This window comes from Erinaceus europaeus, chromosome 1 (assembly GCF_950295315.1).
Source record: "Erinaceus europaeus chromosome 1, mEriEur2.1, whole genome shotgun sequence".
NCBI lineage: Eukaryota > Metazoa > Chordata > Mammalia > Eulipotyphla > Erinaceidae > Erinaceus > Erinaceus europaeus.
The window spans coordinates 114,633,225-114,704,604 of record NC_080162.1 but is presented as its reverse complement, the minus strand read 5'-3'; the positions used below and the strand labels follow the sequence as shown (position 1 = coordinate 114,704,604).

The 71,380-nt window shown below is 45.2% G+C and overlaps 1 protein-coding gene across 4 annotated transcripts; it reads left to right on the top strand.

The window, feature by feature from the left end:
• The first annotated feature begins 26,722 nt into the window (after window positions 1–26,722).
• PRXL2A (peroxiredoxin like 2A) lies at window positions 26,723–65,876 on the top strand. Of its 4 annotated transcripts, none has more exons than XM_016188827.2 (7): window positions 26,738–26,851; window positions 47,090–47,178; window positions 47,627–47,789; window positions 53,020–53,111; window positions 58,245–58,385; window positions 59,361–59,525; window positions 64,746–65,876. In XM_016188827.2, exons 2-7 carry the CDS (start codon window positions 47,146–47,148, stop codon window positions 64,857–64,859), a joined length of 708 nt encoding a protein of 235 aa, XP_016044313.2. In that variant the 5' UTR covers window positions 26,738–26,851; window positions 47,090–47,145; the 3' UTR covers window positions 64,860–65,876. The 4 variants fall into 4 exon arrangements, with proteins under 4 accessions (XP_016044314.2, XP_016044313.2, XP_016044312.2 ...); XM_060193776.1 differs by lacking the exon at window positions 26,738–26,851 and adding an exon at window positions 40,192–40,247; XM_016188828.2 differs by lacking the exon at window positions 47,090–47,178 and having other exon boundaries at window positions 26,723–26,851.
• Window positions 65,877–71,380: the final 5,504 nt, after the last annotated feature.

Genomic DNA, 71,380 nt, shown 5'->3' with positions numbered 1-71,380 from the left:
GGGAAGATTTGGTGCTATGTTCTTTCAGTGTGTGTGTGTGTGTGTGTGTGTGTGTTATATATTTATATTTATATTTATATTTATATTTATATTTGGTGCCCAGCAGTGATGCACCTCACTGAGAGCACACATGACCATGTGCAAAGACCCAGGTTCGAGTCCCCAGGCCCCACCTGCAGGGGGAAAGCTTCACAAGTGATGAAGCTGTGCTATATATAGCTATCTTTCTCTCCCTATCTCCACCTCCCCTCTCAATTTCTGTCTTATCACACAAAAAGAAAGAAAAACATAGCCACCAGGAGCAGTAGATTCTGTGCAGGTGCTGAATCCCAGTGATAATCCCGGTAGGGAAAAAAATAAGTATTTTTTAGTGAAGTGTTGGGAAATTGTGAGGGTGTGCTTGGGCTTGGCAGGGCTTGACTTGAGGGGACATCCATCAGACTCCCTGCCTCACAAAGCACCCTGCATTCCTGATACTATGGCCTGCTCCCTTATTATCTACATAATCATTGTTTTGCCTGAAAAATCCCCACCCATTCCATTCCTTTGATCTATCTTCTTTCTACCCTCAAGACCCTCCCTGGTATTAATCCTACCAGCTAAAACCCTTGAAACAGCTGCTAAGGAAGTTCCTACCTTTCCAGCCCCTCTTGCCTTTCTCCACCCCTTTCCTAGCCATTTCTGTCTCAGACTTCCACTTCCGGGTCTGCCCTTTAAAAGCCTTGGCTCTCTGATCAATAAATAATTGAATTGCCTTGCCACCACAAGTCTGTTCCTGAGTCATCTCTCTTGCATCACTGAGTTAGTAGCAGCCCAGGCTGGCTCCGGTCCTCTCCAAACCAGAGAGTATGCGCCTGGGAAGAGGCACCCCCACACTCGCCCAGCAGTGAAGTGGGGAGAACCAGAGCATCATTCTGGCACATTTGATACTATGAGTTGAACATGGGACTCTATGCTTGAGAATTCAATGCTTTATGCAAGGTACCAACTCTTAGGATGCAAAACCATCAAAATCTGATGCCAACAATCTCTGCTATAATAACTTGCCCAAATGTGGGTGCCAGAGAAAGAGAGGCAGATTGTGTGATGACAGACATAGGAACCAGCTGCAGGAGCCCAGGGGAGGGGAGCTAACTTAAGCAGTCTGTGAGGGAAAGTGTCATCTAGAAAATATTAGACCTGGACTTGGAAGAGTTGTACAGCAGAAAAACACGAGGACTTGGGGCAACTTGGTGGCACATATAGTCAAGTGTACACCTTACAATGCACAAGGACCTGCCTGGGTTTGAGCCCCTGATCTCCACCTGAAGGCGGAAAGCTTCACAAGTGTTGAAGCAGTGTTGCAGATGTTTCTGTGTTGTTTTCGACGGGTTATGTTGTTTTCACCGGGCTAGCTTCACAGGCGGGTAACAGACGACCAGGGACTCATGGCTGGGTTGTACGCAGTATCTCTTTATTCATGCAGGACACAGCACAATCTAAGACAAGCTAAGCTAAACTCAAGGTACTCTAAAACTCACAATGCTGTCTTTATATATACTTGCCAAGTAGGGTGGAAACAGGATTGACATAGAGAGGGTGGAGAGAAAAGTGACTGGCGGAAATCAGAGTGTGACAAGGAGGGGGTGGAGCAGGCGAGAATCCTATCACTGAACCACCAATGCCCTGGAGGGAGCTGCTTGTTAACAGTGGTTATGTAAATAGAATGCAGTGGTTATGTAAATAGAATAGTGTTAAGCAGGGGGGATTTAAACCAAATGAAACAGAAGGGGTCTCATGCATACCAACATTTCTGTAATTGCTTCCCCGCTGAAATTTTTTTATTTTTATTTTTTTTAAAAAGGAGACATTAATAAAACCATAGAATAAGAGGGGTACAATTCTGCACAATTCCCATAACCCAATTTCCATATCCCATTCCCTCCCCTGATAGCCTTCCCATTCTCTATCTCTCTGGGAGTATGGATCCAGGGTCGTTGTGGGTTGCAGAGGGTGGAAGGTCTGGTTTCTGTAATTGCTTCCCTGCTGAACATGGGTGTTGACTGGTCAATCCATACTCCCAGTCGTTGCAGATGTTTCTATGTCTCTCTCCCTCTCTATCACCCCCTTCCCTCTTGATTTCTGGCTGTCTCTATCCAATAAATTTTTAAAAAGCTTTTTAATGACAGCATTAAAAAACACACACACACACAAGGACAGGAAATCCTGAAGAGAGGACCAACATGTGTCCAAAGACTTCTTGCTTGATGGATGGACATTGGTAAGAATGACAGTGAACACATTACAATGTGCAAGGACTCAGGTTCTAGGCCCTGGTCTCTACCTGCAGGTATAAAACTTTAGGAGTGGTAAAACAGAGCTGCAGGTATCTCTCTGTCTCTCTCCCTCACTATCTCCCCCTTCCCTCTTGATTTATCTCTGTCTGTATCTAATAAGTAAGTAAATACATCTTTTTAAAAAGGTGGTAGATAGCATAATGGTTATGCAAACAGACTCTTGCCTGAAGTTACAAAGTCCCAGGTTCAGTCCCATGTACCACCGCGAGCTAGAGCTGAGCAGTGCTCTGGTTAAAAAAAAAAAAAATGACAGTGCAGCTTCTTCTTCTAGAGTTTGCCCTTCTTCCGTAGCCAGTCAACAGCGTCAGGTTGAAAGCTGTCAGGAGCTGCTTGTTGCTGGCTTTGAAAGTGACTGGGATCCATGTGGATTCAGTCGGCTAGGAAGGATCGTCAGTTTCCCCAATGAATGGGTACTCACGGGATGCACCGCGAGAAGGTCGATCCAATGCATCCAGCGAATCACATGAATGCTAGTGGGAATGAGGCTGCCAGTCCTGAAGGGCACTTAGTGAAGTGTGAGTACTACTAAAGGGGTCACAGTGTCCCCATGTGTCCCTGCTAGGAGCTCTGGTCAGATTCCTAGTCTTCCTGGGTACATACAAGTCTGGGTAGCGTGAGTCAAGGGGCAGTAGCGCTGTGGGTTTTGTGCACGTGGCATGAAGTGTAAGGACTGGCGTAAGAATCCGGGTTGGAGCCCTGGCTCCCCACCTGCAGGGGAGTTGCCTCACAAGCAGTGAAGCAGGTGTCTGCAGGTGTCTATCTTTCTCCCCCTTTCTCTGTCTTCCCCTCCTCTCTCCATTTCACTTTGTCCTATCTAACAATGACGACATCAGTAACAACAACAATATTAACTACAACAATAAAAGAAACAAGGGCGATAAGAGGGAAAACATATAAATATTTTAAGAAATTAATTTTTAAAAAAAGTCTGAGCAGCAAGAAACCACAGCTTTCACTATTCCTAAGTGCCCAGGGCTGGGATGGAGAATGGGTATGGATTGCCTTGGGGTAATGTGGACACTTTAGTGGCAAGTGGGGTAGAGATGGAGACAAACCATAAAAAGACCCCTAATTTCATCTGCTCTATTTTCACCTTTGGGTTCCTATTTATTAAACAATTTGTCCTGCTTTATATCTTACTGCTTTTTCAGCCACCACGTTGCAGATAGTACCGTGACACCAATCTGACTTCCCTGGGCAAATAACCTCACCAGTGTGTCCTGAAACCTCACCTTCCCAGAACCCTACCCCACTAGGGAAAGACAGAAACAGGCTGAGGGAATGCATCAACCTGTCAATATCCATGTCCAGCAGAGAAGCAGTTACAGAAGCCAGACCTTCTACCTTCTGCACCACATAAAAATCTTTGGTCCATCCTCCCAGAGGGATAAAGAACAGGAAAGCTTCCAATGGAGGGAGGGGATGGAATATGGAACTCTGGTGGTGGGAACTGTGTGGAATTGTACCCCTGTTATCTTACAATCTTGTTAATCGTAATCGTCATCATTATTATTTATTATTATTATTATTATTGGCCACAGATTTATAGCTGGGACTCAGTGCCTATACAGCTTCACCATTCCTGGAGGACTTTTTTTTAATAGAGGATAAAATACCGTCAAAGAGAGAAGGAAAATCACCAGCAAGGGCAGGGGTAGATAGCATAATGGTTATGCAAGGAGACACTGATGCCTGAGGCTCTGAGGTCCCAGGTTCAATCCCCACACCACGGTAAACCAGAGATGAGTGGTGCTCTGAGAGAGAGAGAGAGAGAGAGAGAGAGAGAGACTAGCAACACTCATGCACGGTTCATAAAGCTTTGCCCCTGTCAGTGGGGAGTAGGGGGCTTGGACCTGTGCTCTTGTGCATGGTAACGTGTCTACTCTGCCAGATACTTCAGTGCCCAGTCCCAAGAACTCATGTTCTTCTTTTTTTTAATAATTATTTTCATTTGTTTAACTTTATTGTATTTGATAGGACAGTGAGAAATTTAGAGGGAAGAGGGAAACAGGGAGGGAGAGAGACAGAGACACCAGCAGACTTGCTTCACCACTTATGAAGCTTCCTCCCTGCAATTAGAAACCGGGGGCTTGAACATGGGTTCTCGCACTTAGTCAGGTGCACCACCACCCAGCCCCAAGAAATCATGTTCTTCTTTTCTTTTCCTTTCTTTTTTTTTTTTTTTTTTTTTGTATTATCTTTGTTTATTGGAAAGAGACAGCCAGGAATTGGGAGGTAAGGGGGAGGTAGAGAGGGGAAGAGAGAGAGAGAGACCTACAGCCCTGCTTCACCAGTTGTGAAGCTTTCCCCCTGCAGGTGGGGACTGACCGGGGACTCGAACCCAGGTCCTCAAAAGAACTCATGTTCTTTATGTTCCCTACTCAAGGTATGTATCTGGAACATGTGCTACACTCTACAAGACACTAGAAAAAGGTAGAAAAGATTCAAACTCTTAGGCAAACCTAGATTCTTTCTGGAATGTTCTTTTTTAAAAAAAGGTTTTAGGGGAGTCAGGCAGTAGCACAGCGGGTTAAGCGCAGGTGGTGCAAAGCACAAGGAGCGGACATAAGGATCCTGGTTCGAGCCCTCGGCTCCCCATCTGCAGGGGAGTCGCTTCACAGGCGGTGGAGCAGGTCTGCAGGTGTCTAATTTTTCTCTCCCCCTCGCTGTCTTCCCCTCCTCCATTTCTCTCTGTCCTATCCAACAACAACGACAACCATTATAACTACAACAATAAAACAACAAGGACAACAAAAGGGAATGAGTAAATAAATAAATATTTTAAAAAATGTTTAGTTATCTTTATTTGATGGATAAGACAGCCAGAAATCGAGAGAGAAGGGGGAGACAGAAAGGGCGAGAGACAGATAGACACCTGCAGCATTGCTTCACCACTTTTGAAGCTTCCCCCTGCAGGTGAGGACCAGGGGCTTGAACTCAGGTCCTTGTGTATTGTAACATGTGCACTCAACGAGGTGCACCACCACCCAGCCCCAGAATGCTCTTTGTTCGTGAGAGAGAAAGAGAGAGAGAGAGAGAGAGAGAGAGAGAGAGAGAGAGAGAATAAAAGCTTTTTAGAAGGAAACTGAGAGTCTCCTAGGAGACCCTCTACCAAACAGAGCAACATGTCTCAAAGACAGTATTTCTTTTGCTCTGGGAGCTCTGAGAATGTTGGGAGCAGTGTTCAAGGTAAACCTCTTGTAGGCTCCTCGAGAAGAGGGGTAGCTGGGAGGGGCGATATGGGTACCCCATGACCTTTGGCTGCGTTCTGCATACTTCCCTCCTCTTGTTTATGCCTTGGCTGGCTGATGTGGACTTGGTGGCATGTAACCATTCCCCTATTTTACTGTTATGCTCAGTTGATCATATTCCTGGAACTAGGTACATACAGAGCAATAGTAATGGGAACATAGCAACTGTAGAAGAATAAGTTTGTAAGTAAATCATTAGAGGAGAACAGCAAATTCCAGTAACTTACAATAACTGGTTGATCTTTAACTAACTGCCAGTAAATCATGATATCTTGTATTGTGTAAAACTTTCTTGTGTGACCATGTATTGTGTAGAGACTCAGAAATAAAGTTGCCTTGTCTTTGACATAGTCCTCCCTACTCCATTCATCTCTCATACCTTCTCTCAGGCTTATCATTGAACTTTACTCCGTGCTGGACTCGGAGACAACATGAGGGCTCCTCTTTTTCATCTCTATTGAGAAGAAAACATAGATGATTTCAAACATCATTAAAAATTAAATGAAAGCTAACTGAAGAGGAAGAGCACTGTGGAGGTTTCCTAGAGCAAAAGCTGTGGGGCATGGGAGCTCTTTTTTTTTTTCTTTGATGTTGGGAGCTCTTTTTTTTTCTTTGATGTTGTTACTATTTTCTCCTTTGCTAGTTTGAAATCACCACCATGAATCCACTTATCAAAAAGTACATCTCCCTCCTTCTCCTCCTAAATATAACTGTTGTTATCATGTCTCAGAGATCTGCTCCTTTGCTTATTTATAAGGACAAATTACATCACTGGAGACAGAACAACTGAAAGCCAGATATGATATAAAAACACTGGGATAGAGATAAGAACAGAGTCACATCTGGCGTCAGCTGCCTCTTCCTGTTTATCAGGAATTGGGAATCTTGAAAACTAAGCCCTTTGGAAGGGTCACTACTAAATGCTTCTGTTTTCAGTTTGTTGGGGGGGAGAGGGGAGTTATATCGGAACATCCCCCAGAGAAGAAGAAATAATTAAACAAGTGGGGGTAGAGAGAGGAAAAGAGATTGGAGAAGTCAGGCCCATGGGGATGGGGAGATGTTAAGACTAGGATCCCAAGACTTGATGTGGGGGGGGAGCGGTGGGGTAGACAGCATAATGGTTATGCAAAGAGACTCTCATGCCTGAGCCTCCAAAGGCCCAGGTTCAATATCCTTAAAGTGATAATAGTTTTCTTTAAAAAGCTTTTTTCAAAAATCTCATCCAAACCAAAAGAAAGGAAGGAAGGAAGGAAGGAAAGAAGGAAGGAAGGAAGAAGAAAAGGAAAGGAAAGGAAAGGAAAGAGAAGAGAAGAGAAGAAAAGAAAAGAAAAGAAAAGAAAAGAAAAGAAAAGAAAAGAAAAGAAAAGAAAAGAAAAAAGAAAAGTGGGGAGTCTGGCATTTAGTGCAGTGGGTTAAACACATGTGGTGCAAAGCTCAAGGACGGGGTAAGGATACTGGTTGGAGCCCCAGGCTACTTAACTGTAGGGGAGTCACTTCACAGGCAGTCTATCTTTCAGGTGTCTATCTTTCCCCCTTTCTGCAGGTGTCTATCTTTCTCTCTCCCTCTCTGTCTTCCCCTCCTCTCTCCATTTCTCTCTGTCCTATCCAACAATGACGATGTCAATAACAACAACAATAATAACTATGACAACAATAAGAAACAAGGGCAAAAAAAAAGGGAAAATAAATAAATATAAAATTTTTTTAAAAAAAAGAAAAGAAAAATGATGTTAGGACTGAAATATGTAATATAAATCTAGGCAAAGCTGAGTTCATAGAGCATGATTAGAGAATGACTTTAGATAAACATTAAACCTTGGTTAAAATGGACAAGTTTCAGAAAAATAAACTGAACCAATAAAAGATTATTCCACATTTTCTGAAAGAGGAGAAACATCTGTATTTTTTAATTTTTTTAAATTTGTATTTTAATTTCATTAGTGATTTATTCTTGATTTACAAAATTAAAAAATAATAGGGGTACAACTCTACACTGTTCCCACCACAAGTTCTGAATCCCCATTCCCTCCACTGGAAACTACAGCAGTTCTCCTACGGCTGTAAATGTGGGTTAACAATTATTTCTACAACTATCTGTCTAAATTTATACATATATTTGCCAATTTTTCCATTTTCTTTTCCTTTCTAAGTCACACCTACACCTATTACTACTTTCAAATATCCTTCCCATTTTCCTCTTCTCTTTTCAGGTCCTGGTGGAGTTGGAGCCTTCTGGTCATCTTCCTCTATCATTTCTCCCCTACTGGGAATATGGACCCAAATTTTTTATGGGGAGCAGAAGATGGGAGGTCTGGCTTCTGTAATTGCTTCTCTGCTGGACATGAACATTGGCAGGTGGATCCATACCCCCAGCCTAGTGGAGTAGGGCTCTGGATAGGGGAGCTTCTGGGATACATTGGTGAGGTAGTCTTCCCAGGGAAGTTAGTATGGTATCAGTAGCATCTGCAACTTTGTGGCTGAAAGACAGTAAGATATAAAGCAGAACAAAATTACTTCTTCTTCTAGCGTTTGCCCTTCTTCCGTAGCCAGTCAACAGCGTCAGGTTGAGCCTGATGTAAAATTTCGAGACCTCCTTTGAATCTGGAGAGGTGGCAGTCGTACAGGAACCAAAAAATGGGAATATAGGTGGGTTCATTGTTCTTAATAACTGTGTAGTATTCCATTGTGTATATATACCACAGCTTTCTCAACCACTTATCTGTTGTTGGGCACCTGGGTTGCTTCCTGGTTTTAGCTATTATGAATTGTGCTGCTATGAACATAGGTGTACACATTTCTTTTTGGTTGAGTGTTGGGAGCAACGTTCAAGGTAAAGCTCTTACAGGCCCCTCATTAAGAGGGATGACTGGGAGGGGTGGCATGGTACCCCTTGCAGGTCCCTCGAGAAGGGGGTAAGCCAGGAGGGGTGACATGGATAACATCATGGCCTTTGGCTGCGCTCTGCTAATTCCCCTATTATTGTTTATGCCTGGCTAGCTGATGTGGGCTTGGTGGCATGTAGCTGCTCCCCTGTTTGTGTTCTGCTGATTCTGGCAGGACATATTAATCTTAAGATACAATAGTCAAACGCCCGATCTTGTCTGATCTCGGAAGCTAAGCAGGGTCGGGCCTGGTTAGTACTTGGATGAGAGACCGCCTGGGAATACCGGGTGCTGTAGGCTTTAAAAAAAAAAAAAAGATACAATAGTCGACTGCTGAATAATCATAGTATAGTGTGTGAAAGTAAGCAAATGCCAGTTACCACTCCCCTGTTTTACTGTTATGTTCAGTTGATCGTATTCCTGGAACTAGGTACATACAGAACAATAGTAATGGGAACATAGCAACTGTAGAAAAATAAGTTTGTAAGTAAATCATTAGAGGAGAAGAACAAAATCCAGTAATCACTTGATCTTTACCATAACCAATTGATCTTTACTGTAATTGATTGATCTTTAACTAACTGCCAGTAAACCATAATACCTTGTGTAATCTTGTATTGTGTAGAACTATCCTGTGTGATCTTGTATTGTGTAAAACTGCTTGCTTTCTGTATAAATCTTGGATACTCAGAAATAAAGTTGCCTTGTCTCTGACATGGTCCTCCCTACCTCATTAATCTCTCATCCCTTCCTTCAGGCTTATCTTTGGACTTTACTCCGTGCTGGACGCAGAGATAACAGTTGGGTATTATGGAGTCCTTGGGGTATATCCCCAGGAGAGGAATTACTGGATCATATGGAAGGTCCATGTCTAGCCTTGTGAGAGTTCTCCAGACTGCTCTCCACAGAGGCTGGATCAATTTATATTCCCACCAGCAGTGCAGAAGGGTTCCTCTGTCCCCACAGCCTCCCCAGCTTTTGTTGCTGCTATCATTTTTGATGTATGCCATTCTCACAGGATATCTGTATCTCACAGGGTATTCTCATATGGTATCTCAATGTTGTCTTTATTTGAATTTCTCATGGTCCCAATATGAAATAAAAGGTATTAATAAGATACAAGCTGCACAGAGGAAAGTACAATCAATTATGCTTTAGGCAAGATGTACTAAACAAACTTCCACAAAAGGAAGTGATATCTAAGTAAAGTCTTAAAGAATTAGCCATCTAGCAACAAAATAAATGGAAATGGATAATCTGTGAAGAAAAAGAAGAAATAGCAGAGGAAAGAAAGCAGGAAAGTATGTAATGCTTAGGGACAGAAAACAGTCCACTATGCTAAAGCACTAAGTTCACAGCAGAGAGCAGGTTGTGAAGAAATTGACATGTCCTGTAGTTGGTGAGAAGTCAATGAATTGTCAAAAAAAAAAAAAAACATTTTGCCTCTCAAAAAATAAAAAATAAAATGGGAATACAGCAGTTAAAAATAGGGATCTTAGGGTGGAAAGAAGTGAGGAAATCTGTTTTAGGTATGTTACTAGGGGCCTATGACTTTCATATTTGCTTGAATTTGATAGCAAATGTGGAGGTGGACAAAAAATATTGTCATGAAAGATGGTGTCAGAGTTGATAATAGGACTAGAAAGTTGGATTAGGGCACAGAGTAGCTCCCAATATTGAAGAAAATCTATGAATAAAATTATCCTTTTACCGCATCCACCTGACCTAGAGTCCATATATATATTAATATTTAGCACAGGAACCTGTGTAACCTCTGAGTCCCTGTCAGTCTGAGCTCATAGTCTATGGTCACAGCTGGGAACACTCATTTCTGGATCAGTCTTCCTTGAGTGGCAGAGTAGGCTGACTCAGCCTCCCTGCAGAGAGTGGGGTAGTCCCTACCATTGGACATCTGTAGCTGTTTTACCACTCATGAAGCTTTTCCTCCTCTACGAGGTGGGGACAAGGGGACTTGAACCCAAGTCTTCACGAGTGTTGTTGCCTTCACTCTATTAGGTGCACCACAACCTGACCCCAAGACTATCCTTACTTTTGATACCAGTTCAGTTTTGAGGTTGATCAAACATTAGGTTTGATGATTCACTAGAGGAACTCAGAGTATTCACTGAGAACTGTTCCATTCTTGGTTATGGTTTACAAAAGAGAGAATCTAGGTTAAATTTAGTAAGGGGAAGTAATACACAAGTTACAAGTTCACAACTTCTAGTTATCTTCTAGTTGAGTATTATTCTTTCTCTCTTTTTTTTCTTCCTTTCTTTTGCAGTAATGTGTAACAACAATATGCACACAGTACTGTCAGCTAGAGTGTGTCTAATTTTTATTGGAATTCAGTGACCTATACCTGATTGGCTCTGTATGAAGTCAATTTATCTCTCTGCCCTAAATCACATTTGTTGTTGATGTGGTTCAGGGATCTCATCCTAACTTACATTGTCCCTACCTGGCTTGACCACTGCCATATGCATTTGGATTATAATGATGTTTGTAGTATACTTTGATATTCAGTAAGGCAAGTTTCACTTTGCTGTTCTTTTGTATAGTTTTCAAAAGCACTCTCGAATATTTCTGAGTTCTATGTTAGTAAAATTGCATTCAGTTCAAATGCATATTGTTTACATTGTGAGTTAAATTTAATTTCTGCATGAAGATTGTAAGAAATTGCATTATTATTAATTGCTTGGCAATGAAATGAAAAAGAGACTATGAATACAAAAGTTCATATATATCTGGTATTTGTAAAAGAAATATTATTAGAGAGGAGCAGTGGCTTCATTTTTCTATTTTTCTTGCAAAGCAGCAATCCAAAGGCTTATAAAACTACAAAGACACTCACCCCCCACCTGAGTACACACACACACACACACACACACACACACACACACACACACAGATGAAGCTGATTATGTGTTTCTACTAAGATACAAGCATAAGGTTATGATGCAATGGAAAATTTGTCACATCTCTTGAGCAAGCTAAAAGAAATTCCAAAATAGGGAGAGGTTAGTGTCATCAAGTCCCATGTGCATTAAAGAAATTATCATAAAGATGTCAAACCCTATTTTTTAAAATTTCTTTATTGGGGGATTAATGTTTTACAGTCGACTGTAAATATAATAGTTTGTACGTGCATAACATTTCTCAGTTTTCCACATAACAATACAACCCCCACTAGGTCCTCTGCCATCCTGTTCCAGGAACTGAACTTTCCCCCCACCCCACCTACTCCAGAGTCTTTTGCTTTGATGCAATACACCATCAAATCTTATTTATCAAAATTCCTGGCTGAATTTAAATAGTGAAACACACTTTTTTTAACTTTACCAGAGAGCCTGTCTCAACTCTGGCTTATGGTGATGCAGAGAATTGAACCTGGGACTTCAGAGCCTCAGGCCTGAGAGTCTGTTAGCATAAACATTCTGCTATCTACCCCTGCCCAACACTTTTTTCTTTTTAATTGGGAAGGGTGTTAATTGTTTACAGTACAACCCTTCACCTCCCCATGAGGGATGTCTAGGTGTCTGGGAGGCACCTGCTCCCCCACCCTAGGGCCCTTATTCCCCTCTTGTACCAGAACCCAATGTCCCTTCACCCAGTCCCTTTTCCTCCTTCCTCTGAATCCTTTGTTTTGGTGCTGTTAAAAATAATGAGGTCAGGGCCAGGTGGTGGTACACCTGGTTAAGCACACACACTACAGTGCTCAAGGACCTGGGTTCAAACCCCTGATCCTTACCTGCAAGGGGAAAAGTTTCATGAGTGGTGAAGCAGAGCTGCAGGTGTCTCTCTGTTTCCCTCTGTATCTCCCCCACCCCTCTCAATTTCTCTCTGTCTCTATTCAATTATAAATAAATAAATAATAAAAATAATAAATTTTGGCAGAGGGTAGATAGCATAATGGTTATGCAAACAGACTCTTATGCCTGAGGCTCCAAAGACCCAGGTTCAATCCCCTGCACCACCATAAACCGAGCTGAACAGTGCTCTGGTTAAAAAAAAATTTTTAATAATAATAATAACTTTTTCCCCACCTGTAGGGGGAAAGCTTCATGAGTGATGAAGCAGAACTGCAGGTGTCTCTCTCTGTCCCTTTCCCTATCTTCCCCTCTCCTTTCAATTTCTGTCTCTATCCAATAATAAATAAATATAAATAAAAATAATAATAATAACTTTTTTAAGAGTAAAAATGAAGTAATCTAATATCTTGGTCAGAACTTAAAGCACTTTAAAAATATTTATTTATTTACCTATTTATTTATCTTTTCCAGGGCACTGCTTAGCCCTGGCTTATGGTGGTGCAAAGGATTGAACCATAGACTTTGGAGCCTCAGGCATGAGACACTCTTTGCATAACCATTGTGATATCTACCTCTGTCCCTGAAGCTCTTTTTAATTAAAGCCTGGGAGGTGACTCACAGATAAAGCTCTGGGTTTGCATGCATGAAGCCCAAGTTGGGTCCCTCACAGTGCATATGCTGGGGTGAAGCTTTGATGTCTCCCTCTCTCTTTCCTAAATAAATAAATAATTTTAAAAAAAAACAGCATCACTTGTGTCCATAATATAGTGAAAGAATGATATTGTATGATGAATGCAGACACTAATGAGTGATTCTTGAGGTCCAAAAATGATAGAGAAGGGGGCACACCCAGTTAAGTGCACATAGTATGAAGCACAAAGACCCACGCAAGGATCCTGATTCGAGTCCTCGGCTCTCCACCTGCAGGGGGGGTGTCGCTTCACAAGTGGTGAGGCAAGTTTGCTGGTGTTTATCTTCCCCTCCTTTCTCAATTTCTCTGTCATATCCACAACAGCAGCAGTAACAACAACAATATGTCAATAACAGCAACAACAACAATGGAAATAAAGGCCACAAGGAGCAGTGGATTCGTAGTGCAGGCACCAAGCTCCAGCAATAACTCTGGAAGCAAAAAAAAGAGAAAAAAATGGTAGGGAAGATATGGACTTGGAATATGACAATGTCTTTGGACTGCTTTAACCTGTTTACTATGCAACATTCTTCTAGGTCTATGCACAAGTATGTATGAGATGGGAGCTAACTCAGATGCAACTCAGAGTGAAGCAGTACCCTGGCCTGCATGACTGGTGAATCAGACACTCTGAGCTTTGTTCACTCTTGGTTTTGCATACTCCCTCCTATTCTGGACCCGGAAACATGTCCTATATATCTACAAGAGAAGCCAGCTCTAATATGAAGTCAATGTTAGCGAGCATAAATCAAACCACCATCCACTGCAAGGAAGTAAAGATGTTTATTGACGAATTGCAATCCGGGCCGAGATGGAGACTGGCAGCAGTCTACCAAGCTCGACCCTGAACAGGGCTCAAACCACACAATTTATAGAAATCCAGCACACTCAGGGAGGGGACACACTCCATTTTAACAATCTATACCTAATTATATGTCATAGAAAACGTGGAATCCAATCATTTCAAACCTAGCAAAAAGCGGGACCCATTCAAAGCAAAGCGCAGGCTAATTTCAAACATTGCAAGATCACACAACCAATAAGACTTAACCAGGTATTAGGCCCTTTCATCCCCCTTCCATCTCACCAGGCCATCTGGCGACCAGTATACTGCTGGGGCTATGCAGAGGTCTTGACAAAACCAGTCTCTAGGCAGGGCCTCCAGCCCTCCTACAGAACTTCTGCGAAACATCTGATGGCCTTCACTGATTAGTTCTGTTTCTCAAGGAGAGAGAGAGCAAGGGGCTCTCCACTTCACTCAGCAAAACAGCTCAACTCTAAAGAAAAAAAAAAGGAACTTAACACTAAAACCTAAAAAGAAATTTAACCAAGAAATATATTAATAAATCATTAATATTGAAGAGGGGGTTCCAATGTAACAGCATGTTATTGCCTGTCACATTCCCCACTAGTCTTAGCCGCGAATCAAATCCTTGATTCTTCTTCACCTTTCCTTTCCTCTTCTGAGTCATAATCTGTGTCATAATAAATATGACCTCCATTAGCCTCTAGATAGGTCTCTAAGTTCATAACTTTTCCAGACTGTTGCTGGATCATAGACACCAAGGTTCTCCACAGGCAGGGACCCAGGGTGACTATGAGCAACAAAGTAATCAGGGGCCCAGCTATGGTGGCAACCAGAGTTTTAAGCCAAGAAGGCCAGCTGGAGAAAATGTTTGAAAACCAGTTAGAGAACCGATTGCCTTTAAACCAATTGCCCTCACTCAGCTCCTTCCATTTCTGGGCCCAATCTCCTATCCTCCTCTTGACCTCACTTAGGCTTCTCCTCACCAATCCGGAGTGGTTGGCATAAAAACAGCAAGCTTCATTAAGGGCAACGCATAATCCTCCCTGTCTTAAAAAAAGCAAGTCAAGTCCTCTTCGGTTCTGGAGGACCACCTCAGCAAGGGAGGACAGTGACCCTTCAAGAGCTTCCATTGAGTCCTCTAATGTCCTTAAGTCTTGGTCTACCTGTTGGTCTAATTCAACTATGGTTTCCTCCTTGGCCAGGGCTGTTGCTCCCACAGCTATTGATCCTGCAATCGCTACTTGTTGTTGAGGTGGTCTGGTGTCGGGCTGCACCGCGGAGAAGAGAGCGGACGTCCAGAGCAAAGGGGTACACAGATCTCAGAGAGGGAGAGCCGAGAGCCCAGAGAGAGAGAGGGGAGGGGTGAGGGGGCTTTTTATTGGGCGACAACCAGGGGTGACGTGTAGGGCCAGGATTGGTTGAAAGGGGGCACTCTAGGATTTAGCGAGGCATAGAAAAACCTGGGGGCGGAGCCAGGATTGGTTGAAAGGGGGCACTCTAGGATTTAGTGGGGCATAGAAAAACCTGGGGGCGGAGACTGCATCAGAATAAGTCCTCAGCAACAGCTACTCCTACAAGTAGGGGAACTATTACCTGAGCTCGCTTGTGTCTAAGGTGAGCCTCCTCCTGATTCCTCAGGTGAGCCCATCCTGTCCTGCCATGTGCATAATACAGGCGGGGCAGGATGTGAGTTAGGATACAAAGCTCTTCCTGATCCACCCCCCAAAAAAGTAACACAGGGGACCATTCTTGAGGTGCAGACCCACCAGGTTCCCTCTGGAGCATTTAGGAGGACAGACCACTCTTGGGTCCTGCTGGCCTTTATGGTGTGGGAGCAATGGACCCGATAGGGGGAAGCATCCAGCTTATAATATGCTGTGACAAAACAGGTTCCCTTTCCTTGGACGTCCCTTAAAGTTACTTGATGGAGCTGTGTTCCCCATTTACATCCTGGGCTATTCAAGCCTCCCGATGAAAGGGATATCTTCTTAATGTCCCCCTTACCAGGCCCTATCTTGGCTACAACTGCTACTCCTAAGTAGTAAGGGGGTTCAGGGTGTAGGCACAGCCAAGTCCTGGGTGACATTTGGGGCAGTCATTTAAAAGGTTATACATCAGTTCCGCAGACCTCACCAGTGGCTCCACTCGGGGATGTACATCAAATGAGGCATTTGTACCCTGTCTTCTTGTCCCGGTGAAATTCGGGCAGACATCCGCCACGTCTGCCACAGCTGGTGGGGGAGGAGCGTCCCGGGGGTTCTGTCCCAAATGAATGGGTTGCAGGGGCCCGACCGGAGCCTGGGACCACAGCTTCCGCTGGATGGTGAAGAGCGCCCCTGGGTCCTCTCCGATAAACACCATCCGGATGCCCCACATCCTTCCCCTTGTCCAGGCGTCAGTCTCATGCCAGGTCTTGACCTTCATTTCCACAGGGTTGCAGTCCCCAAGGTTGCAGGTGCCTTGCTCAGTCAGGACACCAGACCTAGTCACTTTGGTAAACTGCAAGTCCTTGTCATCGTCTTTCAATGAAGAAAGAGTCTTGCAGTCCCCCCAAAGGCCACAGAAAAAAATATCTCTCTCCTCTGCAGCTGTCGCCAGGTGGGGGACGTCCTTCCCTAGGACAGACGTAGTAGTCCCGGTCCCGAAGGCGATTTTCCAGGCTTGTGGAGCCGCACCCTCCATCAGCGGTAGTTGAACCAGTCCAGTTTTTTCCAAACAAATCACACAGGTCAAGAGAGAAAATCGGCTGACCAGCAGTTGACAGGCTTTTGATTACCGTCCCCTTTGGGTCTCTCAGCTCCCATGTGCGTATCGGGGCTACTTTGGGGAACTCAGCCTGGAAGCTCCAGCTGAAACAAAGCAAAAACAGTAGCGTTAGGAGGAAACCAGTCGAACCTTCATGGGGTTCGGACGTGGGCACTGCACGCCATTTCTTCTGCTCGTCAGCTTCCGGAGGGTCAGTGGGGTCTGGAACAAACTTCTTCAAGCGAGTGTGGTGGATCCAATGCCGTTTCCCGGCGACTTTTGCCGCTGTCGGTGTGCTCAGGATGACAGTAAATGGTCCTTCCCACCGGGCCTCCAGGTGATCTGGGTGCAGCTTCTTCACCAGCACAGAGTCCCCAGGCTCGAACAGGGGTGAGATCCAGTATCGGCCTTCCTCCTTCCAGGTTCCCGGTTTAACAGTCTGGACAGTGAGTCTGGCCTTTCCCCGCACTACCTGAAGAGCCTGCAGAGATTCTAATAGGTTACCTCGAACTACTTCAGCCAGTTTCTCAGCCCCTATCCGGGGCACCAGGGTGGGCAACTTGCCATACACAATTTTAAATGGGGTGAATCCAGAAACATAAGGGGTATTTCTACTTTTTAACAAAGCAAAAGGTAAAAGAGTAACCCAGTTCCCGCCAGTCTCTATCTTTAGCTTAGTCAAAGTTTCCTTAAGTGTCCTATTCATTCTTTCTACCTGCCCTGAGCTCTGAGGGCGATAAATGCAGTGCAGCTTCCATTTAATTTGCAAAGTTTCAGCCAATTGTTGGGTGACCTTGGCAATAAATGCCAGACCATTATCCGACCCCAGGGAATAAGGGAGACCAAACCTTGGAATAATTTCGAAGACCAATTGTTTCACCACTACCTGGGAAGTCTCTTTCCTAGTAGGGAAAGCTTCAGCCCAACCCGAGAAGGTGTCTGTCATCACTAAGAGATACTTGTAACCTCCTGGATCTGTGGGCATTTCAGTAAAGTCCATTTCCCAGTGTTCACCAGGCTCTTCTCCTCTCCATCGGGTTCCAGGCCGCTTGGCCTGGATGGGGTTGGCATTTACTCTGGCACATGTGACGCAGCGGCTTGCCACGCTCCTGGAAATCCTGTGTAAACCTGCTATTAGATAGAATTTGTTTATTAGTTCAGCTAACTTCTCTCCCCCCAGGTGAGTGCTTCCATGAGCTAGGGTCACAACCTGTCTTCCCAACTGTTGGGGCAGCAGTATCCTTTGATCTGGGAGGATGATCCATCCGTCTTCACTTGGCTTTCCTCCAAGTCCCTTTCCAAATTCCTTCTCTTGCTTTGAATAGCTTGGTCATCTGTCCAGTGATAACTCTGTAGATGGGGCTACTACTAATTGGGCCTGAGTTCCCACTGGTCTTCTGGCAGCCTTCCGGGCAGTGTCATCAGCAAACCGGTTACCCTGCGCCACATCCGAGTCATCCCTTTGGTGGCCCTTGCAGTGTATTACAGCTACCTTCTCAGGCTCCCATATAGCTGCCAACAAGGCTAGGATTTCTGGTGCATGCTTGATGGCTTGACCTCCTGCAGTTAGCAGTCCTCTCTCGGTACAATGCCCCGTGAACATGGACAGTGGCAAAAGCATATCTGCTGTCAGTGTACACGTTTATCTTCTTCCCTGCTCCCCACTTGAGTGCTTGTGTCAGTGCTATTAACTCAGCCTTCTGAGCTGAAGTCCCTTGAGGTAGTGAAGCTGCCCATAGGACCTCTTGGTTAGTGACCACAGCTGCCCCCGCATACCTCACACAGTCCTCCACAAAGCTGCTTCCATCCCTGTAGAGGGTTACCAGTGCATCAGGAAGGGGGACGTCTGTCAGATCAGCTCTCAGTGAGGTCAGGGCTTCCAGGATTTCTCCAGTCATGGTTGACTTCATCCTCCAGATTGGGGAGCAGGGTGGCAGGATTCAAAGCGGCTGTCTGCTTGAAAGTAACACGGGGTGGATTGAGCAATAGTACCTGATAATGCGCGATCCGGGCGTTGGTCATCCACCGGTCTGGAGGAGAGTGGAGCAAGCTAGCCAGATTGTGGGAAGTAACAATTTCTAGAGTCTGTCCAAATGTCAGTTTAGTAGCCTCCTTTACCAGTAAAGTGGCGGCAGCCACTGTTCTCAGGCACCCCGGCCACCCAGCTGCCACAGGATCCAGGCGCTTAGACAGATAGGCTAATGGTCTCTTCCAGGGTCCCAGGGTCTGGGTGAGCACCCCCTTGGCCACCCCAACACTTTCTGCGACGAACAGCTGAAAAGGTTTATTAAGGTCAGGGAGGCTCAGGGCAGGGGCACTCACCAAGGCTGTTTTCAGTGCCTGGAAGGCCTTCTCCTCCGTCTCTGTCCATTTTAACGACGCATCACTTCCTCCAGTGGCAACGTAGAGGGGTTTGGCCAGTTCTGCAAATCCTGGGATCCATAACCTACAGTAGCCCACTGCCCCAGGAATTCCCTGACCTGTCTTTTTGTGGACGGGGTCGGGATCTTCAAGACAGTCTGGATCCTTGCCTGGGACAGCGCCCGCTGGCCTTCCTTTATTTGGTAGCCCAGGTAGGTTACTTCTTGGGCACACAATTGGGCTTTCTTGGCAGACACTCTGTACCCCAGAGCCCCCAGTACCTTCAACAGGTCACGAGTAGCCTCTTTGCAATCTCTCCGGGAGGAGGCAGCAATTAAAAGATCATCCACGTACTGTAGAAGGCTGCACCCTGGGTGTTCACCTCGAAAACTAGATAAGTCCTTACTCAAGGCTTCATCGAACAGAGTTGGGGAGTTCTTGAACCCCTGTGGCAGGCAGGTCCAAGTTAACTGTCCAGTCTCCCCTTCTTCAGGGTCTGTCCACTCAAAAGCAAATATGGGCTGGCTCTGGGGGGCCAGAGGGATGCTGAAGAAAGCATCCTTCAAGTCCAAGACGCTATACCAAGTCCGTTCTGGTGGCAGGAGGCTGAGAAGAGTGTAAGGGTTAGGAACTGTGGGGTGAACAGTTTCTACTCTCTTATTTACCTCTTGCACTGGCCTGTAGTCACTTGTTCCAGGCTTCTGAACTAGGAGGAGAGGTGTGTTCCATGCCGATTTGCAGGGCACCAAAATACCAGCCTTCTTCAGGCGTTGGATATGTATCCTGATGCCTTGCTGGGCTTCTCGGCTCATGGGATACTGGCGCACGTGGGCTGGGGTGGCAGAGCTGATCAATTGCACCACTATGGGGATCACATGTTTAGCTAACCCGGGGGGGTTAGTTTTGGCCCAAACATTAGGGGTCTCCTGCCTCCACTTCTCTAACAGGTCCAAATCATTTGCCTACCTCATGTCCTCATACAGTCGGTATTCTTCACTGGCTGGCATAGTAAGCAGGATGCGCCCAACAAGTTGCACCGTGGGTCTCTTATCTACCTCAAGTGAAACGGTTGCCTGTAGCTTGTGGAGGAGGTCTCTTCCCAGGAGTGGTTCCGGGCATTCGGAGATTACCAGGAAGGAATGTGTGATAGTCTGTAGGCCAGGGCCAGCAATCCTCCCGGTAGATGTTGGGTAACTTCTTACTTCCCCCGTAGCTCCCACAATTCTAACGTTTTCCCTTCCAGTGGGTCCTACTGGTTGCTGGATTACTGAATGTGTGGCCCCGGTATCCACTAAAAAATTAACTAACTTTCCCCCTACTGAGAGTTTTACCCTGGGCTCCCGGGGGCTGAGGGAGCCCTGACCTTCCTAATCAAAGGTTAATAGAGGTGCTTCTTCTTCAGGCTTCCTCCTCTTCCCTTTTTCCGGACAGTCCACTTGCCAGTGCCCTTCCTTCTTGCAGAATGCACACTGATCCTTTCCTAAAGGCTTTGCTTTTCCCGGGTTCCTCCACTGTCCCCCACTCCTTTCTCCCCTATTATTGTTCCTAAAACTCTTTCTCCCTTCTCTACCCTTTGTCTCTCTCATCATAAGAACCTGGGTCATCTTCTTACTGAGCTCCACTGTAGCCTTAGCCGGATCTTCCCTATTCTCGAAGACCTTCTGGGCTATGGCCAATAACTCAGAAAGAGACTTCCCCTGAAAACCTTCCAGCTTATGCAATTTCTTTCTGATATCTGGGGCGGATTGGGCTACGAACTGGAGAACGACGGCCTGCATGTTTTCGGGGGCTTTAGGATCTATGGGGGTCCAGGTTCGATAGACCTGGTAAAGCCTCTCTAAGAAAGCCGTCAGGCTCTCGCTCGCACCCTGGATACACTCGGTCACCTTAGATAAATTAGTGGGCTTTCGGCCAGCTGCTCGAATGCCCTTTAATAGAGTCTGGCGATACCTGGAAAGGGCTTCAAATCTGGCGCGTGTGTTCGGGTCCCATTCTGGCCGACTGCGTGGGAACACCTCCTCCACCTCAGCATCTGTGAGCACCTCCCCCTGCCCATTCTGAGCCTGCTTCTTTCCCTCCAGTCTAATCCTTTCCCTCTCCTCTACAGTGAAAAAGGTATTTAACAGCTGCTGACAGTCATCCCATGTAGGTTGGTGAGTGTAAAAGACCAATTCAAGCAGGGTTGCTACACCTTCTGGGTCCACGGAGAAGGGAGGGTTTTGATTTTTCCAACTATACAAATCAGAGGTTGTGAAGGGGACATATATCCTTAGAGGTTTCCCCCCTGCCTCTCGCTCCCCGGCCTCCCTTAAGGGGAAAACCCCGGCCGGTACTGCCTCCCCATGGGTCTCCCCGGGTCCAAAAGTCGTTCCCGCTCTGGTGTGGGATGGACTAAAGAAGCCGGGAGGGGCCCCTGAGGTGGAGTCAGGCTCAGGAGCAGTGGGCCTAAGGGAGCTGGAATATGGGGGAGGACCATCACCTCTCCCTCTACCTGGCCTCAGTGGAGACTCAGGGGGGCTCGGGAGGACGGGATAGCTGGGGCGCTGGGGTGTCCCAGCTTTCCTGCCCCTCCCGTGCCACATATATCCCAGATTTTTCTTTTGACTCTCCCTTTTCCTTGGAACCCTTCTGACATTTTAGCAAATACTTAGGTTTATCATAAATGATACCAGCCCAGACTTCAATGTACAGCATCTGGTCAGGGTGCCCTGGTTCACCAAAAATTACATCCTGCACTGCCGCGCAAGTGCCAGGGTCCAGGCTCCCCTCCTCTGGCCAGCCCACTCCAAACGTGGGCCATTCTCTGGCGCAAAATTTTCGTAGAGTGAAGGCATCTAGCTGGACTCCAAATCCGGCCGCCCTGCGAGAGAAATCTGAGAAATCCTTAATCAAACATTCCAAGGGGGAGAGTGGGGAGGGTTTTGATGAGGCTTGTCCCATCTTCCTGTCAAAATGAAATAATAAGGAAACAAACAAGGCAACAATTGTCACTGCAATCGCACCTAGGATTACCTTCTTTCTTCCACTCACGTGCTGGCCAGCACACAGAAGGTTCTCATACATTCTCTCACTCACACACCTTTTCTCTTTTTCCAATAACCCAAAAGGTGTCCACTTGGGACCTTCTCCCGTGTCAGGGTTATGGACTTCTTTTATTAGTGGTGACTCCAGTTTCCTAATTTTTAACCTCTTTGTGGTACCGTAACACAGCACAAGGGGAGGAGACAAACGAAGAGACAACCAGCTAAGACTACAAGGCCGACAAGACAGATTGTTAGTGGGGAAAATGGAACTGACATCCGAAGGACGTCAGACACTCAGCTGTGCCCGCCTGGCCGGGCCCCTCGCGGGACCTTAAGGAGTCTTAGCTTTAGGGGTAGCCGTATAATCCCTGGCCCTGGTCTCAACTGAGTTGAGAATCCCCATTTAGCTGAGACGACTCCACGGACACGCAGGTTAGGGCCCACTCAGGCCCCGTAGCCTTAAGGCCGTGAGGCACGCGGCATTCACACACACACACAACGCATGCAGCAGATCACTCATTCAGTCAAGATTGGGCAATTACCATTCCGGCCACCTCTACTAAGGATTTTTGCCAGTTAGGCCTTCAGGAGTCACCGGAGAGTAGCTCCAGCCAGACCCCCTCAATTGCACTAACAAGTTCAGCCTTTTCGCGAATTGCCAAAGTGAGGAAAAACAAAAGAGACAGACAAAGAGTGGACACAAAAGACAGTTCGGAGGCGGACCCTGTTTCAGATCCTTACCCTAGCAGCCTGGGAGTCGTCACTCTCCAGCGCTGCGGTCTGGGATTTTAGCATGGCGTCCCGCAATCCACAGACCCCCAGGCCCCACGGGGACTTACACAAAAATCAAGCTTGACTCACTGGTCCTCCGGAGGCACAGAGCTAGAAAAGAAATGGTATCATACAAAATTCAGGCCTGACTTACCGGCGCCGGGCAGGACTTCCAAGACCTCCGAGGGTCCGGACCCAGGATGGGGTGTCCTCAGGAATACCCGTCTGAGGTATCTCGCTGGGGCCTCCAAATGTTAGCGAGCATAAATCAAACCACCATCCACTGCAAGGAAGTAAAGATGTTTATTGACGAATTGCAATCCGGGCCGAGATGGAGACTGGCAGCAGTCTACCAAGTTCGACCCTGAACAGGGCTCAAACCACACAATTTATAGAAATCCAGCACACTCAGGGAGGGGACACACTCCATTTTAACAATCTATACCCAATTATATGTCATAGAAAACGTGGAATCCAATCATTTCAAACCTAGCAAAAAGCGGGACCCATTCAAAGCAAAGCGCAGGCTAATTTCAAACATTGCAAGATCACACAACCAATAAGACTTAACCAGGTATTAGGCCCTTTCATCCCCCTTCCATCTCACCAGGCCATCTAGCGACCAGTATACTGCTGGGGCTATGCAGAGGTCTTGACAAAACCAGTCTCTAGGCAGGGCCTCCAGCCCTCCTACAGAACTTCTGCGAAACACCTGATGGCCTTCACTGATTAGTTCTGTTTCTCAAGGAGAGAGAGAGCAAGGGGCTCTCCACTTCACTCAGCAAAACAGCTCAACTCTAAAGAAAAAAAAAGGAACTTAACACTAAAACCTAAAAAGAAACTTAACCAAGAAATATATTAATAAATCATTAATATTGAAGAGGGGGTTCCAATGTAACAGCATGTTATTGCCTGTCACAGTCAATATATGGATAAAAGGGCTGAGAAACAAAAGAAGAGGTTCATTGGTGATATGATTAAACTGAAAAATCTCCTCAAAGCAATTTGAGTTGGGTTTTCCATTACTTTCAAACTAGTTTTCTGGGGGCCAGGCGGTGGCACACCTGGTTAAACGCACATACTACTAAGCACAGGGACCCTCATAAGGATCCAGATTTGAGCTCCCAGTCCCTAGCTGCAAGGGGGAAGCTTCACTATTGATGAAGCAGGTCTTCAGGTGTCTATCTTTCTCTCTCCCTCTCTATCTCTGCCTCCTCTCTCAATTTCTCTCTGTCCTGTTCAATAAAATAGAAAAAAAAAAAAAGTCTGCCGGGAACAGTGGATTTTTAGTGCAGGCACCGAGTCCCGGCAATAACCCTGGAAGCAAACAAATAAAAACTTGTTTCCTGATTGTTCAGTGTGTGCAAAGGATGATGCATGAGGATACTTGTGACAGTACATCCCTAACCTGGGGACAGAATGACCCTTTTCTGGCCTCCAGTCCATTATAGATTCACCAGGTCAAATTTTAATGTCCTGAGGGCCTCAAAGGATCATCTGTTGAAAAGTAAGAAAGAATGGAATACAGAGGTGTCCTATGGTAGGAAATACTTAATAAAGGGGATCTGTCATACATCTGTGTCTGGTGTCTATTACAGTCTCTAACTGACCTTCTCAGATTCAGAGAATGAGATCCTAGGCCTGAGGCAGTGAAGTCAAGGACCAATCATTTCTTTTGTTTCCATTTTGATGCTACTGGCTTCCCAAACTATTCCTTGGTCCTTATGCATTCTAATGTGTGCATTGAACCAGGTGTGTCACAGCCTGGCCCCGAAAAGCCTTTATGATTCCTTAAACAGATCCCTCTCACTCCAAATTTGGATTCACATTCTCTTTCACAACATACGTACAACATGATGTACAAATACAGAAGTACTGAATATATAAAGATGTCCCAAGTACATCTCGATGTTGGCCTTAGACCAGGCACAGGGGTCTCAGAGGTCAAACAGAGGAATTTAGATATCTGGTCAAGGAAACATCTCTTGAATAGACTTGCTTGGGTTTTACATTTACAAGAATCCCAGGGTGTGTGTGTGTGTGTGTGTGTGTGTGTGTGTGTGTTGGGAACAGGCTGGGGGGAGGATTCAAGGCAGCCTTAGGACTTTGCACACCACTGGGTGGTCCTGGATGAAGTTGGGACAGGGGATTGCCAGAACCTGTGCCCAGTGGGCATATCAACCCTCTTTCAGACCTCATTACACACTTATGAAATATTTATTTATTTATAGCATGTGTATTTTTTTTAAAAAACCAGAGCATTGCTTAGCTCTGGCTTATAGTGGTTGGGGGATTTTTCCTGGTACCTTGGTACCTCAGTCCTGAGAGTCTGTTAGCAGAACCATTATGCTGTCTCCCCAGTGTCTACATTTTTTTAAATTGCCACCACTGGGGCTCTGTGTTGGTACTAACTACAAATCCATCACTCCCAGTGGCCATTTTCCTTTTTTTTCTTCTCCTCCTCCTCCTCTTTCTTCTCCTTCTCCTTCTTTCTTTTTTGATTAGATAGGACATAGAAATTGAGAGGGGAGAGGAGAGAGAGAGGGAGACAAGGACACCTGCAGACCTGCTTCACTGCTGATGAAGGGGACCCTGCAGTTGGGGAGTGGGAGCTCAGACCTAGGTTCTTATGCATGGTAATGCATATGGCCCTTTATTATTGTTTTTCTTTTTCTTTTCTCTCCTTTTTAAAAATTTTATTAGTGATTTAATATTGATTTATAAAATTATAAGATAGCAGGGGTATAATTCTGCACCATTCCTACCAACAGAGTTTTTAATCCCCATTCTCTCCATTGGACACTGCAATAGTTCTCCCAAGGTTGCAGATATGTATTGACTATGATGATGATGATGATGATGATGATGATAATGATGATGATGATGATGTTTGCCTCCAGGGTTATTTTTGGGGCTTGGTGCCTGCACTATGATTCCGCTGCTCCTGAAAGCCATTTTTTCCTTTTTTTATTTTAATTGAATAGGACAGAGAGAAATTGGGAGATGAGGGAAGACACAGAGAGGAGGAGACAGGCACCTTCAGCCCTGCTTCACCACTTGTGAAGCGACCCCCTGCAGGTGGGGAGCCAGCAGCTCGAACTCAGATTCTTGTGCTTTGTACTATGTGTGTTTTTAACCTGGTGCAACACCACTTGGTTCCTGGTTGACTATTATTTCTTTAACTATCTGTCTATATGTGTATGTATTTGTTCATTTTTTCCCCTAGGGTCCTGCTTTCTCTTCCTTTCTAAGTCATACCTACACACATTACTACTCCCAAATGTTCTTTCTTTTTTTCCTCTTCTTTTCCTGTGTTCTGATGGAATTGGAATTTAGAGCCCTCCTCTCTGGTTATCTTCGCCTATCATTTCCCCTCCCTCTGGGAGTATCTACCAAATTCTTTATGGGGTGCAGAAGGTGGAAGGTCTGGCTTCTGTAATTGCTTCTCCACTGGACATGGGCATTGGCAGGTGGATCCATACCCACAGCTGGTTTCTATCTTTCCCTAGTGGGGCAGGTCTCTGGAGAGGCGAGGTTTCAGGACACATTGGTGAGGTTGTCTGCCCAGGGACGTCAGGATGGAATCATGGTAGTATCTGCAACCTGGTGGCTGTATGGTGTTGAGATATAAAGCAGGACAAAGTGCCTAAGAAACAGGTACCAAAAATTAGGAGTAGAGCAGATGAGAATAGGGAGGCCCCTTGTTATTTTAAATATAAGCTCAAAACCTCACTGAGGGCTGAAAGGTGACTGCCTTGCAATGCAGGTGCATTCCCGATTCTACTGCGGCAGCTGGAGGCCTCCTTGACTTCCAAGCAGCGCCCCAAATGACCGGTCTGGGGTGTCCACCATGGAAAAACTGTGAGCGAGTACCCCTAGTACATCCCTCTGAAGTTTCAGAGGTGGGGACGGCTGGGCTTGGTACAGTGCAGAAGCCGCAGGACCGCCCTGGAGCGCCCCCTGCTGGTGACGAGGCTCCCGGTGGCGGAGGCGGAGTCCCTGCTCCTCTGGGGGCGAGGAAGTGTTACGTAGGAGGCGCAGGGCGGGGCTAATCTTGCGCAGGCGCGGGGCTTCCGCAGGACTCCGGACTGTAGCTAGTGATTGTCCGCCGGCCTCCCGCTCGTGGGCGTGGAGGGCGCGCCTCTGCGGGAGAAGTGACGTCTGCGGCCAGGTGAGAACACTCAGGCAGCACCTGGTGTGCAGGTAGATTGGGCCCCCAGGCTCCTGTTGTGCAGAGGGGTGCCCAGCCCAAGACAAGGGGGTCAGTGGAAAAAAAAAAATACTTGGGGTCAAGAGACCCAGGCACAGTTGGATGAGGTTGATGGCATCGACCTACCTGTAGAGTTGAGAGCAAGGATCAGGGAAAGGACTTCAGCTTGGCTTTCCCCTCCCTGGGGCTTGGGGATTGCAACTGGAGGTGAAGGGTGGAGTGTGGGACCACTGCTTTTACCTTTCTGAAGAATCTCAGCCACGTCTTGTTGGAGAAGTTGTCTCGTCCCAGACTTTCTGATATTTGTCATTAGTAATCCTACTGATTGTGACCTTTGCACTATGTGTTTATAAAATATGTTTTGTCTACTTGGTACCAGGAGCCCTATATTTTCAGGATCTGTCCCATTATCACAAAATTTCTACTTTGTTTTGGGGGGACTTTGTTTCCTCTTGTTACCCGCTCACATAGCATAGACTGAGGCTCCAAAGTTCCAGGTTTAATCCTAGGCACCACCATAAACTAGAACCTTAGTTTACAGCACTTACATGATATTCAGAAGGTTTGGTGAGGACTGGAGTTTTTGGCTTTGAAGCTCTATCAGATTTCAGAAGGATCTGCATAAGGACTTCACTTTTCTCCTCTCTCCACGGGGCGAGGGGTTGCAACTGGAGGTGAAGGGCCGAGCTGAACCTGGTGGTGTGGGATCACAGTTTCTGGCTTTCTGCAGAATCTTAGAGCCACTTCTTTATTTTATTCTTTTTTATTGATTAAATAATGATCGACAAGATTGCAGGATAAAAGCGGTACAATTTCCACACAATTACCACCACCAGAGTTCCCGTATCCCATCCCCTCCATTGGAAGCTTTCCTATTTTGTCCCTCTGGTAGCATGGACCCAGGATCATTATGGGGTGCAGAAGGTGGAAGGTCCGGCTTCTGTAATTGCTTCCCTGCTGAACATGGGTGTTGGCAGGTGGATCCATACCCCCAGCGTATTTCTTTCTTTCTTTTTTTTTTTTTGTAAATGCTTATTTAAAAAACATATTGTGTTTATTTTAATGAGAGATTCAAAGAGAAAGGAAGATAGGTAGACAGATAGATACCAGAGCACTGCTCAGCTCTGGTTTATATTGGTGCTGGAGATTGAACCAGTGACCTCAGAATCTCAGGCATAAGAGTCTTTTGCATAATCATTATATTGTCTCCCCAGCCCAGTTGTTATTACTATATATATATTAACATATTGACCACTCATTCTCTGCCTCTCATAAGAGGTGCCACCTCAGGCTTCTTGTTCCTCAGTAAGATGACATGAGGCAAGCTGAGGCCTGGTGGTGGTGGGTAGGATTTATAGGCCCACCTGGTGGCCTCCAGGGTCCCCATGGCTCTGTCATGAAGCCACTGGCTGCCCTGGCCTATTGCCTGGATTGGAGTTTGCTGGGGACTGGAGCCACTCTCAGGAGCCTGCTTGCTGAACACAGTGGTTTACCATGCTTGCCACCCTAGTAGTGCCCCTGGTGAGCACCCCTTCGTTCTGCCATTTGCAGGTGTGCTTCCTCTTGGGGTCTTTACCATAGCTGCCTCACAAGACTTTCTTTGGTCTAGTTCCCTACAGGCTTCCTAGTGACCTCCCCTGACCCTTTGCCAGGCACTCCTGTACCCCTTCAGCCCACCCTGCCACATCTTGATCTGCTTACTTCCATCCTGCCCCAGTCCAGGCAACATTTTCTCAGTCTTGTGAAAACGAAACACAAGATAGACTCCAGCCACTGTTCTGTCTGATTTGCTGCAGTGGAGTTTGTTCTCACGTGACTGGCTGGTGTTGGCGATGAGGCCTGCTGTGCATTTTTTTTTTTCCCAGAGCCCTAAATGGGGAACATGGTGGACTTCCCCTGCCTTTGGTGTTGCTTCACCCTGTGAGCTTAATTTTTCCAGGAGCAAGTTGGCCCAATCCACCTGCTTTCCTGACCTTGTTCTCCTCTATCCTTGTCTTCCACAACCTGTCAGATTAGAGCTGCTTTTACAAGTGAAACTCAATGGCAGAGTACTGTGGGCTTCAATATGTTTATTGAAAGTTAAGAATTTTAGAGAAATGTGTTTTCTTTTTCTGAATAAAGCATGGAGTTATGACAAAAATTACCCCCCCACACCTTTTTGGTGGTTGTTGTAACAGAAGCCTTTCCTAATATACATACTTTTGCTTGATTGGAAGGGAGGTTGGTCATGTTCAGTCCAAGTTACTAATATTTCAAAAAATAGTGACTGGGAATTGGTGCAGTGGATAAACCACTGAATTCTCAAGCATGATGAGTTGGATCCTTGGCATTGCATTTGCCAAAGTGATGCTCTTTTTTCTCTCTCTCTTCCTCCCTACCTCCTCATCTCTCTCTCTCTCTCAATTTATTTATTAATAAATAAATAAAGCTTTTTAAAAATAGAGCTCAAACATAGTCTCCTCATTCAGCTCATAAGGGGACATGGAATATCTGGGAATCAACAGACTTAAGGTGGTTCAGATGATCTTGAACTGTAGATTATTGTATACAATCACTTCTTAAATGGAGTTGCAGTTAATAAAGTGGCAGCTGCCTTAGTTCTCCTAGAAAGTGTTTTAAAGTACACAGTGTAATGGATGGATGGTCAGACTGGCCCTTTTTTCTTCCTCCTAACACAAATGGCAGTTGCTATCAGGAAAAAAATACAGAGAAGGTTAGAATGCTTCTGGAGCAACCATGTGGTACTCATGGGTCAAAAACTTGGATGACCCCCAGCATATTTCTGTCTTTCCCTAGTGGGGCAGGGCTCTGGAGAGGTGGGGTTCCAGGACACATTGGTGAGGTTGTCCATGTTGGCATCATGGTTGCACCTGTAACTTGATGGCTGAAAAAGCATTATGACATAAAGCAGGACAAATTGTTTAATAATCTGGAACCTTAAAGGTAAGAATATTGCAGGTGAGATTTGGGGTCTCCATTTGGGAAAAAGCTAGTAGACCTATTTTAGGTGTATTCCAAGGGGCCCATGACTTTACTAATTTTTGCCTGAGCCAAACAACTAACATCCAGGTGGGCTAAAGGTATCATCTGGGGAGATGGTGTCAGAGTTGGAAATAGGAGTAGAAAGCTGGTTCAGAGAAGAGAGTAGTTAGAGCCACTTAACCACTCTGATCCCAAAAGGTTTCAGGCTCTTGATGACACTGGAAAGGGCCGAACTCTGTTGGAAGTCAGGGAAGGAACTCCTCTCCCTTCATGGTGGTTGCAAGGGTGGGAAGGAAGGAGATGGAAAAGGTGGTTCTGGTCCGGAGACAGTGCACATGGCTACTGCATGATCTGGACAATGATTCAAGCGAATGCTGGGCCACTTTTTTCCCTTGAAACCATTCTGCTTGCACAGCCCAATGAACTAAACCTCAATTTAGGTTGCTTTTACTTAAAAAAAAAAAAACCATTTAGTTCATTTTATTTTTACAAGAGGGCTAGAGGCCAGAGCCCTGCACAGATGGTGGTGCTTGGGATTGAACCTGGAACTTTGGAGCCTCAGACATGAACATCTTTAGTATAACTGTTATGTTGTCTTCTGGCCTTGATTTAATTTTTTTTTTAATTTGAATATATTTTCCTTTGAGCCTGACCCTGGCTTACAGAAGGAAATAAATGGGGGTTGGGCATAGTACACCGGGTTAAGTGCGCATAGTGTGAAACACAAGGACCACCGAAAGGATCCAGGTTCAAGCCCCTGGTTCCCCACCTGCAGGGTGGTCGCTTCACAAGTGGTGAAACAGATCTGCAGGTGTCTATCTTTCTCTTCCCCTCTCTGTCTTCCCCCTTCTCTCAATTTCTTGCTGTCCTATCCAACAATAACAACAATGGAAATAATGGCCACCAAGAGTGGATTCATAGTGCAGCCACTGAGCCCCAGGGATAACCCTGGAGACAAATATATATATATGTATTTGGGTTTCTTTTGAAAAGCACTGACCAGGAACCAGCTTGTCCAGTCTTAGACATTCTGATTCCATAATGCACAGCCTGATTCCTTGGAATATCTGTGGTTATCAGAAACCTTCAATTTTATGCACTACCCACATTTAACGGTAATCACTGATGAGTGGAGAAATGAGTAAGACCAAGACCTACCTCACATTTATAAATGTCTGTGTAGATGAATTTACAGATGACTTCCTCTACACTTAATCCTTGCAGCATACTGTTCCCCATAGTACTCTGCAACCATTCCCACATCATAGTGCCCTGTCCAACTTTTCACAGCTTGTAAGAATTTAAGTGAAGTTTTAGTTATCTGGGGTCTGGCCTTTCCCCTCTATCCCTCTGTAAGGACATTGCATTTAGTTGTGGCCTTATACCATGTTACTGGTGATATTCAGAATGATACTCAGAAAAGTTGGTTAGGACTAGAGTTTGAAACCACAGGCTCTATCAGGATTTCAAAAGTAAGGCAGCTCTCCTGCCAGCTAGGTTCTTGTCTCTTTGTGAAACCTCAGGCAAAGAGAACTCCAGATCTTGCTCTGCCGAGGCTTGTGTGGCAAGAACCATCAAGAGGGCCATGAGAGAACCAGCCTCACCTCTGTGCCCAGTAGGCTCTGGCACAGGATGATTACAGCTGGGTAGTGCCCTTTGCCTTCCCTTGTGGTGTTGCCATGGGACACAGCTAGCCAGCCACAGAAAGGGCAGCGTGGAGCCTGCACTATGGACTGGGCATTAAGCCAGCAGGGCTGAAACGAACCATTATTCCCTCCAGACCTATTACTTCTACCCTGGAAGTACAACTGAAGGCCTGCAGTGACCCAGTTGGAGGAGTTGTTCATTGTTTTATGACTGTTCTGTTTCAACTTTAATAAAATTTTTTTAAAAAACTGGAACACTGCTTAGCTCTGTCTTATGGTTGTGTTGGGACTGAATCTGGGGCTTCAGAGACTCAGGCATGAAAACTGATTACTGGGTGCCGGCTGGTAGTGCAGTGGGTTAAGCAAAGCTCAAGGTCTATCTGTCTCTCCCCCTCTCTGTCTTCCTTCCCCCCTCCTCTCTCCATATCTCTCTGTCCTATCCAACAACAACAACAACAGCTATAACAACAACAACAAGGGCAATAAAATGGGAAAAATAGCCTCCAGGAGCAGTGGATTAGTAGTGCAGACACTAAGCCCCAGTGATAACCCTGGAGGGAAAAGAAAAGAAAAGAAAAGAAGAGAAAAGAAAAGAAAAGAAAAGAAAAGAAAAGAAAGCTGATTAATTGTGTGCTGTCTTTCTAGCTCCAGACTAGGAGAATGAATGGAACTGAGTCTTATGAGGAAGAGAAGCTTATAGTCTGTAGTGCTTTGCTGCATTTCACATTGCTCTCCTCATATATTCTTCTTCTCCTTCTTCTTCCTCTTCCTCTTCCTCCTCCTCCTCCTCCTCCTCCTCCTCCTCTTCTTCTTCTTCTTCTTCTTTTTGCCTTCAGGATTATTTCTGGGGCTCACTGCCTGAACTATGAATCCACTGCTCCTAGAGCTATTTTTTCCCTTTTGTTTATCATTGTTGTTATTATTGTTGTTGTTGTTATTGCTGTCGTCATTGTTGGATAGGACAGAGAGATATCGAGAGAGGACGGGAAGACAGGGGGGAGAGATTGATAGACACCTGCAGACCTGTTTCACCACTTGTAAAGTGACCTTTCTGCAGATGAGGAGCCGGGGGCTCGAACCAGGATCCTTGAGCCGTTGTTCCTTGCACTTAGCACCATGTGCGCTTAATCCGCTGCGCTTTTGCCTGGCCCTCTATATTCTTCTTTTAATTATATATGATAAGACAGAGAGAAATTGAGAGGGGAGAGGGAGAGGATAGAGAGACACCTGTAGCCCTGCTTCACCACTCATGAAACTTGCCCATTACTGGTGGGAAGCGAGGACTTGAACCAGATGCTTGCGCTTGGTAACATGTGCACTCAACCAGGTGCACCACCTCCCAGCATCCCCTCATATATTCTTTTTTAAATTCTTATTTATTTATTATTGGAAAGAGACAGAGAAATTGACAGGGGTGATGGAGATTAAAAGGGTAGAGAGACAGTGACACCTGTAGCCCTGCTTCACCACTCATGAAGCTTTCACCCTACAGGTGGGTACCAGGGGCTTGAACCCAGATCCTTGTGCACTGTAGTGTGTACATTTAACCCTGTGTGCCACCGCCTGTGCCCCATGCATACATTCTAACAGTTTTTCCATGTGTATTTATTTTTTGAAGAGACACTGGAAAAGTTGAATGGAGGGGACCTCAGAGTCAGAATACTTACGCTGAAGTGTATTTTGTTGTATCTCCCTTGCCGCCTTCCCCCTCCATACCCCACAGCTCTGTAACTTCATAGAGCAGGTGTCCAAAGCCCAGACAGGAATCTGTGAAAATGAGGGGCCAGGTGGCTACATTTTTCTGGGAGACTCTGTCACATCAGGATGACTAGTCAGGAAAGGGTTTCTTCCCAGTAGCTGATTCTGTTCTCTTGTGTTCTGAGTCTGCCCTCTTAGAGGAAGGCTGGACCAGAGGCAGGCAGTCACCCCCAGGAGAAGAGCAGAGCAGAGATGTTGACAAGCAGTGGACTCTGTGCGCGGCTGGTCCCACAGCACTAGGTGGTGGAGGTGGTGGGGGGATGTGCAGCCCAAGGTTCCCACGTCACCAGGGTGTAAGCATTTTCAAGCTTACCATTTTGCTATCCAGAATCACTAAGACCAGGTTATCATGGAGAGTAGAGACATAGAAGGGATTCTCAATGAAGAACAGGCAGTGTGACTCTTAAGAAAATCATTTGTGAGGGGTCTGGCGGTGGCACACCTGGTTAAGTGCACACATGGCAATGCATAAGGACCCAGATTCAAACCCCTGGTCCCCACCTGCAGGGGGGAAGCTTCATGAGTGGTGAAGCAGGGCTGCAGGTGTCTCTCTGTCTAATTTTCTCTGTATCCCCCTCCCCTCTCAGTTTCTCTCTGTCCTATCCAATAAATAAATAAATAGATGATTCATTTATTTAAAAGAAAAGATAGGATTTGTGGGGCTGGAACGAGAGCTCACTAGTAGAGTGTGTGTCTTGCTATGTGCACAGCTCAAGTTTGAGCCTTGGAACCACTTGGAATGACATGATTCCAAGGAAAACTCCAATGCTTAATATACTTCTGCTGCTCCCACTCACTCTTTCCTTTCCTACTGCTCCTCCTCCTCCTCCTCTGCCTCCTCCTCTTCTTTCTCCATCTCTCTCTCTCTTTTAGCTAAAGGAAAAAAGTCTGCCCCAGAGTAGTGAGATTGCCCATGCATGAGGACACACACAGGAAATGTTTTTGGTTTATAAACTACTTTCAAAGAACTGGGCATATCAGGCCATCTCTGTAGCCACCAGGCTCCCCAGACCCTGTTCAGGAATAGTTTTACTTTCAGTCTTCTTCAGGTCACTGAGCCAGCTTCAAAGCTGCAGGCCTCCCCTTCGTTCCTGAACTCTGTGGTACTGTTCCAGCCTCCGCACTAGTGCCCAGTGCAGGATAGATGGCTGCGGACAGGGAGCTGTTTGATCTAGCACAGCCACTGACCAACACACCCACGTGCCACATGCCACACACCATGTAACCTAGGACTATAGCTCCTAGACTGGACCTTTATTTCTTTATTTTTTTAATATTTATTATTTATTTTACCAGAGTACTGTTCAGCTCTGGCTTATGGTGGTATGGGGGATTGAACCTGGGAGGAGCTTCAGGCATGAGCGTCTGTTTGCATAACCATTATGCTATCTATCTACCCTCCGCCCTGGACCTTTGTTTCTTTACTTAGTGAAGGAGGAGGTGAAAGAGAGAGAGAGGAACAAGGGACAGCAAAAAAGGAAAATGAATCTTCCTTTTTAAAATATGTTTTTATTTATTTATTATTGCATAGAGACAGAAATTGAGAGGGGTCAGGGAGATAGAAAGAGAGAGAGACAGAGAGAGAGACATCTGCAGCCCTGCTTCACCACTCATGAAGCTTTCCCCGATAGGTGGGGACCAGTGGGCTTGAATCTGGGTCTTTGTGCACTGTAATTTGTTTACTTAACCAGGTGCACCACTGCCTGGCCCCAAAGATGAAGCTACCTTTCCAGCTGTGTTCACTGCAAGCATGAGGCAGAGTCTCAGGTGTGTGTGTATTTACTTATTACTATTATTATTTGCTCGGTGCCTGCACCATGAATCCACTGCTCCTGGTTGCCATTTTTCCATTTTTGTTGCCCTTGTTGTTGTTGAATAGGACAGAGAGAAATCGAGAGAGGAGGGGAAGACAGAGAGAAATCGAGAGAGGAGGGGAAGACAGCGAGGGGAAGAGAAAGATAAGACACTTGCAGACCTGCTTCACTGCCTGTGAAGTGACCCCCCCCCCCTCAGCCCAGAGGCTCGAACCCAGATCCTTGCACTGGTCCTTGCGTTTCGCACCATGAGCCCACCCCCCTTATTATTATTTTTTTTTACCAGCGTACTGCTCAGTTCTGCTTTATGATGGTGCTGGGTATTGAACCTGGAACCTCAGAGCCTCAGGCATGAAAAATCTCTTTGTGGAACCGTTTTTTTTTTTCAGCCTTCTCAGCCTGCTCGTGCATATTCTTTGTCTCCGTGTCCCTCAGCCATACTTTCTCCCCTGACTGCCTGAAGCAAGATGACTGTGAAAAGGGAGGCTCCTTGGGTGGAACTGGGCTGGGCAGGTATACCCTTCTTTTTTAGTATATGATGCTGTACCTACTTGTCCCAAGCATGAATTAACCCACCCAGTGCTGATACTTTGTTTTATTACAAATTTAGCAATTCCCCCCCCAAAGGCAGGACTTTGCACATCAGGCAGGAATCACGCCTCAGTAACCAGGGAGTGAGAAAGAAATCCCTGAGGGAGAGCAGTGATGGCATCCTCCTGTGGCTTCCTGGGCTTCACAGTCCTGGAATCACCATCACCTGTACTTGATTTTATTTTGCCACCAGGGTTATTGCTGGGGCTCAGTGCCTCCATTATGAATCCATTCTCCTGGTGGCCAGTTTTTTCTTTTTTTTCTTTCTATTTTTATTTGACAGGAGAAAAAAAATGAGAGGGGGAGGGGAGGTAGAGAGAGAGAGAAAGACACCTGAAGGCCTGTTTCACCACTCATGATGCATCCTCCCTACAGGTGGGGAGCGGGGAGGGGGAGCTTGTGGGGAATGGGGGCTTGAGCCCAGGTCCTTATGCCTGATGATATGTGCACTTAACTAGATGAGCCACTGCCCATTCCCCATCACTCTAGAGTCTTTTTATATTTATTTATTTATTTATTTATTTATTTATTTGTTTATTTATTATTTTTTCCCTTTTGTTGCACTTTGTTGTTTTATTGTTGTAGTTATTATTGCTGTTTTTGATGTCGTTATCGGATAGGACAGAGAAAAATGGAGGGAGGAGGGGAAGACAGAAAGGGGAGAGAAAGATAGACACCTGCAGACCTGCTTCACCATCTGTGAAGCGACCCCCCCTGCAGTTGGGGAGCCAGGGCCTCGAACCGGGATCCTTACACTGGTCCTTCCACTTCACCATGTGCGCTTAACCCGCTGTGCTACCACCTGACACCCCACTTTAGAGTCTTTGTGGTTGTCACAGCTGAGGTAGCCTCATGGATTTTCGTTTCCCTTCCTTTTCTTCTTTTTTAATAGTTTATTCATTAAAAAAATATTGGATTGGACAGAGAAAAATAAGGGGAGGAGAAGACAGGGAGAAAGACAGAGAGACACCTGCAGCTCTTCTTCACCACTTGTGATACTTTCCCCTCTGCAGGTGGGGACCAGGGGCTTGAACCCAGGTCCCTGCATACCGTAATGCACTTAACCAGGTCTGCCACCACCTGGCCCCCTCCTCAATGGTTTTTCTAGTTCCTTGGTCTAGGAAGGCTGAGTTCCAGAGTGTGCGTCTCCATAGCTTACATCACATTGTCAGTGACCCAACCTAAGGTCCTCTGAGCCCCAAGCCTGACTGTGTCTTTTAAGGTGAAGCCAACTCTGGCCAAAAATCACCTTCCATGCTGAGCTGGACATTGGGTGGCAACACACTTGTCCCCTCTCTGCCTCACTGTGGAGTTTCAAGAATAAGATTTGGGGTGGGGTGGGGGTGGGGATAGATAGCATAATGTTTACATAAAGAGACTCTCATGCCTGAGGCTCCGAAGTACCAGGTTTAATCCCCCACAGCACATCAGTGCTGTGACAAAAAGAAAAGGGAAGAAAAAGAAAAAAAACTGTAAAAAAAAAAAGAATAAGATTCAGATCTTTTTCGGGGTGAGGGGGGACCACCATGAGGTGGTGGGGGAAGGGGTTCCAGCTCTCCGGGCTGATTTCACCAGATAGAAAGAGGGAGACAGAACCCGGGTAGGGCTAGGTAGGTGGAAATGCCATGACATCAGCGCTTCCCCCAGCATGGCCTCCTGCCCAACAAGCAGGCCCTCTATTCAGGTGAGTGAGCTTGCTACCCTCCGCCCACCCCAAACCCCAATCAAGTCATCAAACAGCCCCTGCCTTCTAGGTATCAGAATTTGTGTTATGTGCTAGGGATGCAAGAAACAGAAGACAACAGCCTGTGCCCTCACACTGCTCCAGTGTGCTGTGTGAACAGACAAGCCAGTAGCTGACATCCGCCATGTGAGCCTGAGACAGAGCTCTATGCCTGCATCTATGCACACACACACACACACACACACACACACACACACACACACACTGCATGTCAGGTGAAGGGGCAGCCCATTAGCAAGGGCTTCAGGCAGTCTAGACATTGGAGATAGGGTTTTATTTGTGCTGGACCTTTACCTAGTGGGCACAGCTGGGAAGGGGACACACATGGGTGGCCTGACAAAAACAGGTGCCAGTCTTTGCATGTTGAGCGGTTTGGTAGGGGAAGAAGGATGGGGCCAGGCTGGCTAAATTGTGTCAGGCCATGCTGATCAAACCAAGGGGCTCGTTGTTGGGGCTCAGAGCTGGCACTAGGAACCTACCACTCTTGCTGGCCATTTTATTGGATAGGACAGAGAGAAACTGAGAAAGGAAGAGGAGATAGAGATGGGGAGAGAAAGAGAAGACACCTTCAGACCTGCGTCACCGCTTGTGAAGTGACCCCCCTCTGCTAGAGCTCGAACCGGGATCCTTCCATGGGTCACTGTGCTTAGTACTATGTGCACTTAACCAGGTGTGCCACTGCCTGGCCCCGGGGCTCACTGCCAGGATAGCATGGGGGTGCCTCTTCCCAGGCGCATACTCTCTGGGTTGGAGAGAACTCGACCGGAGCCAGCCTGGGCTGCTACTCACTCAGTGACACAAGGGAAATGACTCATGAACAGAGCTCATGGGGGTGAGGCAATGCAATATATTTATTGATCAGAGAGCCAAGGTTTTTAAAGGGCAGACCTTGAAGTGGCAAGTCTGAAATGGAAATGGCTAGGAAAGGGACGGAGAAAGGCAAAAGAGAGCTGGGAAGGTAGGAACTTCCTTAGCAACTGTTGTGAGGGTTTTAACTGGTAAGATTAATAATACTACCCTACAGGCAGGAAGGGTCTTGAGGGTAGAAGATAAATCAAAGGAATGGAGTGGGTGGGGATCCTTTAGGCAAAACAATGATTATGTAGATAGGCCATAGTATCAGGAATGCAGGGTGGAGCAGGTGGAGCTGGCTTCATGTTTTAAGGAATGCCAGGCTCCTGGAGGCAGAAAAATGCAGGGTGCTTTGTGAGGCTCCTCACAATTTCCTGACAACTGTTAATGAGAATCTGGAAGAGAAGGGCATAGTGGGGATCTCATGGAGACTAAGCTATAGAGGCCTTCAGTGGAGACCAGTCCATTTTAGTCCTGTGGTTACTGAAATAAGTCAGGGGGTGGGGGGAATGGTAGGGGCCTCTGAGCACAGACAGTAGCCTCAGGTTAAGAAGAGAATAGATAGAGGATACATTTTATAGGGTGGGCAGGACATCCTGACTGATTAGAAAAGGGCAGAGAGGGAGAAAAAGGAGACAGTGTGTCTCTCTCCATTTGTTAGGAGCAGAGGACTAGATGCTTATCATTCACTTAGGGGACTCTAGGACAGGGAAAGGGACATTCATGCAGGTCATTTTGGGACAGGGAACATCTGAGATAGAGACCCTCTGCCCAAGGGGTTACTTTGAGTCAGATATCAGGAGGTCAATACCATGGTGATGGAAGCTGGTGAAGTCACTTTTCAGAAGAACATGTAGGTTGAGAGGAGCTACTGAAGTGACAGAAAAAGGGAAGGAAGGTTGAGGAGACAGCATAATGGTTCTGCAAAAGACTTTCATATCTGAGGCTCTGAGGTCCCAGGTTCTATCTCCAGCACCACCATCAGCCAGTACTGAGCAGTGCTCTGGTCTTTTTGTATCTTTTTCTGTCATTAAAATAAAGTAAATTTTTTTGTATTATCTTTATTTATTTATTGAATAGAGACAGCCAGAAATCAAGAGGAAAGGAGGTGATAGAGAGGGAGAGAGAGAGAGAGAGAGAGAGACCACTTGTGAAGCTTTCCCCCTGCAGGTAAGGACTGGGGGCTTGAACCCAGATCCCTGTGTATTGTCACATGTGCTCTCAACCAGGTGTGCTAGTAAATAAAATATCTACAACAATAAAAAAAACATGAGGCAAAGAAAAGCCACCTTAAAAAAAAAAAAAGGCACCCCACTGTGGGAATCTGATATATTCCAGTCTCCTTCAAGCTTTCTGTCAGCCCTGGATGTTGAATTGCCACCTATTTGCTATGACTGACCTATTTAAACTTCTTAACACTTTGTGGTTTGTGTGTGTCTAACTTTGTATTAATAAAGCAGTTTTTAACAGACTAAAAAAAAAAAAAAAGAAGAAGAAAAGGGAAGGCAAAAATGAGTGAAGAATCCATGAGCTCACCTCATGGGTGTGTTGGGGTGGGTGAATGGAGATTGGGGTGAAAAAGCCTACTGCACAGGCAGCCCCCGGGGCAAGCTTTCTGATTTGGGTTGCTGTGACATGTGAGCTGCATTAAGAGCTGCTGCACTGGGTCACTGGCACTTGACAAATGTTTTAGTCTGCATGACTGCCCGTGACTCACACTTGGCTCAACTTTTGGAAGGGCTGGGGGGCACCCTGGCAACGTTCCATTTTGTTTTCTGGAGATTGGTTAACGGCAGCTGGGGGGAGCCCCAGGGTTTCTGGGTGGCCTGGTCCAGCCCCCAGAGTGAGCAAAGAGCCACAGGCAGCTCCGCCTCCAGCCCTACCCAGCCCTGCCCTTCTCTGTCTCCTGCTCCCAGCCCATGTGGGGCAGTCTGTTTGCAGGAGAAGCAGAGGTGTGGACGCTGTGGATGGTAAGTGCTTTACTCCCAGGTCTCTGGGATGCCTGAGCTTGGGGTTAAGGGATTGTTTTAGAAGGAGGCAGGCTGGGGGGGGAGGCAGGCTGGGCGGGGGGCGGGGGGTGATGCCTTCTGAAATGGAACTGGAAACCAACTGGGAGATGTTGGAAGCCCTTTAGGGTTGGGGGATGGGGTGGGAAAGAGGAAAAGTTATGATGAAGAAGTAAGAACGTGGGATGTTACTGATAGACTCACCAGATGTCACTGGGGTGTACTAGGGGCTTTAGCACTTCCTTTGTCCAATCCCCGCACTTTGCAGTGAAGGAAAATGAGGTTGGCTGCAAGGATGAGTCCAGCTTGATGTGGGGAGTCCAGTTCAGTCTTCACTCAACCCCCCAGACCTAGGGCTGAGCCTTCACAGCTGGTGCCTGTTTGTGACTGGATCAGATAAAGTCCCAGCAAGGGAACCAGGAACAAATCCCTTGGGCTGTGTCAGGTGGGGGGCTAGCTCTTCCAGCCTTATGTTAGCTTTCAGAGAAACTGACCCTCTCCTGAATGGGAAGGGATGAGTCAGGAGAGGAAAGAGAAGGGACATCTGTCCTATGGAAAATTTCCTTTAGTGTAAACTTGGTTTGAATACATTGAATGGAGAAAAAACAAACAAGTTGGTTTACTTATGAAAATTCTCTTAGACATACATACAGACAGATAGAGACAGACACACACACACACACACACACACACACTTGCACAGCAGGATTAAACACAACTAGGGATTGAACCTCTGGGACCTCAGGGATGTCAGGTCTGTGCTCTGACACTGAGTTGTCACCCTGGCTAACATTGATCTTTTCAACCAATCCTTAAGCCAAAGAGAATCAGGCCTATTAACCGCTAGAGGCCTTCCAAGGAGTAGGTGGCTAGTCCAGCGGTGACAGTAGAAAGACCTAGAGATGGTGGAGTCTTAGCGGTTAGAGTTCGGGTCACAGTACTGCTGCCTACTGGCTGTGGGAACCCACAGTGTTGTCAGCTGGAAACAGGGTAATCTCTGCATCTGTTGAGGGAATGAAATCAAGCATGCCACTAAGTAAGTGCAGGTTTCTAGGCCTTCCTGGAGGCTCAGGTGAAAGTGCATTGTTCTCTTTAAGTATTGGATCACTCTCTACCCCACTCTTCCCCACTTTTTTTTTTTTTCTCTCGTTACTGAGCTAGAATGACTTGAATCAGGATTCAGAATCAGCGGTTGATGTGCAGGGAGTTAGGTGATCTATCCCTTACTCTAAGAGGCACCAGGATGGGGTCAGGGCTGACCTAGGTGTTGTAGAAGTCAGTTCTCTCTCTCTCTTTTTTTTTTTCAGAACTAGGAAAGAGAAGTGTGCTTGTTTTTATTATTTTAATTTCTTTATTGGAGATTAATGGTTTACAGTAAAAGTAAAATACAATAGTTTGTACATGTGTAACATTTCCCAGTTCTCCACATAACAGTTCAACCCCTTCTAGGTCCTCCTCAATATTTTTCCTTTTTTTTTTTTTTTTGTTTTGTTTTTTGTTTTGTTTTGATCAGAACACTGCTCAGCTCTGGCTTATAGTGGTGTGGGGGACTGAACCTGGGACTTGAGAGCCTCAGGCATGAGAGTCTCTTTGCATAACCATTATGCTATACCCCCACCCTCTCTCTCTCTTAAAATTTGTTTTTTCTTTCTTTTCTTTTCTTCCTTTCTTTTTTTTTCTTTTTTTTTTTTTTTTTTTTTTTTTGCCTTCAGCTTATCTCTGGGGCTCAGTGCCTGCATGATGAATCCACTGCTCCTGACAGCCATTTTCTCCATTTATTATTATTTTTTTAATAGGGTAGGACAGAGAGAAATTGAGAGAGGAGGGGAAGACAGAAAGGAGGAGAGAAAGATAGACACCTACAGACCTGCTTCATCTCCTGTGAAGTGACCTCTCTGCAGGTGGGAAGCTGGGAGCTTGAACCAAGATCATTGCCAAGATCACTGTGCAGATCCTCGTGCTTTGTACTATATGTACTTAACCCAGTGTGCTATTGGCCAGCCCTCTCTTTTAAAATTTTTTTTATTATCTTTATTTATGGGTTAGAGACCGACAGAAATCAAGAAGGGAGAGGGAGTTAGGGAGAGAGAGACAGAGAGACACCTGCAGCCCTGATTCATCACTTTCCTCCTGCAGGTGGGGACCAGGGACTTGAACCTGGGACTTACACATTGTTAACAGGTGCGCTCAACCAGATGCACCACCACCCAGCTCCCAGAAGTCAATTCTCAATGCCTGCCACTGGCAGGAGAGTCAGATGCTCAAGGCCCCTGGGGAACAGAATGTGAAGGGAGAGTCCTGTCTTGCTATCCATATCTGGGTGCTGAGGACCTGAAGATGACTTCTATCTCGCTCCCTTTTCCTCCCCACCATGGGCTGATCCTCTACTTATTCCTTCTGGATAGCTGCCAGAAATGGGTGTGGAGTGGCTGGACAATGTCTCCCTCCTGCCTCCAGGGGTTTTGAAATCTGGTCTTGAAATAATGTCTTTGGGACATAAGCGTTCTTAGTGAGCCTGTTGCAGCCAGACTCTTTCAGCCTGAATCTGGTCTGGTTCTTATAGCCTCCTGAGTCCTGTGCTCATTCTGAAGCCTCTGTTTTCTGGATATTTGCATGAATGTTTGGGCTAGATATAGCTGTTTTTCTCTCTTCCCCTTGCCAACCTCATGCGCCCACCTAGCCAGTGCTGCTGCACTGTGACACTTGGGTTTCTGATGCTTGTATGCTAAACCCATATCTCTTTAAGGTTCTGTGTCCCTTTTGCCCAAATTGTCATTCATTGAATGGCCCAGTGCTGAATAAATGCTTGGAAATAAATGTTGAGTCTAGTTGAATCCGATTCCCTTGTACTCATAAAGAAATAGGTTCTTTTTATTTTAAAATTTTCTTAGTGATTCAATAGTGATTATCAAGATTGTAAGATCACAGGGGCACAATTCCACACAGTTCCCACCACCAGAGTTCTGTGTCCCATCCCCTCCATTGAAAGCTTTCCTATTGTCTACCCCTCTGGGATTATGAACCAAAGATCTTTGTGGGGTGCAGAAGGTGGGAGGTCTGGCTGCTGTAATTGATTCTCTGCTAGACATGGTTGTTGGCAGGTGGATCCATACCCCCATCCTGTTTCTGTCTTTCCCTAGTAGGGTAGGGCTCTGGGGAGGTGGGGTTCCAGGACACATTGGTGAGGTTGATCTATAACCCCAGCCTTAAACAATGGCTTTAAACAATGGTCAGGGGGTCAGATGATGGCGCACCTGGCTAAGTGCACACACCACAGTGTGCAAGGACCCAGGTTCAAGCCCCTGGTCCCCACCTGCAAGGGGATAGTTTCATGAGTGTTGAAGCAGGGCTGCAGGTGTCTCTCTGTCTCTTCCCATCTCTGTCTCCCCCTCCCATCTTGATTTCTTACTGTCTCTGTCCAATAAAAAGATTGTGGTCAGTGGGCAGCAAGGAGGTGGAACTTGTTGGCCTTCAGGAATGATAGTGTGTTGAAAGACTGGAGATGATTTTAAAGTCTCTGGATGGAGTCAAACTCACTGGTGTGTCCAAGGAGTTGAATGAAATGAGCCCTTTTGTGTAGGTGTAGGCTGGTCGGTTCCTAGTCAGGCAGAAATGTTATCAACTCTGTGAACAGAGGACATATACCATGTGCTCCTGATTCAGACTCATGTGCCGGAAATCTAGAGAGGTTTTAGAAGTCCATAAAAGTACAGAAATTGTTTCAGGCCCTGGGGGGTCTTCTGTTTTTGAGCAGTAAGGTAAGAGCTGTGGTTTCCCTAGTTGTCCTGTCAACTAGAACTTAGTAATGTTTAACTTTGCCACATAGTAGTGTCGGAAGCCAGACAGTGAAAGGCCCTTTCCGACTTGATCCAAGAACTTTGGTTCTTCCTAAAACCCCTTCATCATGAGTCTATTGGATTCATCTTAATACGTGTTGATAGAGAGCCTACTGTGTGCCAAATATGTCCTGGGCCAGGTATGGAGGATTCAGAGACACAGTCAAAGGAGAGAGAACTGGCAGATAGGCCCAAGCCAGTGTGTCAGGCAAGTCAGAAGGATCCTAGTTGCAGTTTGGACACAGTGCCCAAGTAAAAGTGAATGAACCCCTCTAAGCATGGGAGGAGGAGTAGGCAGAGCATCCAGGAAGACTTCTCTCTCTCTGCATTTGCTTCATTTTATTTTATTTATTTTCACCACTCCCATCACCAAAGGTCTGTGTCCCCATCCTCACCCCCATAGATAACCACTATAGTTCTCCCACAGTCTGAGATACAGATTGACTTTTTTCCACATTTGTATACTCAAGTCTCTCTGTTCCATATGTGAGTGACGCCATTCTGTAGTTGTCCTTCACCTCCTTACTTGCTTCACTGAGCATCATCTTCTCCAGTTTCATCCACTTTATCCTGAAGGACACAATATTATTTATTTATTTATTTATTTTTATTGCTGAATGGGAGGACTTCTCAAAGGTCTGAGTCTAGGAGAATGGAATGAAGTAGGTTGTTGCAGGTGAAGGCATAGAAATGCTATGTCTGGGGCCAGATGGTGGTGCACCTGGTTAAGCGCACACTTTACAGTGCTCTAGGACCCAGGTTCAAGCCCTTGGACCCCACTTGCAGGGGAAAAGCTTCATGAGTGGTGAAGCAGGGCTGCAGGTAATCTCTCTGTCTCTTCCTCTCTCTCTTGCTTCCTCCCCTCTCAATTTCTGTCTGTCTCTATCTGTTCAATAATAAATAAATAAAAAGATGAAAGAAAGAAAGAGAGAGAGAGAGAGAGAAAGAAATGTCATCTGTGTTGCCATCACTCTTCTACAATAAGCTGAGGGAACAGAAGCTGGGGCTAGAAGGAGGCCTGGCTGTCCCAGGCCATCTGACTTCTAGCTACACTATATCCTGTGCTGTATGGACAAGCTAGCATGAAATCCTGAATTGTTTGCTCTAAGACAGTGTTTCCGAGCCTCAATGTTCTTGTGAATTGCCTCCCAAACTGGTGAGAATGCAGTTCGATGTCCTAGTTCTGAGGTTAAGGCTTGAGATTCTGTATTCTTGTGCTACCCAGCGCCTTTGAGTGGTGACGTTCTAAGAAACCTCTCTCCCAAGAGCCAGATGGTGGCACATCTGGTCAAGCGTACATGTTACAGTGTGCAAGGCCCTGGGTTTGAGCCCCCCCCTCCCTCACCCCCACCAGCAGGGAGAAAACTTTGCAAGCAGTGAAACAGGATGCAGGTGTCTCTCTCCCTCTCTACCTCTCCTCTCTCATTTTTTTCTCTGCCTTATCAAATGAAAAAGAAAAATTTTAAAGTTAAGAAAAGCAGGGGCCAGGCAATGCTGCACCTGGTTAAGCACACATATCACAGTGCACAAGGACCTGGATTCAAGCCCCTGGTCCCCACCTGCCAGGGAGAGCTTCACAAGTGGTGAAGCAGGGCTGCAGGTGTCTCTCTCTGTCTCTTTCCTTCTCTGTCTCCCTCCCCTCTCAATTTCTCTCTGTCTCTGTCTAATAATAAATACAAACTTTTAAAAAAAAAATTAAGAATCCATGGAGCTCTCCCACACCTCATACAAGTGGTACGTGTGTTGTTAATAAAATTCTCTTAGATAATGATAAAGACAGAGAGGTGTTGCCAGTGTTGAGGATGTTAGAGAGGAGGGCTAGGTGAGGTACCCACTGTTAGTGGGCTGCTCTGTGGACTTCCCACCCACCAGCACACAGTTTCTCTACTAGAAGAAGCTTGAGTGAAGCAGGAGTGGGGGCGGGGAGGGAATCTACAGGGCCTACGGCAACTCTATTGCAGTTGCAGGAGGCCCCATCCAAGACAGACATGTTTTGCCCTGTCCTGAAACAGACACCAAGCACCATGTTTTCAACAGATGCTGTCAATCTTCACTTTTTCAGCAGTCAGATTAGACACTAGTATTTAATAATAACTCTCTCTCGTCTTTTTTTTTTTTTATTATCCTTATTTATTGGATAGAGACAGCCAAAAATCCAGAGGGTAGGGGGAAATAGAGAAGGGAAAGGCAGAGAGACACCTGCAGCCCTGCTTCGCCACTCACAAAGCTTTTCCCCTGCAGGTGGGGGACTGGGGTCTTGAACCTGGGTCCTTGAGCACTGTAACATGTGTGCTCAATCAGATACTCCATCACCACCTCTCCCCTTATTCCTTTCTCTCTCCCTCCCTTCCTCCCTCCTTTCTTTCTTTCTCTCTTCCTTTCTTTCTTTCTTTTCATTTGATAGAACAGAGAGAAATTGAGAAGGCAGGGAGAGATAGAGGAGAGAAAGGTAAGCAGACACCTGCAGACCTGCTTCACCAATTGTGAAGCATCCCCACTGCTGGTGTGGAGTTGGGGCTTGAATCTGGGTCTTTGCACGTATCCTTGCACATAGTACCATGTGTGCCATGGCCTGGCGCTCCCTTCCCTCCCTTCCCCTCCCCTCCCCTCCCCTCCCCTCTCCTCCCTCCCTTCCTTCCTTTTCCCTCCCTTCCTTCCTTTTTCCTTCCTTCCTTCCTTCCTTCCTTCCTTCCTTCCTTCCTTCTTCTTTTTTAAGATTTATTTGTTTGTTTATAAGAAAAACAGGAGAAAGAAAGAGAACGAGAGCATCACTCTGGCATACACAATGCCAGGGATTGAACTCCGAACATCATACTTGAGAGTCTAATGCTGTATCCACTGCACCATTTCCCTGAGTGATAATGACCATTTTTGTTAAACTGTACCATTTTGTAGGAGGTAGATGCTTAGAGGATAGTTGCTTTCCTGTTGACTCTCACTTCTTCTGTTTGTCTTATGCTCACCACACAGCTGTTTTATTTGAGTAAATAAGTCGTGAAGGAACTGAGGACCTACCTTCGCTCGTGATGAGTTCACAAACTGGAAAGAAGGAGACCAGGGTGACTGGAATTTGAAGTGTTCCCTGATTACAGTTGAGAAAGTGGGCTGTACCTCAATGAGATGGAGGCTGAGACACTGGGCTGAAAGTAGGAGGCAGGAGGAGGGGACCAGGAAGTCGCTCCTGAGGGCAAAGCCTGGGGGAGCTTCACAGTGCTCAGGGTGGGGGGAGGTTACAGCCTTGGCTGTGGGCAAGGGAGCAGCCAGGGCTTCTTAACCTCTTCTCCTTGCTTCTGACTTCTAGGTGACTCCTGGGGGTGGGGTCTTTTATGTGCCCCCAGGCTATTGCAGCAAGTACAGAAATGTCTCATTTTTTTATGCTGCTGCTCCACTCCTCTTGCCTTTGGCCTTCCACATGGCAGTCCCACACAGGAGATCAAATTCCAGCTATCTGTGGGAACAGTAATGTCTCTTCCTTCTTCCCAAACTCCAGAAATGTCTTTTCTCCAGGATCCAAGTTTCTTCACCATGGGTATGTGGTCCATTGGAGCAGGAGCCCTGGGGGCTGCAGCCTTGGCCCTACTGCTGGCCAACACCGACATATTTCTGTCCAAGTCTCAGAAAGCAACGCTGGACTATCTGGAGGATATAGAACTGAAGACACTAGACACCAGTAAGCAGTGAACCCAGTGGTCTTAGTACTTTTCCAGGCACTAGGATGCAGGCTTACTTCCTTCTGTCTAAAATAGCTTTTTGTTTTGTTTTGTTCTTAAACTGAAAAGCCAATATAACAGGATCAGGAAAAATTTAGTAGTGTTTTTAAAAATCACTCATAATGAAATAGTGTCTACTTAGACTTAGATACTCTCCTCACCTACTTCCTATTAAAAAATTTAAAATCACTGATAATCCCATTACCCTAACCTAACATCATAGTCACTTTTAGTTTTATATTTTTTTTATATATTTTTATTTATTATTGGGTAGATACAGAGAAATTAAGAGGGGAGAAGGAGATAAGAGAAGGAGAAAGACAGACACCTGCAGCCCTGCTTCACCACTTGTGAAGTTTTCCCCCTGTAGGTGGGGACCAGGGGCTTGAACCAGGGTCCTTGTGCACTGTAATGTAAGCACTTAACCAGGTGCGCCAACACCTGGCCCCTAATTTTATATTTTTCATGCTATGTTTTTATATATTAATGATCACGTATATGTGGCATTTTACGTTTCAGATTTTTAAAAATCTTTGTTTGCTTATTTATTTATTTTTACCAGAGCACTGATCAACTCTGGCTTATGGTGATGCAGGGACTTTGGAGCCTCAGGCATGAGAATCTCTTTGAAGAACCATTATGCTATCTATCCCCAAAATACTCATTTTATTTTTTTATGAGAGAATGGGAGGGAAAAAGAGAACCAGAGCATAACTCTGGCACATGCTTGAACTTGGGACCTCATGCTTAAGGGTCCAGAACTTTATCTGCTGTATACCCTCATAGGCTGCTACATTTCAACTTTTTCATGTCAAAAACTTTTTTTCATTCCTTACCAGTGTTCTCTGTTAAATTATTATAAAAATAATATGAAGGGCCAAGTGGTGGTGCACTTGGTTGAGCACACGTGTTATCATGTACAGGACCGGACTTCAAGGCTCCACTTCCCACCTGCAGGGGGGAAGCTTCTTGAGTGGTGAAACAGTGTTACAGGTATCTCTGGCTCTCTTTTTCTCACCTCTTGATTTCTCCCTGTCTCTATTCAATAAAGAGAGAAAGAAAGAAAGAAAGAAAGAAAGAAAGAAAGAAAGAAAGAAAGAAAGGAAGGAAGGTAGGAAGGAAGAAAGAGATTCAGGAGGTGGCACAGTGGATAAAGCATTGGACTCTCAAGCATGAGGTCCTGAGTTCAATCCCTGGCAGCTCATATACTAGAGTATTGTCTGGTTCTTCCTCTCTGTCTTCCTATCTTTCTCATAGATTACAAAAGTAGGGAGTCGGGCTGTAGCGCAGCGGGTTAAGCACAGGTGGCGCAAAGCACAAGGACCGGCATAAGGATCCCGGTTCGAGCCCCTGGCGGTGAAGCAGGTCTGCAGGTGTCTATCTTTCTCTCCTCCTCTCTGTCTTCCCCTCCTCTCTCCATTTCTCTCTGTCCTATCCAACAACGACTACAACAATAAAAACAACAAGGGCAACAAAAGGGAATAAATAAATAAAATAAATATTTAAAAAAAAATTACAAAAGTAATAATAAGGGAGTCAGGTGTTAGCGCAGTGGGTTAAGCACACGTGACGTGAAGCGCAAGGACCAGCGTAAGGATCCCGGTTCGAGCCCCTGGCTCCCCACCTGCAGGGGAGTCGCTTCACAAGCAGTGAAGCAGGTCTGCGGTGTCTATCTTTCTCTCTCCACCCCCACCCACCCCGTCTTCCCCTCCTCTCTCCATTTCTTTCTGTCCTATCCAACAACGATGACATCAATAACAACAATAATAACTATAACAATAATTTTAAAAAAATAACAGGGGCAACAAAAGGGAAAATAAATAAGTAAATAAATAAATGAATATAAAAATTTAAAAATAATAAATAATTTTTTATCTTTAGTTAATAGAGTCAGAAATTGAGAGGGGAGGGAGAGATAGAAAGACAGAGAGAGAAACTTGCAGCCCTGCCACACTACTAACGAAGTTTCTCTCCTATAGGTGGGGATCAGGGGCCTGAATCTAGGTCCTTGTGCATTATAACATGTATGCTTATCCAGATGCATCACCATCCAGCCACAATAAAAATTTTAAAAAAGGGAAGTCAGGGTAACTCAGTGAGTTAAGCACATATAGCGTGAAGCACAAGGACCTGCTTAAGGATCCCATTTCGAGCCCCTGGCTCCCCACCTGCAGGGGAGTCACTTCAGAGGCAGTAAAGCAGGTCTGCCAGTGTCTATCTTTCTCTCCCCCTCTCTGTCTTCCCCTCCTCTCTCCATTTCTCTCTGTCCTATCCAACAATGACATCAATAACAACTACAATAATAACTATTAACAACAATAAAAAACAACAAGGGCAACAAAAGGGAAAATAAATAAATAAATTAAATATTTAAAATTTTTTTTAAAAAAAGGTATAATGAGGGGTTGGATGGTGGTGCACCTGGCTGAGCACACGTTACTATGCAAAAGGACCCAGGTTCGAGCCCCCGGTCCCCACCTGCAGGGGAAAGCTTTGCGAGTGGTGAAACAGGGCTGCAGGTTAGCTCCCTCTCTGTCACCCTGTTCCCTCTTGATATCTATCTATCCAATAAATAAATATCATTTTAAAAGTTTTAAAAAATAAAAGAAAAGTTGGGCCTGGTGGTGGCATACCAGGTTAAGTGCACACATTACAGTACACACGGATCCATGTTCAAGCCCCTGGTCCCCACCTGCAGGGGGGAGCTTCAGAAGTGATGAAGCAGAGCTGCGGGTGTCTCTCTGTCTCCTCCTTTCCCTCTCAATTTCTCCCTCTCTCTATCCAATAATAAATAAATAAAAAGAAAAGATGTAATGATACTTTGTCCACAGTACCTGGTAATAGTATACCACTGTTGCCTAACCCAACTCTTCTAGAGTATGTTCTGAGTAATATCTGGCTTCTGGGACTTCACCAGGGCTCCCAAGTCAAACAATTGCAATAAATAACTGTCTCATTCCACAGTCCTGCTGCCCAGAGTAGGTATTTGTCTACTGACCAGAAGTGTCTGGGTTGTCACTGAGATGGGCAGAGTTCAGCTCTCACCTAGGATGCAGCCACAGCACAGTGGCCTCAGCTGGGGGTGGACCTGCCTGTCTCCCTCATCTCTGGCAGCCTATCTGGAGTCCTGTGCTCTCAGCCTTGACTCTGCCACCCATTGAGGATTCAGGCATGGTAGTAGGGAGGGTGCACTGGGCCTGGCAGTTTGGTGAAAGTAGGGGCTCTGCCTGCAGAAAGGGTTTCTCAGGCTCATTAAATTGTGCCCTACAGCCCACCCCCTTCTTTTTGCCCCACAAAAACCTCTTACAGGGGCATGGGCTCTTCTGGAAAATGCTAAGATAGTAAAGGTACTTACTTAGCTAGCCACCACTAGTTATGTTACCTGACAGTATAAGGAGCATTTATTTATTTGTTTGTTTATTTATTGCCTCCAGGGTTATAGCTGGGGCTCAGTGCCAGCACTACAAATCCACTGCTGTTGAAGTCTTTTTTTTTTTTTTTCCATTTTATTGGATAGGACAGAGAGAATCTGAGAGAGGAGAAGGGAAGATAGAGAGAAAGATAGAGTGGTCCAGGAGGTGGCACAGTGGGTGGATAAAGCATTGGACTTTCTTCTTCTTCTAGCGTTTGCCCTTCTTCCGTAGCCAGTCAACAGCGTCAGGTTGAGCCTGATGTAAAGTTTCGAGACCTCCTTTGAATCTGGAGAGGTGGCAGTCGTTGACTATATTGGACTTTCAAACATGAGAGCATGAGGTCTTGCATTCAATCCCTGGCAGCGTATGTACCAGAGTGATGTCTGGTTCTTTCTCTCTCTCCTCCTTTTTTTCTCATGAATAAATTAATTAATTAATTATTTTAAAAGAGAAAGAGAGAGACACCTGCAGACCTGCTTCACCACTTGTGAATTATCCCCCCTGCAGGTGGGGAGCTGGGGGCTCAAACCCAGGTCCTTGAACTTTGTACTATGTGCACTTAACTGGGAGTGCTACCTTCCAGCTTCCAGATGAGCATATCTCTACCCATTTTTTTATATTTATTTATTTTTCCCTTTTTTTGCCCTTGTCTTATTGTTGTAGTTATTATTGTTTTTGTTATTGATGTCATCATTGTTGGATAGGACAGAGAGAAATGGAGAGAGGAGGGGAAGGCTGAGGGGCAGGGGAGAGAAAGACAGACACCTGCAGACCTGCTTCACCGTTTATGAAGCGACTCTCCTGCAAGTGGGGAGCCAGGAGCTCGAACCGGGAACCTTGAGCACCTGACTTCCCTCTACCCATTTTTTTTTTTAATACTGTCTTCAACCCAAAGAGGTCTGCTCAACTGCTTCTACAGCTCAGGAGACTGTTCAGGAGGAGATATCACAGACTCAGGTTTACACAGAAAGATGCAGATCTGTCTGACCTTGGGAGCAGACTTAGCTGCAGGACTATGTACTAGGCCAAAGCCATCTTCTGCCCTCCCCCATGGATAATATAGCAGCTAGTAGATTTAGGTTTAGAAAAAATATACAGTGGTCCGTGAGGGAGGTGGTGCAGTGGATAAAAGCACTGGACTCTCAAGCATAAGGTCCTGAGTTCAATCCCTGGCAGCACATGTACCAGAGTGATATCTGGTTCTTTCTCTCCTCCTATCTTTCTCATTAATAAATAAAATCTTTACAACAACAACATATATATATATATATACATATATGTATATATATGTGTATATATATATACATATATATACTGACTTAATACTTTTGAAGACTTTTTTTTTAAGAATTAAGATTTTCTTTGTCAAAGTCAGTATTTCTTTCAAGCTTGGGGTATTTATATGGCCCAATGGGTTGTAACAATGTTCATTTCTTTTTTTTCTTTTTTTTTTGTACTATGAAAGGAACTTGCCATTTTTTCTGGGTACACCCAAATTGGGACTGTCCAGCTTTGCAGGCAGATCTGTGTTAGGGGAGGGTGTCTAGATATATAATAGGACCTTTCTAATATTTTGCTTTTCCTTAGAAGGATGAATGTTCTCTGTGGCTCCTGTTTGCACTTCCCCACATAGGAAGCACTTTCCAGGTCCTCTGCTAGAGTTGGTGTAACATTTTTATGAGCCGATTTTCAGTCTAGCAAGTCGCGGTTGGACTGGACTGGGCTAGGCTGGGCAGAGCGAAAAAATGATATCTGAATTCTCTTTTCTTCTCCCCAGAGCCTAGGATTTTCAAAGCAAAGGAGCTCTGGGAAAAAAATGGAGCTGTGATTATGGCTGTGCGGAGACCAGGCTGCTTCCTCTGCCGAGAGGTGGGTACATTGAAGGTGTTACTAGAGAAAAGAACCCCAAGAAGTGAGGTCAGCACAGTTGCAGTCAGGACCAAAGAACTTTAGGCCCTCTTTGGCCTTGGGCCAATACCAGTCCAATTCCTCTGTTACTTGTTTTATGTAATTCTTTTTTTTGTGTGATTTAATAATGATTAACAAGATTGTAGGATGACAGAACAGGGATGCAATTCCCTCTACCAAGAGTTTCGTATCCCATCCCCTCCACTGGAAGCTTTCCTGTTCTTTATCTTTCTGGGGGTATGGACCAGAATCCTTTCTGAGGTACAGAAGATGGGAGGTCTGGTTTCTATAATTGCTTCTCCACTGGACATAGGTGTTGGCAGGTGAATCCGTACCCCCAGCCTGTTTCTATCTTTCCCTAGTGGGGCAGGGCTCTGGAAAGGTGGGACTCCTGGACATATTGGTGAGGTCGTTTTCCCAGGCAAGTCAGGATGGTATCATGGTGATGCCTGCAACTTGGTGGCTTATAGGTGGTAAGATACAAAGCAGGACAAAATGTTTAATAAATAGGAACCCAAAGGTAGGAATAGAGCAGATGAAATTAGGGTCTTTTGTGGGAAGAAGCTAGGAAGTCTAGTTTAGGTATTATTGCCTGAGCCTGATAGCAGGTGGACTGAAAAGTACTGTCTGGGAAGATGGTGTTAGAGTTGAGACTAAGGCTAGAAAGCTGGAATAGGGCAGAGAGTAGCTCCCAGGTATGAGGAAAGTATCTGAATACCATTAACTGTTTACCCCATAGAACTGACCTAGGGCCCATATCTATTTATATTTAACACAGGAGTCTGACCTCTGAGTCCCTGTCAGTCTGAGCTCACAGTCCATGGTCACAGCTGGGAACATTCTAGGATGCACTCATTTCAAGACCAGTCTGCCGTGAGTGGCAGAATAGGCTGACCCAGCCTTCCTTCAGAAAGTGGGGCAGGCTCTATCTACCATGGCTATATTCTTTTGACTGCTTCTGCTCACTTTACAGCCTGTATATTCAGGAGTTAGCAGCATCCTTGGCCTGCTTTTGGTATTTCTCAGACTCTTTTACTGTTCTGTACATGTGACGGTCTTACTGTGTGTTCTTGGCCTTGTATCTGTCACCTGGTGCTATTTCAGTCATGGAGGCTCTAAGGGCTAAATAACTTTATCTTCTTCAAGGTCTGCAGGACACCTGCATTCCTTCACTCAGGGCCCCACCCTCTGGTGGTGTAGGCTAATCTCCTTTAAGATAAACTGGTTCAAAACCTTAGTTTCATCTGATGCTTTACCTGCCCCCTCACTCAGTGCCACATCACAAAGCTTGTTATTCACAGATTCCTGAGTTTAGGATGTGAACATCCCCACAGGATATTATTCATCTGGCAATAAGAAGTACAGTTTGAACTCTGGGCTTTTGATCACAAGTACCTCCAGATTCCAATAGAGAAGCCTGTTGTGACTTGTTTTCTCAAGATCGGTTAAACTCCAGAGGTTCCAAGAGCAACTAGTCCAGCTGCAGCCTGTTGTAGCTATACTGTGGTCTTTGGTTTTTGTGAAAGGGTGATTGACTGGCAGTGTTATTTAGAATGGCCCAGGGAGGAGGTCTATGACTCAGTTTCCACTCCAGGGCTTTGCATACTGACACACCCAGAATAAAGAGCCCAGAAAAAATGAGTAAAGCCTTTTATCCTGCACACAGGTGGACTTTGACCATGTCAGACCAATACTTCTCTCTGTTCTAGGGCTTAGTTTGCTACTCAGTGACCCTCTTGAGAAATACATTGCTTTTTAAAAAAAGAAAAAAAAGATTTATTATTTATTTATTTATGAGAAAAAGGGAGGGAGAGGTAGAGAGAGAGATAAAGGAAGAGAGAGACACGCCATCACTCTGGTTTATGCAATGCCAGAAATTGGACTCAGGACCTCATGTTTGAGAGCCCAATGCTTTTTTGTCCACTGTACCATGAACCACTTGCTAAATGCCACTTGCTAAATGTCCTGGAACCTCACCTCTCTAGAGCCCTGTCCCACTAGGGAAAGATAGAAACAGGCTGGGGGTATGAATTCACCTACCAGTACCCATGTCCAGCAGAGAAGCAATTATAGAAGCCAGACCTCCGACCTTCTGCACCCCATAAAGAATTTTGGTCTATGCTCCCAGAGAGATAAAGAACAGGGAAACTTCCAATAGAGGGGATGGGACATGGAATTCTGGTGGTAGAAATTGTGTGGAATTATATCCCTGTTATCCCACGGTCTTGTTAATCATTATTAAATTGCTAATTTAAAAAAAAGAATTCTGCATCATCAGATTATCCTGTTTTGCTTGTTCATTCTAGAAATAAGTGAAACATTAAATGTAGTTGCCAACCTACAGAAGTATATTTATGTTAGAAGTAAGCAGGCTGGGTCCTGTGTTTCGCTCTAGTTAGCTAACAGATGATGGGAAGGGTTTCCAGGAATATAGAAAATGTCCATCTAGTTCCACAAAACTCCCTGCTTGCTTTAGTGTCTTGCTACCCACTCCCTAAACATTTATTGTACTTGAGCTTCGAATTCACTATTGTTGGGTGCTGGAGATTACGATGATGATAGAGACAGAGAGAAAGATACGGTGAGAGAACAGGGAGAGAAAGAGATATCTGCAGCACTGCTTAACTATTCTTGACACTTCCTCCTGCAGGTGGGGGCCTGGGGCTCAAACCCAGGTCCTTGTCCATGCCAACTTGTGCTTTTTACCGGTTCTGTTAATACTCCACACTAGGGTGTCGGAGATTGAATGTTAAAAGAGAAAGTACTCTCCTCAATGTTTATTCTTAGACCAATAATCCGAAATAAAGAAATAAAAGAAGGGGCCAGGTGGTGGTGCACCTGACTGAGCGAACATGTTACAAAGCACAAGGACCTAGGTTCGAGCCCCCGGTTCCCACCTACGGGGGGAAAGCTTTGCGAGTGGTGAAGCAGTGCTCCAGGTGTTTCTCTGTCTCTCTCATTCTCTATCTCCCCTTCCTTCTCAATTTCTGGCTGTTTCTATCCAATAATTTTTTTAAAAAGTGAGCTACATTAGAAAATATTTTCTGGTATTTTTTAATTCTAACATCGAATGGGAAAAAGAAATTTGTTTTTAACTTTGAAGATTTACCATGACACATGCAGTTTTACTGGTGCACACAACACACAGCTCATGACAGTCAAGGGTATCTGTACTGACCAGCTCAAGTGTCTTCTCCCCATTCTCCATTTTCATCTTCAGATATTTTTCTTTGATTTTTTAAATTTTTATTTATTGGATAGAGACAGCCAGATATCAGGAGGGAAGGGGGAGATAGAGAAGGGTAGAGACAGAGAGACACCTGCAGCCCTGCTTCACCACTCATGAAGATTTCCTCCTGCAGGTAGGGACCAGGGGCTTGAACCTGGGTCCTTGCACATTATATAGCATGTGTGCTCAACCAGGTGCAACCCCTATCCAGCTCCCATCTTCAGATCTTTCTACCAAGTATGTATTTATTTATTTTTTTACATTTTATGTATTTATTCATGAGAAAGATAGGAGAGAGAGAAAAAAACAGCTATCACTTTGGTACATGTGCTTCCTGGGATTGAAATTGGGACCTCATGCTTGAGAATCCAGTGCTCTATCCATTGTGCCACTTCACAGACCACCCAAGTATCTATTTCTTTCTTTTTTAATTTTTTAAATTTTTAAAAATATTTATGTATTTTCCCTTTTGTTGCCCTTGTTGTTTTTTATTATTGTTGCTGTTATTTATGTCATTGTTGTTAGATAGGACAGAGAGAAATGGAGAGAGGAGGGGAAGTCAGAGATGGGGGAGAGAAAGATAGACACCTGCAGACCTGCTTCACTGCCTGTGAAGTGACTCCCCTGCAGGTGGGGAGCCAGGGGCTCAAACTGGGATCCTTAAGCCAGCCCTTGCCATGTGTGCTTAACCTGCTCTGCTACCGCCTGATTCTCCTAAGTATGTTTCTTTATGCATGTCCAGCCATGTGTTAGTCATTGAGGGATACAAGAGATAGAAGACACAGTTTCACAGTAAGACATGTTTGGGAACTTAAGAGACCATGCCCAGTTGAATTGGAGCACTCAAGACTCAGTAGAGTGACCAAGCAGGGAAAGATGGATAGGCACAGAGAACCTGAGCTTTACTAGAGGCCGCACTTGCCAAATAGAATGTTTAGATTAGGGATCCCTTTGTGAAGAGTGGGATTTAAGCTGGAGGGGAGAAAAAAAAGGTAGAGGAGTGCCAGTTGAGTTAATGTGTAGTGTAGAGGCAACCTGTCACATATAGCCTGTGTGGACTTTGTGCTGATTTGATGTGGCTCGGGGAGAGATGGGGAAATAGAACAAAGAAGCGTCATGGATCCTCTCTAGGCCAAGGATAGAGCATCTGTAATAGGAGTTGAGTTTCTCCCTCCCTCTTTGAGAAGAGAAAACCATCTTGAGGAGGGGACCTGACACCTTGCCTTGAGACTCAGTACCTAGCCCACTAAACAGCCATTCATTATTTCTGGCATGTTGCTCGCAGACTTTGTTCTGCACTTAGTGCCAGCCACACGACGAGCCTGCAGAGCAGAGGATATTGCAAAGCTGAAGAGCTCTAAGAGTGGGCAGAGGTAGATAGCATAATGGTTATGTTAAGAGATTCTACTGCCTGAGGCTCCAAAGTCCCAGGTTCAATCCCTTACAGCACCACCGTAAACCAGAGCTGACTAGTGCTCTGGGAAAGAGAGAGAGAGAGAGAGAGAGAGAGAGAGAGAGAGAGAGAGAGAGAGAAAGGAAGAAAGAAAGAAAGAAAGAAAGAAAGAAAGAAAGAAAGAAAGAAAGAAAGGAAGGAAGAAAGAAAGAAAGAAAAAAGAAGGAAAAGAGGGGGTTAGGTAGTGGCACACCTGGTTGAACACAGGCTTAAGCTCTTGGTCCCCACCTGTAGGGATTAGGGTTAGGGTTAGGGCAAGTGGTAAAGAAGAGCTGCAGGTGTCCCTCTCCCTCTCTATCACCCCCTTCCCTCTTGATTTCTGGCTGTCTATATCTAATAAATAAATAAAGATAATTGAAAAATTAAAATAAAAACTCTTTTAAGAGTTCCTGAACTTCCCTGTCTTCTGTAGGAGGCTGCAGAACTGTCTTCTCTGAAGCCCAAGTTGGATGAACTGGGTGTCCCCCTCTATGCTGTGGTGAAGGAGAAGATCAAGACGGAAGTGAAGGACTTCCAGCCCTATTTCAAAGGCGAAGTCTTCCTGGATGAAAAGGTAGATGTCGTGTGAGTCTCTGTAGACACAGGCTAGTGTGGGTGGTGCTCAGAGGTAGACTTCAGTAGTATAAAGTGTGTCTGGCCTGGAGCTATAAAAGCTAGAGGTCCTGGATAACACTGGAGGCAAAAAAAAAAAAAAAAAATATATATATATATATATATATATATATATGTCCTGAAGTTGGGCAGTGGCATTCCCAGTGGAGTGCACAAGGACCCTAGTTCAAGCCCCTGGTCCCCAGCTGCAAGAAGGGAATCTTTATGAGTAGTAAAACAGCTATAGGTGTCTCTCCCTCTCCCCTTTCCCTTTCTTGCTTTTAATTAATTAATTAATTAATTAATTGGATAGAGATAGAAATTGAGAGAGCAGGGGGGTATTGAGAGCAAGAAAGAAGAAGAGACATCTGCAGACCTGCTTCACCACTCATAAATCTTCTCTGCAGGTGGGGAGCTGGGAACTTGAACCTGGGTCTTTGTATATTATAACTTGTGCGTTCAACCAAGTGTCCCACCACTCAATCCCTGCCCCCTTCCCTCTCAGTTTCTCTCTGTATCAAAAAGAAAGAAGAGAGAGAGAGAAAAAAATATATATATATATTTATATATATTATATATATAAATATAAACATATATATATATATATATATATATAGCCACTAGGAGCAGTGGATTGATCGTGCAGTCACCCAGCACTAGTGAGAACCATAAGACAATTAACAAAAAGGGAGGGGTGCTGGACGCTAGTAGTGCACCAGGTTAAGTGCACATAGTGTGAAATGTAAGGACCTGCATAAGGATCCCATTTTTAGACCTCAGCTCCCCCCCTACGGGGGGAAGTCACTTCACAAACAGTGAAGCAGGTCTGCAGGTGTCTGTCTTTCTCTTCCCCTCAAAAAAAAAAAATGTATCCTGTTGGGAACTATTTCTCCTTGGGAAAGTAGACATATGGGATCTGTTTTTCTCACTCCTACAGAAAATGTTCTACGGCCCTCAAAGACGGAAGATGATGTTTATGGGCTTTGTCCGTCTGGGTGTCTGGTCTAATTTCTTCCGGGCCAGGAGTGGAGGATTTTCTGGAAACCTAGAAGGGGAAGGCTTCATCCTCGGAGGCGTTTTTGTGGTGGGAGCAGGAAAGCAGGTAATTTCCTCATGATTGCTTACAGGTCTGTGGCCTGCTGTGTGAGGTATCTTTCTTAATGTAATGTCTCCTAGCCTTCCTTCTGGATAGCAAGGGCACATGAGAAGGGGCTGGAGGGAATAGCCATGGATCACACATCTGCTTTCAACACTTCATGTGTGAATCTGCTCACTTGTCATAGTGACTTCATGAGACAGTGTGAGAGTTTTGCAGGTGCAAAACTTGTGACAAAGAGGGTGAGTGACTGTAGGTACAGCTCATTCAGTGACATGACTGAGCTTGAACTCAGATCTTCTAACATTCAAGTTCTGTTTTTGATGCTTTTAGCAAAAGTATGGTGGCCAGGTGGTGATACACCTGGTACTAAGCATAGGGGCCCATACAAGAATCTGGGTTTGAAGTCTGGCTCCCCACCTTCAGGGGCAACACTTCATAAGTGGTGAAGCAGGTCTGCAGGTGTCTGTCTTTCTCCCTTTCTATCTCACTCTCCCCTCTCAATTTCTCTCTGTGCTATCCAATAAAATGGAAAAATGGCCTCCAGGAGCAGTGGATTTGTAGTGCCAGCACCGAACCCCAGAGATAACCCTGGAGGCAAAAAATAAATTATGTGTGTGTGTGTGTGTGTGTGTGTGTGTGTGTGTGTGTGTGTGTGTGAGTGTGTGTGTGGAGAGAGAGAGAAACAGGGAGGGTAAAGAAGGGATAAAAGCAAGCCTGGGAAAATGAGGTGGCAAGACTTGGAGGGAGGCGCTCCCTTTCCCTTTGGGGGGGTCCTACTGTCAGGGCACTCCCAGGAGAGGTAGCAGACTCCTCTATCAAAAGTCTTTGTGGGGCCTTGACTTTGAGGAGCCAGAAACAGCATGGGTGTCCTAGGAGGAGGTGTGGAGAGATGTATCTCTGGACTCAGGAGATAGACAGACAGGTAGGTGCTCCATGCCAGATGAAGGGCAGCCTTGAGCAGTGGTCAGTCTCCACCCTGCCCCCAGGTGAGTTCTAGCAGAGAACACTAGACACACTGGAGTGAATTAAGAGGACCTTGACACTGGCAACCTGATTCTCAGCCTTGGACATGTCGTTAACACTGTGCTAGTCATCTGTAAAACCGTGGGGTGGGTCTGTCTGAGTGGAGCTCATTACCAGCATTGGTAAGTACATATGCTTCCATGATTAGGGAAGAGATAAAACCCTTCAATTTTAAGGTTTGTCTGTTTGTTTTATCATCTGAGGGGCTTCATTGCTCTGTGTTGACTTTTTCAGATAGAAAGAAGGGTGTTGACTTTTTCAGATAGAAAGAAGGGAAAAGAGGGGCCAGGCGGTGGTACACCTGGTTAGGTGCACACTACAGTGTACAAGGACCCAGGTTCAAGCCCCTGGTCCCCACCTGCAGGCAGAAAACTTAAAGAATGGTGAAGCAGGACTGCAGGTGTCTTTCCCTCTCTATGTCCTCCTTCCTTCTCAATTTCTCTCTGTATCCCATAATAAATAAATAAGATTTAAAATTAAAAAAAGAGAGAAGGGAAAAGAAACATCAGCTTTGGGGATACTAGGATGGTAAAGCTTATGGCATAATAACACACTAAGTGACCTGCTTTTCCAGCCCTTTAAACTTTGTAATCTTCTTTTATTATTATTATCTTTATTTGTTTTTTGGATAGAGACAGCCAGAACTAGAAAGGGAAGGGGGAGATAGAGAAGGAGAGAGACAGAGAGACACTTGCAGTGCTGTTTTACGATTTGCAAAGCTTTCCCCCTACAGGTAGGGACTGGGGGCTTGAACCCAGATCCTTGTGCACTACAGTGTGCACCTCACCAGGTGTACCACCGCTTGACCCTGTTTTTAATCTCTTCTTTATAAAACTTGATATCTGGGTGCCAGACGGTGGCATACCTGGTTAAGTGCTCACATTACAGTGTGCAAAAACCCAGGTTCAAGCCACTGGTCCCCACCTGCAGGGAGGAAACTTCATGAGTGGTGAAACAGGTCTGCAGGTGTCTGTCTGTTTCTCTCCATCTTTATTTTCTCCTCTCCTCTTAATTTCTCTCTGTCTCTATCCAATAATAAATCAAAAGAATTTTTAAAAGCTTGATATCTATAATGCATTCTCTATATTAGCATCTAGCATGAATTGCTATCTGATTCAGCATAAACATATTTATGAATTTTCTGGTTAAACACATCAAATGTTTTGGTGATAATGGCTGCCAGTGAGTGTTTGCACCTGTTCTGATGCTCAGATATGTTACCTGTGTCACCCTCACCATCAATCTGGGATGTTAACCATGATTATTTCCATCTGTATGTGAAGCAGTGAGCCTACAGATGCAAAATAACTCAATTAAACATACCCAGCTAGTAAGTGGTATAGTGTTAATGAAACTCAGGCACTCAGGACCATCCTGCTCCAGAAAACCTTCCTATAGCCTCTCTCACTCTCTCTCTCTCTCTCTTTTTTTTTTTTTTTTTTTTTTTGCTTCCAAGGTTGTTGATGGGGCTTGATGTCTGCACTACAAATTCACTGCTCCTGGTGGCCATTTTTTCCTTTTTACTGGATAGGACAGAGAGAAATTGAGAGAGGAGGGGAGATAGAGAGGGAGAGAAAGATAGATACCTGCAGACCTGCCTTATGCTTGTGAAGCAACCTCCTGCAGGTGGGGAATGTGGGCTCAAACCTTGATCCTTGCACATAGTATTGTGTATATTTAACTGAGTGCACCACGGTCCAGCCCCCCCTGTGGCCTTTCTGTAGAGGTGGCTCCAGTGACCCTCTCTGGAAGCCCTTGCACTCAGAGCATCATTCAGCTTCTTCTCACACAGGCACTCTGGGAATTGTCTCTCCCCTCCCTCAGTTTCTGCTTCCCTCCTTCTTCAAGGCAGGGCTTGGTTCACCTGCCAGCCTTCTCTTGCCTGGCAGTGACTCACCTGGTACTCATACGCTCCCCTGGGCTGGCTGGCTCACTGTTGGTGTTGCTAGGTGTGTTGTTTGGCTTTGTTGGTTCTCCTGGGAGCTCTTGGTCTTCATCCTTCCTGGTAGGAAGGTGATTAGGCTGTTTTAGCCTCAGCACTCAGAGTGTAACCCCCTTGGTGTGATTTGGGAAGGAGATTTTTTTGTCGTTCAATTGTGTCAGGTACCAGTCAGTAATAATTTTTTAAATCTTTGAAACATTATTTATTTATTATTATTAGAGAGAACTAGTCATAAAGAATATATATATTGGGGGCCAGGTAGTGGTGAACCTGGTCGAGCACACATGTTACAGTGCTCAAGGACCAGGGTTCTAGCCCCCAGTTCCCACCTGCAGGGGGAAAGGTTTACAAGTGGTGAAGCAGGGCTGTAGGTATCTCTCTGTCACCCCCTTCCCTCTTGATATCTGACTGTATCTATCCAATTAATAAATAAATATTTAAAAAATTGAGAGAGCTGGGTAATAGTGCAGTGGGTTAAGTGCATATGACACAAAGCTCAAGGACCCTTGTAAGGATCCCAGTTCGAGCCCCCAGCTCCCCACCTGCAGGGGAGTCGCTTCACAGGCAGTTAAGCAGGTCTGTAGGTGTCTATCTTTCTCTTCCCCTCTCTGTCTCCCCCTCCTCTCTCCATTTCTCTCTGTCCTGTCCAACAACAATGACAGCACTAATGGCAACAACAACAACAATGATAAACAACAAGGGCAACAAAAGGGAAAAAATAGCCTCCAGGAGCAGTGGAGGCACTGAGCCCCAGTGATAACCCTAGAGACAAAAAAAAAAATTGAGAGAGAGAGAGAGCCACTCACATCACTCTGGTACATGTACTACCAGGGATGGAACTCAGGACCTCAAGCTTGAGAGTCTAATGCTTTACCCACTGTGCCAGTTCCCAGACCACTGAAATAATAATCTTTAAGCATATTCACTTTCCAAAAGTAATGTATTTGCACTGTAGAAATTGTTAAAACAGAAAAATAGGAGATGGGGAGAGCTGCTTTATAGCCCAAACACCATGCGCACCTGTTGGCTCACAGTTAAGGTGCTGGAGGAACAGCTCTCCAGGTGTGGTCCCCGCCATGCTGTTGACACAGCCCAGGCGTGAGTTCTGGCACCACATGGAAGTGGCACAACATTAGGGACAGGACAGCTATGTGTTGTAGTCTCTCTCTCTCTCTCTCTTTCTTTCTCTCTCTCTTAAATTAGTTAAATTAGAGAGAGAGAGAAGAGACAGAGTAGGGAAAGAGACCACAACACTGAAGCTCCTTCAGTGGGGTGTGGAGCCAGGCTTGAACCTGGGTCATGCTCTTACCAAACCAGACACACTCTCCAGGTGAGCTGGCTTACCACCCTACCAGTTGATCTTCCAGTGCCTCTTAGAGGTTGACATTTGACCTCTATTTCTATATCTTCAGGTTTGTTAGTGAAACACCCCCCCCTCCCTTTTTGTTTTGCCTCCAGGATCATCACTGGAGTTCAGTGCCTGCACTAGGAATCCACCATTCCTGGTGGCCATTCCTCCCCCCCCTTTTTTCTACTTTTATTTGATAAGCAGAGAGAGAAGTTGAGAGGGAAGGGGAGACAGTGAGGGAGAGAGGAAAACAGATACCTGCAGATCTCTTCAGTGTTCATGAAGCATTTCCCCTGCAGATGGAGAGCAGGGGCTCAAATCTGGGTTCTTGTACATGGTGATATGTGGTGCTTAACTGGGTGTGCCACTGCTGGGCCCCCTCAGTCTGTTTTCTTAACTTGGAATGATCTTCTACCTGTACTTAAAAAAAAAATTATTATTATTATTATCTTTATTTATTGGATAGAGACAGAAATTGAGAAGGTAGAGGGTGAGAGAAAAACAGACACCTGCAGTACTGCTTCACCACTTGTAAAATTTTCCTCCTGCAGGTGGGGACCAGGGTCTTGAACCTAGATCTTTGCACATTGTAACATATGCAGTCAACCAGGTGAACCACCACCCAGTCCCCCTACCTGTACTTCTTACCCATAGACATCCTGACTACCTGTCGTAGTTTATCATCTGTGATGTCTTCCATGATTACCTTGTTATCTTTTGGAACTCTCCCAGCTCCAAAAATGCTGCTTGTATGATACAATACAATGATAATCCAAATATAGTGGTCTTCTTCACATCTGCTTCCTTGTAGGTCAGAGCTGAACAGGATTTGAATGTCTCTTGCCCTATCAGGGAACTTGGAGGATACAGCTGGTGTGAAGACTGATGTACCCCATCTGTTTTCTTTTAGGGCATTCTCCTTGAGCACCGAGAGAAAGAATTTGGAGACAAAGTAAACCCAGTTTCAGTTCTGGAAGCTGCTAGGAAGATCAAACCACAGACTCTGGTCTCAGAGAAAAAATGATTGTGCACGATTGCCCATTGCAGGGTTCATTAGAGGGTACTCATTTGTGTTTCTGCTCTTGGGGACTGTAAGGGGTTAAAAAGTCCATGTAGACCATAGTCTTGGAATAAGTTACTAACATATTTTAATTGCTTTGTGCTTTGGCCCATTAAGACAAAATAGCCCTCCAACAAGACTGACAAAGATTTTAGAAATTAGTGACAGGTTGTTTTGTTTTTTTTTTTTCATCTAAATGTGGAAAACATGAGGCTTAAAGTTGATGATTATATCCAAACATATAGTGTTTGGATGCTTTAATTTGAAGTAGTTTTTATTTCCTTGTTTTAAAAGGTCTGAGAGGGCTGGGAGATATCTCAGTAGTAGAGCACAAGATTTGCATGTCTGAGCCTCCCCAGAGTTGACCTCTGATACTACCATATACCTGAGCTGAGTGGTACTCTGGTCTCTCTTTAAATTCTTTTTTTTTTTTTTAATTGATATCAGAGCCATTGCTGGAATCCAGTGCCTACATTCCTGGCAGCCACTTTTTTTCTTTTCTTTCTATTTTATTAGATAGGACAGAGAGGAATCAAGAGAGAGGGGGAGATAGAGAGGGAGCTAGAAAGATATGCACCTGCAGACTCTGCTTTACCACTCATAAACTGTGTCTCTCAGATGGGGAAAGGGGACTCAAACCCAGGTCCTTGCACATGGTAACTTGTGTGCTCGACTAGGTGAACCACCTCCTGGTCCCCTCAAATCAATCTTTTTTTAATTAAAAAAAAAAGATAATTTAAGGACGTTGATGATTGACTTGAGTGATAAGGATTTAAGGTTTTTGACTTGTGTGTTTTCTACTAGTGACTTGTGGAAGTAATATTAATATTAAATGAATTAATGTTCTCCCAATGGCTACGTAAGGGTAAATTGTAAAGTGAAATCTTTATTTCCTATCTTCCATTCTAACCTCAAAGATGTGCTTTTTTTTTTTTCCAAAAGAAATCAACCTCTTACCCTAATAAAGTTGTGCTTCAGGAATTGCCTGTAATTTTTTCATGATAAAACTAACAACACAGGGAGTAAGGTGGTGGTACACCTGGTTAAGCACACATATCACCATGTGCAAGGAACTGGGTTCAAGCCTCCAATCCCCACCTGCCTGAGGGGAAAACTTCATAAACAGTGAAGCAAGGCTGCAGGTGTCTCTCTGTTTTCTCCCTCTCTATCTCCCTGTCCCCTCTCAATTTCTCTTTGCCCTATTTAATGAAAAGAAACAAAAGGGGGGAAAACTAGCAAAAGTGTTTACCATAATTAAGGCTGAATTTACATGTTTGTGTGATAAGCAATGAACATGAAACATCACTTTTTATCACATGTACTAAATTTATCATGTGTAAGATGTAGCAGGAGTGGTGTGGGTATGGGGGGTTCAGGGGTTTGAGAATGAAAGGTCAGGAAAATTAGCAACTACATTTTCCACTGATAGACTTTTAACCTACTCTGGTGAATAAGAAAGAGATAGAGTGGATGGCTAAAAATCTTCTAAGTCGTGAACTTGTTAGAATTCTTGCCATCTCAGTATAAGGTCAGCAAGAGCTCAGGGGGACTCTGCCTTGGGGAGTCTCTGCTCAAGGCACTAAATCAGCCTAGGAGAAGGAAGGTGAGACCAGGAGAATCCCAAAGGGCATGATTTCAGGAGGCCTGACCAGCCACTGTTTATGTTTTTTAAATTAATCAATTAATTAATATGTAGAGACAGAGAAATTGAGGGGGGAGAAGGGAAAGAGAAAGAAATACCTGTAGGCCTGCTTCACCACTCATGAAGCTTTCCCCCTGCAGGTGGGGACCAGAGGCTTGAACCCAGGTCCTTGTGCATTGTATTGTGTGCACTTAACCAGGTACACCACCGCCTGGACCCTCCTTTTTTTTTTTTATTAATTTTTTTCACCACTCCCATCACCAAAGGTTTGTGTCTCCATCCCCACCCCCATAGAAGATGACTATAGTTCTCCCACAGTCTTGAAAATAGGTTGACTTTTTTTTTTCATATTTGTATACTCAGTTGTCTATATTCCATATATGAGTGAAACCAGTCTGTAGTTGTCCTTTACCTCACTAGCTTCACTGAGCATCATCTCCCATTCCATCCACTTTATCCCAAAGGACACAATATCATCCCTTTTTATTGCTGCATAATACTCTATGGAGTATTATGTCCCAAAACTTTTTTATCTAGTCATCTGTTGAAGGACATTTTGATTGTTTTCAAGTTTTTGCTATTGTAACTAAAACTGCTGTGAACATGGGAGTGCATATATCTCTTGGAATCAGTGTTATTATATCTTTTGAGTATATGCCTAGGAGTGGAATTGCCGGGCCATATGGCATTTCCATTTGTATTTGTTTAAGGATTCTCCATACTGTTGTTCTACATAGTAGTGACTGCACGAATTTGCACTCCCACCAGCAGAGTAGTAGAGTTTCTCTCTCTCTACATCCTCTCCAACACTTATCTTCTCCTGTTATTATTGATGGAGCCCATGCTCACACATATGAGGTGGAATCTCAATGTGGCTATGATTTATATTTCTCTGATGATGAGTTAGAGCATTTCTGTCTATGTCTGTGGGCCATGTGTATCTCTTCTTTAAAGATCTGTCTATTCATATCTTCTGACCACTTTATAAATGGGTTCTTTTTCTTTTTGTTGAGCTGTAGGAGTTCTTTATAGATGTTTGATATCAACCATTTGCCTGAAGTATAATGTGCAAATATATTTTCCCATTTGCTGGGTTGCCTGCTAATCCAGTCCATGTTTACCCAGGTAAGCAAGAATAGAGATTGAAACTAAAGGTAATACTGGAGAAGCAGAAGACTGATACTGAGTGTAGAGTGTGTAAGGTGGCCGGTTCAGGACTAAAACAGTCTGACTTGACGGGAGGTGGCCTTGTGTTGTGCATAGGTCCATGAAGGGCTGGGCTTCTGCAGTTAGGGAGATAACACTCTTCAGTACTTGAACAAGGACAATATAATGACCCCCCCATTGCCCCTGAGACTAGTTACTCTCACTAGGAGGATAGCTTCTTTAGTGCCTACAAAACATTGATTCTGTAGAGAAGATGATGCTCAGTAAAGCAAGGAAGGAAGTGAAAGACAACTACAGAATGGCTTCACTCATAAGTAGAATATAGACAACTGAGTATACAAATGTGAAAAAAAAATGCCAACCTGTTTTCAAGACTGGGAGAAGTATAGTGGTTGTCTGTGGGGGTGGGGACTCAGACCTTTGGTGAAAGGAGTGGTGAAATAAGTAAATAAATAAGAAAGAAGAAAACACTTATTTTGCAACTAAGGAAGAGGAAAGCATGTGAGGACATTTCTCCACTGGGTGCATAAAGAGATCTTACTGTTGGGCGGGGAGGGGGGCATGCAATGGTGCATTTGGTGAAGTGCACACCATTACAGTGCAGAAGGACCTGGGTTCAAGCCACTGGTCTCCACCTGCAGGGGGAAGCTTTATGAGTAGTAAAGCAGGCCTGCAGATGTCTTTCTGTCTCTCCCCCCCCCCCCTTCATTCTCTTGAGTGATCGTGGGCTATGAAAAGTACTTACAATTGACATTATATGGTCAAAAGGCCTAAAATATTACCTGATTATTATCATTATTATTATTGTCTTCAGGGTTATTGCTGGGGCTCAGTGCCTGCACTATGAATCCACTGCTTCTGTGGCCATTTTCTGGACAGAACAGAGAGAACTTGAGAGAAGAGGGGGAGATAGAGAGGGAGAGAGACAGACACCTGCAGACCTGCTTCACTGCTTGTGAAGTTACCTCCTGCAGGTGGGGAGCCAGAGGCTCGAACCAGGATCCTTGCACTTCGTACTATGCACACTTAACCTGGTGCACCATGGCCCCCCTCCCCCAATTCTTCATAACAGGAAAGGCATCTGCCATTTTAGTGTGTTGGGTTGTCTTCCTTTACTTCAACAGTTATTTTCAGCAGTGATTTTGAAGTAGCCTTGGTTTATGAGTCCATCGGTGTTGTTCTAGGCAGTTTCTCACTTCCTCAAGGTGCATGACCACCCCCACCCCACCAAGTTTCCACCAACAGAGCCCACGTCCCACTCCCCCCTCCATATGCAGCCGCACACCCAATGTCTTCTGTTAACCTCAGTCAATGGGAAGTTTTCAAAGAGACAAGTTCTAAGAAAAGGGAGATCAGAGGTCTCTGGTCAGGTGCTTGGAACAAATGTTGAGTGATTTCCTAGACTTGAGCTTTTCTAGGAAGAACTTGGGGCTGGCACAGTCACTGCAGAGAAACAGCCTGGAAGCTGTTTCTGGAGCTTTCTCCTGCTCACATCTCAGGGTGTGTGGCTGTGGGGGTGGAGCTGGGGATCAGGGACAAACAAGCTAAAGTCTTAGAGTTGGCAAGACCAGTGGGTGGGGGGGGGATAAAATAAATTTAAAAAGACCAGTAGGCTGAAGTTTCTATATTGCTAATGAGTTCTGGGTGAGCTCGACATTCTATTGGCTCATAGACCGCACTCTCAAAATCCAAGAATCTAAAGGACTCTAGAAGTCAGAGATGTAGTATCTCTGGACTTTGGACTTCAAGGTTTGAACAGCCTTGACAAGCCTGAGTAGACTTCCTTTTCTTAATGAACTAACTGAAGATTCGTGAAATTTAAACCACCTGGGAATGCAAGAAAGCATTCTTGTTGTGAAAAGCTGAGACAACGGGGGTGGGGGGTGGTGGTGGTGTCTCTGGTTAAGTGCACATATGTTCATGTTCAGGGATCCAGCTTCAAAACCCTGCTTCCCCACCTGCAGAGGGAAAGCTTCACGAGCAGTGAAGCAGGTCTGCATGTGTCTATCTTTTTCTCCCTGTCTTCTCAATTTCTCTATTTCCTATAAAATAATAAAAATATCAGAGAAAAAAAAAACCTGATTGCAGGCATGGGACAAAAATGTATACAATGACCTTGGAATATCAATTTTATTTATTTAGTTATTATTTCAATGAGAGAGAAGCCAAAGTGCTGCTCAGCTGTGGCCTATGGTGGTGTCAGGGGATGAACCTGAGTTTTCCAAGCCTCAGTTGTGAGTCTGGTGTGTGCTACCACTGTACTGTTTCCAAGCCTGGAATCCCCTGTCATATCAGATGTTAAGCACACTCTCAAAGAACACTGAGAGAACTCAGGATCCACCTTGAATAGATTCTCTTGTTAAAGATGGGACAATGGTGGGGGGGCAGTGGATTCAAGTACATCCAATATCTTTTTTTCTTTTTGGATAGGACAGAGAAGTTGAGAGGGGAGGGGAAGATAGATAGAGGGAGAGAAAGACAGACACCTCACCGCTTATTAAGTGACCCCCCACCCCCACCCCCTGCACGTGAGGAGCCAGGGGCTCGAACCAGGATTCTTGTTTGGGTCCTTGCGCTTTGTACTAGGTGCACTTAACCTGGTGCACCACTGCCAGCCTCCCTTCAAAATACCCTTCAAATAGAAATAAATTCTTTAGATGATGCTAAGAAATAAATTCATTTAAAAAAACTAGAAAATAGGAGATCCCCAGGTGAGTGATCAAGCACAAGGACCTTCATTTGGGCCCTAGGCTACCACATGCTCTTGAAGGGGGGAAGCTTCACAAGCTGTGGAGCAGTGCTATAGAATCTCTCCTCTGTCTCTTTCCCTTTATTTCTTTGCCTCTGAGGGGGAGAAAGGCCACTTGGAGCAGAGGAATCATATAGGCACTGAGCCCCAGTGATAACCCTGGTGTCAAAGTAAATAAATGAATAAAATCCAGGATATAAAGAAAATTTAAGTATGCATTTAAACTGTCTTTGTTAATTCAACATAACCAGCAGATGATAAGTTTCTCACTGTTTTTGGGAGAAGGACTCCCAAAAGGTCAGTTCAGTGATAATTATAATGAGAGTGCTTTGTTAAGTGTGAGAACCCAGGTGTAACCCCCAAACCCCCACATGGGGACACCAAACAAGCAAGAGTTTATGAGTGGAGCAGCAGGGCTGTGGTGTTTCTCTCTCTCTCTCTGTCTCTCTCACTCTCACTCTCTCTCCCTCCCTCCTCCCCTCCTTCCCTCTCTTATTGCCTTCTATTTGGAAAAAAAAGAAAAATATATTTATTACTGATTTACAAAATTATAAGACAATAGGGATATAATTCCATAAGGGTCCTACCTCCAGAGTAGTAAAATCTGCATATTATTAATTCTTCTAATCCAGGAGCATAGGATGTCTTTAAGTTACCTATCAGTCTTTTTCATTAATGTTGTATAGGTGTATACACAGGTAGACTCGTTCTTGGTTATATTTATTCCTGTCATCATCATTATAATCATTTTACCACCAGGACTTCTTGCCTGCATGACTCTAGTTAGAAGACAACCAAGTGAACTTAGCATTTAGCTAGTAGAGACTGCCATATATAGTATGGGAAAATCCATGAAAAAATTGGTGAACAGTATTTGCCCATAGGGTGGGGATATAACAGGGGGGGAAATGTTCCTTTGTTGCCCTT

What these genes read in the sequence shown, in the direction of transcription:
- PRXL2A (XM_016188826.2), top strand. Translation starts at nt 40,197, where the DNA reads ATGTGGGGCAGTCTGTTTGCAGGAGAAGCAGAGGTGTGGACGCTGTGG. An exon ending in ACTGAAGACACTAGACACCA is followed by an intron (nt 47,790 to 53,019) that starts GTAAGCAGTGAA and finishes TCTTCTCCCCAG; the next exon opens with AGCCTAGGATTTTCAAAGCA. An exon ending in GCTGCTTCCTCTGCCGAGAG is followed by an intron (nt 53,112 to 58,244) that starts GTGGGTACATTG and finishes TGTCTTCTGTAG; the next exon opens with GAGGCTGCAGAACTGTCTTC.